General features: G+C 56.3%; 4 protein-coding genes across 8 annotated transcripts; 1 reads left to right on the forward strand and 3 right to left on the reverse strand.

The window, feature by feature from the left end:
• Positions 1-3,487: 3,487 nt before the first annotated feature.
• Ebi3 (Epstein-Barr virus induced 3) lies at positions 3,488-10,479 on the reverse strand. 3 transcript variants are annotated; one of them, XM_042669917.1, is made up of 6 exons: positions 10,202-10,479; positions 10,009-10,092; positions 8,713-8,845; positions 6,936-7,114; positions 5,873-6,030; positions 3,488-3,865 (listed from the first exon to the last, which is right to left on the reverse strand). In XM_042669917.1, the coding sequence occupies exons 1-6, from the start codon at positions 10,233-10,235 to the stop codon at positions 3,782-3,784; spliced, it is 672 nt and encodes a 223-aa protein (XP_042525851.1). In that variant the 5' UTR covers positions 10,236-10,479; the 3' UTR covers positions 3,488-3,781. The 3 variants fall into 3 exon arrangements, with proteins under 3 accessions (XP_042525851.1, XP_042525849.1, XP_042525852.1); XM_042669915.1 differs by having other exon boundaries at positions 3,488-3,934; XM_042669918.1 differs by lacking the exon at positions 10,009-10,092 and having other exon boundaries at positions 3,488-3,934.
• A 1,364-nt stretch (positions 10,480-11,843) lies between these two features.
• On the reverse strand, positions 11,844-29,261 carry Ankrd24 (ankyrin repeat domain 24). Its single transcript, XM_042669935.1, has 21 exons — positions 29,218-29,261; positions 28,396-28,482; positions 28,123-28,253; positions 27,962-28,050; positions 26,321-26,385; positions 25,565-25,622; positions 23,808-23,878; positions 23,513-23,619; positions 23,158-23,345; positions 22,550-22,578; positions 22,130-22,210; positions 21,901-22,008; positions 21,221-21,265; positions 21,020-21,118; positions 19,262-19,334; positions 18,917-19,023; positions 17,221-18,828; positions 16,152-16,319; positions 13,031-13,156; positions 12,285-12,350; positions 11,844-12,089 (listed from the first exon to the last, which is right to left on the reverse strand). Exons 1-21 carry the CDS (start codon positions 29,254-29,256, stop codon positions 12,012-12,014), a joined length of 3,423 nt encoding a protein of 1,140 aa, XP_042525869.1. The 5' UTR covers positions 29,257-29,261; the 3' UTR covers positions 11,844-12,011.
• A 9,454-nt stretch (positions 29,262-38,715) lies between these two features.
• On the forward strand, positions 38,716-44,348 carry Sirt6 (sirtuin 6). Of its 3 annotated transcripts, none has more exons than XM_042669933.1 (8): positions 38,716-38,820; positions 39,978-40,105; positions 40,916-41,098; positions 41,739-41,798; positions 43,224-43,319; positions 43,394-43,474; positions 43,869-43,941; positions 44,036-44,348. In XM_042669933.1, the coding sequence occupies exons 1-8, from the start codon at positions 38,755-38,757 to the stop codon at positions 44,282-44,284; spliced, it is 936 nt and encodes a 311-aa protein (XP_042525867.1). In that variant the 5' UTR covers positions 38,716-38,754; the 3' UTR covers positions 44,285-44,348. The 3 variants fall into 3 exon arrangements, with proteins under 3 accessions (XP_042525867.1, XP_042525866.1, XP_042525868.1); XM_042669932.1 differs by having other exon boundaries at positions 38,717-38,820; positions 43,818-43,941; XM_042669934.1 differs by lacking the exon at positions 38,716-38,820 and adding an exon at positions 39,597-39,691 and having other exon boundaries at positions 43,818-43,941.
• Positions 44,349-45,575: 1,227 nt separating this feature from the next.
• Positions 45,576-53,624, reverse strand: Creb3l3 (cAMP responsive element binding protein 3 like 3). Its single transcript, XM_042669914.1, has 10 exons — positions 53,567-53,624; positions 52,831-52,941; positions 52,189-52,483; positions 49,961-50,070; positions 48,725-48,862; positions 47,674-47,780; positions 47,483-47,551; positions 46,428-46,512; positions 46,167-46,263; positions 45,576-46,051 (listed from the first exon to the last, which is right to left on the reverse strand). The coding sequence occupies exons 2-10, from the start codon at positions 52,939-52,941 to the stop codon at positions 45,729-45,731; spliced, it is 1,335 nt and encodes a 444-aa protein (XP_042525848.1). The 5' UTR covers positions 53,567-53,624; the 3' UTR covers positions 45,576-45,728.
• Between the last annotated feature and the right edge of the window lie 9,838 nt (positions 53,625-63,462).

Here is a 63,462-nt window from a genome sequence, read left to right on the forward strand (position 1 = left end):
CCTTTGGCGTTATTGATTGGCCCTCTACCACTTGAGCCACGGCTCCATTTCTGCTTTTTGTTGTGTAATTGTGACATGGTGGAGGACGTAAAGATGGAATATGATGTTTGACTTGGATTGTGTAAAATGGATAATGAATGATTGTAAGATACAAATGTAAGTGTGCTGTGGATAAGACTTCCCTGGTAACTCATTACTTTAGCTAGTAACTGTAATTGTAACTCTGTAACTCCATAACCCTGTCACTCTGTCACTCGAAGGCTCTTTTCTGAGCAATGTGAGCCCTAACCCAGCAGGACCATCACCACCCTTTCTTCTATTCCCCTGCTTCCCACAAGCAAAACTTTGGCTGGAAATTTAAACTTAAGGTGTGCATTTCTTGTAACAATCATTGGCTAAAACCAACACCCAGCCTCCCCCTTTCCCCGCCCTAGCCCCAAATGCTTAAAAGCCCATATGGGCTGGCACTCGGGGCTGTTTCCTGGGATCCCAACTCCAGGTGCAGTCCTGGCGCATCAGCACTTTTCCCTCAATAAAATCTTTTATATTTTTACTGCGGACTGAGTGGTCTCACTGCCTCTCCCACTACAATTGAAGATAGAGTCTCGGGTTTTTTTTTTGTTGTTGTTTGTTTGTTTTTGAGGGGCAGGCTTCAAATCACGATTCTCCTGATCTTTCAAAGATGAGCTACCTGGCTGTCTCTTTCATAAAGTTTGTTCTGCGTTTATACTGGGGACGCAGCAGAGAGCCAGGTCTAGACTACTGAATGTGGTCTACCAAGTCCATGTAGTGGAAATATCCCCTTGTGAGATAGATAGTATTGAGAAAGTGACTCCCTTGATGGGAGGAAAAAATTAAATTGGGATAGGGATGGGTTCATCTGTCATCAGGTGAGTGACCAGAGATACTACAGGTACAAGGTATCCAAAAGGCTCGGGGCTCTGCTGGGCCCCATGGGGTGCCACTTTTTTTGTTGGTTTTTATGCCAGTCTTGGGTCTTGAACTCAGGGCCTGGGCACTGTCTCTGAACCAGTTTGTGCTCAAGGCTAGCACCTCTCAGTTGAGCCACAGCACCACTTCTGGCCTTTTCTGAATAGTTTATTGGAGATACACTTTCCTGCCCAGGCTGGCTTTGAACTGCGATCCTCAGATTTCATCCTCCTGAGTGCCTGGCAGTACCACGAAATTATGTTGTCCCCAAAAAGAATAATTTCAAGGGCACATTGAAGTATATACCAAGAAAGTTGATTAGTGAACCCCAGACATGGGTACAGGCACATTGGCTCACAGAAGGCACTAGTGCCCTAACATCCTGGAGTATTTATGATGAAAACGTTGAGAGCTAGGTGCCAGTGTTCACACCTGTAATCTAATGACTTAGAAGGTTGAGATCTGAGGATCACGGTTCAAAGCCAGCCTGGGAAGAAAATACTCTTATCTCCAATTAAGCACCAAAAAGCTGGACTAGAGGCATGGTTCAAGGGCTAAGTGAGTAAGCAAGACTCAGGAGCATGAAAGGCCCTGAGTACAAGCCCAAGTACTGTTCTCTTTACTCCTCAAAATGGCCAGGTTGTATTCTACCGGAAGTTACAGAGAAGAATCTAGAAATATTTTTTTACAGGCCTTTGGATTCCTTAATTTTAGATTCAGGTAGCAGCCAGCCATGAGTGGCGGGGATGCAACCCAAATGAAAATGGGATACCAAGGTTGGAGAGAAAAATGTTGTAATTAAGCATTTTTAATATCTATATTTTCCTTTTCTTTAAGTAGTTTTACAAGGAGTTGCCATTTATTTATTTATTGTCAGTCGTGGGGCTTGAGCTCTGGGCCTGGGCGATGTCCCTCAGCTCTTCAGCTCAAGGCAAGCGCTCTACCACTTGAGCTACAGCGCCACTTCCGGTTTTCTGGTAGTTTATTGGAGATAGGAGTCTCATGGTCTCTCCTGCCCGGGCTGGCTTTGAACCGTGATCCTCATATCTCAGCCTCTTGAGTAGCTAGGATTACAGGCGTGAGCCACCAGCACCCTGCAGGAGTTGCCATTTAACAAAGCAGTTCACAATATATCTTGATCCATATCACCCCGTTCAACATTCTCATCCCTCCCTCCCCCTTCCCTCACTCTTTCTCATTTTGTAGAATGGACATAGGATTCTTAACTGCATCTCCTCCTCTTCTCCTCTTCATTCTTCTATCCCTTTACCCTTGGCCACACTCCACCCCTTTGGAGTACCTGCTTCCTGGAGTTTTATTTTGCTGAACTTTGATTTTGCTAAGGAATTACACTATTGAATCCACTGTATTTCAGTTAATACATTTGTATACACTTGCATTCCACCTAATGTATGAAGAGTTTCTAAGCTAAATTTAGCTTCCACATGTAAGGGAAAACACACATCTGATGTCTTTCTGGGCCTGAATTACTTTTCTTAACATAATTTATTATTCCAGGTTTTTCCATTTCTTTTCTTTTCTTTGTTTGTCCTGGGGCTTGAACTCAGGTCCTCAGCACTGTCCCTGAGCTTTTTCACTCAAGGCTAGCCTTCTACCAGTTTGAGCCACAGCACCACATCTGGTTTTCTGGTGGTTAATTTGAGAAAAAAGTCTCATGGCCTTTCCTGCCCAGGCTGGCTTCAAACTGCAATCCTCAGATCTCAGCCTCCTGAATAGCTGGAGTTACAGGCATGAACTATCCGCACATTGTCCATACCTTTACAAATGTTGTAATATCAGTTGTTCTAATGGATGAGTAAAATTCCATTATATATATCATATTTTCTTGATCCATTCATCCACTAAGGAGCATCTGGGCTAATTCCATGCCTTGGCTATGGCTCATAGAGCTGAAGTGAATATGGCTGTACTGGTAGCTTTACTGTATGTAATTAAACTTCCTGACTCCAAGTGACCTTCAGCCTTGTAGACAGGCAATCTCAGTAAATCCTCAAATCCCACCCACTTTCAGTGTATTTGTGGTTTTTACTGTGGTTGTTATTGCTGGTCCTGGATCCTGCGTGCTATCTCTGAGCTTTTGGATTCAAGGTTTGTGCTCTACCATGTGAGCCAGAACTGCACTTCCAGCTTTTTGGTGATTAATTCATGATATATCTCTTGGATTTGCTTGTCTGGGCTGGCTTCAAACCAGATCCTCAGATCTCAGCCTCCTCACTAGCTAGGATTACAGGTGTTGAGCCACTGGCACTCAGCTCTATATTTTTCAGACAGGGCCACACACTTCTCCCCAGGCTCTACTGGACTGCCATCTTTTTACCTATGTCTTCAGAGTAGCTGGGGTTATAGGCATGAGCCACCACACCAGCATACTGATAAAAGATGGGGTCGCAATAACTTTGAGCCCAGGCTGGGCTTCACTTTCAGTTTCCAGACAGCTTGAGTTACATAGTGACTCCTATCTCCAGAAAAAAAATCATTCTAGGTTTCTCTGTTATAGTGGCACACACATGAAAAAATAGGACTAAGACAGCAGGCATGCTGTTTCCAACAAAGCTTCTTTGCTAGTGAAAGTTTTTAATTAAAAATACTTGTTTTTGAAGCTCTGTACTGTGCTCAAGTCGGGGAGGACCCAATCCCATTTCACAGGCCAGGAAACTGAGGCTCAGAGAGGCAAAGACACTGGCTCGAGATTTCCCAGCTTCTCAGCAGCATCAGGTCAGAACTGGAAACCAGTCCAGATGGATCTCCCCACTCTCAAATAGACAGCAGTGTGTGTGGGGCATGACAGGATCAATCAGCCCCTCCATTTAGGAGCTCTGGGGAGTCTCCATTACTTGCCCAGGGCCAGGGAGGTAGCAGCAGGGAGACTCCAGTCACTGGGCTCTCCGTAGTCGGTGAGGTCCTGAGCAGCCACCTGGATTAAATACCTGGAGTGAGGTCTCACAGCCCTGAGGGTGAAGGTGGTGGCTTCGATGGGTCCCACCTGGGAGCAGGAGACAGTCAGGTCATAGGAAAGAAGAGGTGGGAAGGGTCACCATGCACCGGGCCCCACCCTGAGACATCCACCTTATACGCCTAAGCTCCAGTCCTAGACTCTGCTCCCAAATGCCCAGCCCACATGGCTTTTCCTAACAACTCTCTTATGGTCGGACTGTGGCTTGGTTGTCCCTCAAGTGTTCATACATTGACGGTGATTCCCCACTGAGAAATGAAGATGGTGGAAACTCATTCCTACCATGATGTTTGGAGGTGGGGCCTCTATGAATTATGCAAGATGTTCAGGTTGAAGCTTCCTGTGGACTGGGTTGTGTTGGGTTTATCAGAAGGAGATCACACATACAACAAGCATGCACACACACACACACACATGCATGCACGGACACACATGTATGGACAGAATACTATGTGCTGTGTCACCACACAAAAGCTGTCCTAGATGCAGCTTTGAGCCTGGATCCTCAGATATCAGCCTCCTGAGTAGTTAGGATTATAGGCATGAGCCACAATGCTCAGTATTATGTGAGCTCAAAATTTCCTAGTGCTGGGGTGGGGGCATGGCTCAGTAGTTGAGTACTTGCCTAGTGTATGTAAGGTCCTGTGGTTAAACCCCAGTCCTGCCAAAAAGAAAAGAAATTGCACTATCTTCCAGGTGTGGGGGTACACACCAGTAATCCCAGCACTGAGGAAGTAGAGGCAGGAGGCCTACGCAGCAGAACCCTGGCTCAGATACCAAAATAGCAAAAAGAAATCTGTGGTGGGAATCGTTTAGTGAAAGATTGTATAGGTAGGAGCCCCAAATAAACAGAAGACAAGTGCTGGAATGTGGCCTAGTGGTAGGGTGCTGGCCTGGGTTCTATTCCTCAGTACCACATACACAGAAAAAGCTAGAAGTGATGCTGTGGCTCACGTGGTAGAGTGCTAGCCTTGAGCAAAAGAAGCTCGGGGACAGTGCCCAGATTCTGAGTTCAAGCCCCAGGCCTTGGAAAAAAGGGGAGGAGGGTTAACAATTAATTTTTAAAATTTATTTTGTGGGTTGTGGGGCTTGAACTCGGGACCTGGGCACTGTCCCTGCGCTATTTTGCTCAAGGCTGGAGCTCTACCGCTTTAAGCCACAGTACATCTTCCAGTTTTCTGGTGGTTAATTGGAGATGAGTCTCACATAGACTTTTCTGCCTGATCTGACTTCAAACCGCAATCCTCAGATCTCAGCCTCCTGAGTAGCTAGGATTACAGGCTTGAGCCACCAGTGCCCCGATTTAGTTTTTACTTTTCTAAAATTTACAGCAATGTATTTTTTTCCTATGAAGGTGAAAATGGTGTACCATAATAAAATGAACCCTTTTAATGCAGACCGTTCAGGGGCATTTAGTGTATTTCACGATGATGCGCAAACATCTCTAGTTCCACAACCATCCATCGCCCCCAAAGCAGGTCTGTCCTCATGAGCATCACCCCATCCCCTTCCCTGCCCGGGTCCGCATGAGTCCACTTCCTGTCTCTGGATCTGCTTGTTCTAGACATTTCCTATCAATGGAGCTGCACACTGTGGAGTCTTTTGTGTCTATTTCTCAAACTGAGCACAGTGGCCTCCAGATCCTTCAGATTGTAGCATGGGTCACAGCTCATCCTGTTCCTGGCTGGGTAATATTCCACCTTGTGTGTGGCTATTTGTCCTTCTGTGGATATTGGGCTGCTGTGTGTCTTGCAGGCAGCTCTGAGCATATAGGACCAAGGACAGGAGTGAGGTGTGCTCACCCTGAGCACAAAGAGCAAGGATGGAGTGAGGCCCACTGTGGCCCCTGTTGTGAACAGTCTGGAGTGGAGCTGCTGTCTAACCCCGAGCTCCGTGCAAAGCCCCACAGCACCTATGGGCTGTGGCCCCGCTGTTCCCCCTTCCAGGTGCCCCCTGGCACCTCCTCACCTGGCGGAAACGGGTGGCTCCATGACGCTTGTAGCGGATCCAGTACTTGAGGGAGAAGACCTCTGGGAAGGGCCAGGACTGCGGCGGCTGCCATTGCACCTGCAATCGCTGCCCAGAGACTTGGCTCAGGCGCACGCCAGCGGGAGGGTCTGGTTTGACTGAGGGGACAGCAGAAGCAGGGTCAGGGACAGTGGTCATTTTATCATGTACGCATCCATTCATTACTTCTTGCAGTAATCCACTCCTGTGCTCATTTGTCTATCCATCCATCCACGCATCCGTTTATTCAACCAACCAACCATCATTCATCCAAGATCCATTCATTCATTCATCTATCCATCATGTATTCACCCATCATCCATCCCTCATCCATCCATCCATCCATCCATCCACCTGTATATCTGTCGGTCTGTTCTTCCATTTGTTCATTCATTCATTCATCAGCTCAAAAACAAGTCCAGGTTGAGCATCCATTACTACTCTAGGGTGATGGACACCTTTCTGCCCCACAATCCATCAGGGAGCAGACAAGAAATGAAAGCGCGTGGCGCATAGAGCAGGGAAGACAGTCTAAGAGCCAACTGCTGCTGCTGACATTAATAGTCCACATATTGTAAAACTCCACTGCAGAGGACGATGCAGCGGTGTTGAGTGCAACCAACGTACTGTCCCTTCCCAGCCGGCAGCAGCTCCCTTCCTGTCCCCAGAGCTGCCCGCCCTGGATGGTTCCTCTCCATGGAGCCTCACACTGTGGGACCTTTTGTGTCTGCTTCTCTCACTAAGCACGGGGTCCCTTCATGTAATAGTGTGGTCACAGCCTCGTCCTGCTCCTGGCTGTGTGATACTCCAATGTGTGCATCCATTCACACACGGATGGGGAGACCGTCCCCCTCTCGCCAATGATGTCACCATGAACATTGGTACCCGGGGGCGGGACGCAGGCGGAGGGGGCGGGACGCAGGCGGAGGGGGCGGGACGCAGGCGGAGGGGGCGGGACGCAGGCGGAGAGGGCGGGACGCAGGCGGAGGGGGCGGGACAAGGGGGGGCGAGGCCCGTCACTCACTGAGGCGTTCAGGCACGAAAGGCAGCAGGCGGTAGGCGGCGCCGCCCGGGCGCAGCACCGTGACGTTGAGCACGTGGGGCACCATGGAGAAGAGCCTCACGTCCAGGACGGAGCAACGCGGGGCGTCCGGGGCCGGCTGAAGGCAGGGCCGGCTGTCCCCAGGCGCGGCCACGCCCAGCCTAGACGCGGAGGGGCGGCGGTCAGGGCCTCCCTTCCCAGCTCCCCAGGAAGCGGCGAGGGGGCGTGTCTCAAAGGGCGTGGCCTGCGTGGTACTGGGCGTGGATCTAGCCGTGGGGCGGAGTTCTAGTGGTAGGGGCGGGGCTGAACGACACGGAGCCAGTGGCGGGCCTGTCTCAATAAATGGGGGCGTGACCCAAGCGGTAGAAGGCGTGGTTCAAGACGTGGGGCGGGGCTCAAGTGGTGGGTGTGTCTCAAATCACGGAGGCGGGGCCCAAGCACTAGGGGGCGGGGCTCAAGTCATAAAAGGCGTGGCTAAAGTAGTGGGCGTGGCTCAAGCAGAGTGCCTGCCCAGGAGTGGGAAATCCTTAGTTTATCACAAGCTAGGTAATCCTAGCTACTCAGGAAGCTGAGATCTGAGGATCACGGTTCAAAGCCAGCCCCGGCACGAAGAGACTCTTATCTCCAATTAACTACCAGAAAACCAGAAGTGGCACTGAGGTTCAAGTGGTAGAGCACTAGCCTTTGAGCAAAAGAGGCTCAGGGACAGTGCCCAGGCCCTGAGTTCAAGCCCCAAAAGGAAGGAATTAAGTGTTTTTGATACTCATATTACTCTTAAGTATAAATATACAAGTCGAATAAAGGAAGAAAGATAGTTACGTTAAATTGTAGTAAATATTTGAAATATTTGGGTGATATTTGTTTCATACATAGTAAAACTAAACTCATCCTTTAGTTTTGTTTTTGTTTTTGTGTTGCCAGTCTTGGGGCTTTAACTCAGGGCCTGGGCACTGTCCCTGAGCTCTTTTGTTCAAGGCTAGTTTTCTACCACTTGGAGCCACAGCACCACGTCCAGTTTGGTTTTCTGGTACTTAACTGGAGATGAGAGTTTCTCAGACTTTCCTGCCTGTGCTGGCTTGGAACCATCCTCTTAAGATCTCAGCCTCCTGAGTAGCTAGGATAACAGGCAGGAGCCACGAGCGCCCAGCCAACCTCACCCATTTCTTTCTTTCTTGATGTATTTGCCAGTTTGGGAGCTTGCTTAGCTGTTTGCTGATTAGAGATAAATTTCTTGGATTTGTCTCCCTAGACTGGATTAGAATCTTGATCCTGAGATCATAGCTCCTGAGCAGCTAGGATTACAGGTTGGGGAGATCAGTCATGCCCTGCCTTCTGGGACCCCATCCCTGTGACCACGCCCCTAACCACTATAGCCACGCCCCTACCGCTGTAGCCACGCCCACAACCCTGAAGCTGCTTGCCTCCCATCCAAAGTCATTCCCTCACCACTGAAGCCAAGGCTGTCAGCAGCAGAGCCCTACCCCTCACAGGTGAAACCACGCCCCTCACCCCTCACCCTGAGCCATGCCCCTCGTTACCGGCACCACGCCCACTGGTGCTGGGGCCACGCCCTAAAGCATCGGAGCCACGCCCCTCACCTGCTGTAGACTCTTTTTCAAGCATATTGGGGCCCGCAAAAGCCACATGGCACCTTAGGAATTGTTTCTGTTGTTCAGGCTGCTCTGGGATTGGGGTATCTGTGTCTCCGGGGCTTATGGGGGGGGCCATCACCCGGGGGGTCCCTTCCAACCCCACTGACCTGTATGTAGCAATGAAGGACATTGGCCCTGTGGCATTGGAAGCTGGTGATAGAATCCAGGAGCAATCTACAGCCACCGGATATCTAGAGGCACGGCACTGCACCCTGAGCTGGCTCACAGCCTCTGGGGTCCCTGCAGAAGAGACAGGAGCCTGAGCTTCAAATTCACCCCAGAGACTGCCACAGCCCTGTTGTGTGCTCAGCCCAGCCCCCCTCCACCACACCGGCAGCCAGTACCTCCCCAGAGTAGGAGCTGCAGAAAGGTTTCCATGCCAGATAGATCTGCCCCCACTACTTCCACACCAAGAGGTGAACAGGGCAGTTACCATGGGGTTACAAGAGTTTTGTTTTGTTTTTTCTTTTGGGCCTGTCCTGGGTCTTGAACTCTGGGCCTGGGCACTGTCCCTTACCTCTTTCTAGCTCAAGGATAGCACTCTACCACTGTGAGCCACAGCACCACTTCTGGTTTCCTGGTGGTTAATTGGCAATAAGAGGCTCTAGGGGCCTGGAATGTGGTTTAGTGGTAGGGTGCTTGCCTAGGCTGCATGAAGCCCTGGGTTTGATTCCTCGGAACCACATAAACAGAAAAACCCAGAAGTGGGGCTGGAAGGTGGCTCAGTGGTAGAGCACTCACTTTGAGCTGAAGAGCACAGGGATAGTAGTGCCCAAGCCCAGAGTTCAAGCCCCAGGACTTGCTAAAAAAAAAAAAAAAAAGTCTTACAGACTTTTCTGTCTAGCCTGGCTTTGAATCATGATCTGTCTCCTGAGTAGCTGGGATTATAGACATGAGCACAGGTACCTAGACACATGAACTTTTTTTTGGGGGGGGGGAGGGGTTGTGGGGCTTGAACTCTGGGCCTTGGCACTGTCCCTGAGCTCTTCAGCTCAAGGCCAGTGCTCTACCACTGAGCCACAGTGCTATTTCTGGTTTTCTCGTGGCTCATTGGAGATAAGAGTCTCACAGACTTTCCTGCTGGCTTTGAACCGTGATTCTTAGATCTCAGCCTCCTGAGTAGCTAGGATGACATGCATGAGCCCTAGGCGCCTGGCTCTCATGAACATTTTTGACTGACTCCAAGGATGGGCAGCCAGTAGATATAGGGACCCCATTCTCCATTCCTGGCTGTCTCCTGCTTCTCTGTGCCTTGGTTTCCCCATCTGTACCATGGCTGGTTACTTTGGTTTCACTAATAGATGCATGGTAGAAAGAGATGGGTAGGCAGGGGCTAGTGCCTAGAGAAGGTCCGTCCCTCTGTTCAGCCACCTTCCTTCCCCCGCCCCACCGCTCCCACTCACCTTTCACTCCACTGGGGGACACGCAGAGGGTGAGGACCAGGAGTAGCCTGGGGGTCATGGCTGCGGTGGCTCTGCTCTCTGGATCTGGGGTGGGGATGCCCAAGGCTGGGGTAGGAGGCAGGGGACTTGGGACCTCCCCAGGGAAAACCCAGTGCCCCCTTCAGCCCCTCCCCCACAACCAGGTCTGACTCACCAGCTAGAAGAATCCCCCAGCCCCCGCCGGCCATCTTGGATCAGGGCTGCAGGAAGGTCCTGGGGGTTGGGGCAGAAGTGACCTCAGGGCCTCTCCCTCCCTCCACAGATGGTGGAGGGGCCTTTCCTTCCGCTGCTTCAGCTGCCATTGGTGACAGGGGAAACCCCCAGGGAAGGGACAAGGACAGAGGGCAAGCGGAGGGGAGAGTAAGAGGAGAGAGAGAGAGAGTTAGAGGCCCCAAGACAAGAGCCACATGGACCCCAAGGGACACAGGCACAGAGGCAGGGCACAGGATTTTTGCTGAGAACAAAGTTGGGCTGCTTTAGGTGGCAGCTCACCCCCCCCCCATACATCTTCCACCCCATGGGGAAAGCCCAGTCCGGGACAGGCAGCTGAGCCCTGGATGGGAAGGGAAACCACAAGGGCAGGGGGAGGGGTTCCCACACTTCCCCTAAATGGAAAAAGCCAATGAGCCCCAGGGTCTACGGGGACTTGCCAGGGGCCAGGAGAGGCTGGGGACAGGGGCTCCCCCAGGGACAAGGTTTAGGGGCATGAAAAAAAAAATGAGGTTAATTATGAAATGGAAAGTCCAGTGCTGGTGGCTCATGTCTACAATCCTAGCTACTCCAGAGGCTGAGATCTGAGGATCATGATCCAAGGCCAGCCCAGGCAGGAAAGACGGGGAGTTTCTTATCTCCAATGAACCACCAAAAAGCCAGAAGCAGAACTGTGGATCAAGTGGTAGAGTGCTAGCCTAATCTAATTTCCAAATAACCACCAAAAAGCTGGGGGTGGAGTTGTGGCATAAGCAAAAGAGTTCAGGGACCTTGAGTTCAAACCTTATTACTGGTACAGAAAGAAAGAAAGAAAAAAAAAAACAAGAAGGAAGAGATGAAGGGAAGGAGGAAGGAAGGGAGGGAGGGAAGAAAGACAAAAAAAAAAACCCCAAGAAAAGCTAGGGGCGTGGCTAAATTGAAGGGGTGTGGCTTAAATGGGCATGTTAGAGGGGTGTGGCCAATGGGTGGGTGTGGCTCTAGTAGTAGAGTCGGCCTAGCAAATGAGAGGCCCTGAATTCAAACCCCAGTACCTCCTGTGTCCTAAAAAATAAAGAAGGAAAATAGAGAAGAAAAGGGAAAGGGAAAGAAGGCGGGGAGAGGGAGGGAGGGAGGGCTCTATGCTATTGTAGGCTCTTCTCCACTGAATCTGAGGTCTTTTTTTTTTGCTGGTGGGGGGCCTGAACTCTGGGTCTGGGCTCTGTCCCTCAGCTCTTCAGCTGAAGGCTAGTGCTCTACCACTTGAGCCACAATGCCACTTCTGGCTTTTTCTACTTATGTGGTGCTGAGGAATCCAACGCACGGCCTCATGCATGCAAAGCAAGAGCTCTACCACTGAGCCACCTTCCCAGCCCCATCCAAGGTCTTCAAAGTGCTGCATTAAGTTCAGTGATGATGTAGAGGGAAGCAGGGGGGGGAGGTCCCCCTGCTGTGGCCCACCCCACCCCACCCCTGCCCTGTCCCCAGTAATGAGGCCGTACGCGCATGCGTTCTGTGAATGTTTTTTTTAATTTTAATTTTATTTTTTATTTACGTCTCCAACCGCTCTTGTGTGAGGACTTGGTTGGGACGTGTGGAGGGAGGGACTGCCACACTGAGCAGCCTAGGCAGGGAGCAGCGGGGTGATGAGCCAGCTGGACACGGTCAGGAAAGGCCCCAGGCTGGCTGGCCTATGGTGGTGGTGAGGGTCCGCCAAGCCCGTGTCCCCTGCGCATCTGGAGGGGGCCACAGCTCTGAGGGGAGGCTGTCCCGCAGCTTCAGCGGCCCTGGGCCTGCAGTCTCTGCATCTGTAAGATCTGGCTGAGAATCCTTTGCACGTCCTCGTCCATCTGGCCCTGGGGTGCAAGGAGGGCAGAGAGAGAGAGAGAGAGAGCCTGGCCTAGTCCCCTGCTCTCCCCAGACCAAGCAAGTCGATGACAGAGATAGTCAGCCTCCCACTGCACAGAAGGGGACACTGAGGACCAGACAGCGTCAGGTGCGCCCAGGCCCGGGGCACCCAACATGGAGTCAGCACACAGTGCGGGGCTCACCTGAATGGCATACAGGAGATGCGTTCTGTACAAAGCCACCACAGCACAGTGCTCCCGGGCAGCCTCCTGCGGGCACCGAGGAGGGGTGCTCAGGAAAGCCAGACCCCCGCCTGACACGCCCCACAACACATGTGCCGACAGCCCATCACTTCCTGCTTGCACATCTGTGTGTGTGTGTGTGTGTGTGAGTGTGTGTGCGCCAGTTCTCAGGCTTGAATTCAAGGCCTAGAGGTTGCCCCTGAATTTTTTTTTTTTCTCAAGCCTGGCACTCTACCACTTGAGCCACCGCTCCACTTCTGGCTTTTGGCTAGATCCCTGGAGATAAAAGGCTCAGGGACTTTCCTGACCAAGCTGGCTTCAAACTGTGATCCTCAGATCTCAGCCTCCTGAGTAGCCAGGAGGACAGGTGTGAGCTATTGGCACCCGCCCTCTGCATGGAAATGTTCTTCTTTTTTTTTGGGGGGGGGGGGGGTCCGGTTGTGGAGCCTGAACTCTGGGCCTGGGCGCTGTCCCTCAGCTCTTCAGCTCAAGGCTAGCGCTCTACCACTTGAGCCACAGCTCCACTTCCGGCTTTTTTCGTTTTGCTTATGTGGTGCTGAGGAATCGAACCCAGGGCCTCTGGCATGCAAGGCAAGCGCTCTACCACTGAGCCACCTTCCCAGCCCGGAAATGTTCTTCTTGTCTGTGCTGGACACGGCTCCTGCCATCCTGCCCACCCAGTCCCTCTCCTGACACACAGCGCTCACCTGCAGTTCCCGCTGGAGAGTTCTGACCTGGCCACGCAGGGCCTCCACCTCGGGACTGGCTGGGGCTGCCGGCTGCTCTCTGAGCGCCTCCTTTAGGTTGAAGACTTCTTTGGATAATTCTGTGATCTGGAGGAAGGGGTCTGTTAGTGAGCCTCCTACTCCTCCAGAACCACAGGTTGAGGGTCTCCACAGGACAAGAAGAAGAGGTAGCTGATCAAAAGTGAGTAGTTCAAGTTTCTGGTCGAGTCTGTGGGACTTTCCTGCCCAGGCTGGCTTTGATCCATGATCCTCAAATGATCTCAGCCTCCTGAGTAGCTAGGATGACAGGCGTGAGCCACCAGCACCCAGCTCCCTACCCACTTTTTTTTTTTTAATTGTGGGGCTTGAACTCTGGTTTTCTGGTGGTTCATTGGAGATAAGAATATCACAGGGGCTCAAGCGGTAGAGTGCTCGCCTTGAGCTGAAGAGCGCAGGGACAGCGCCCAAGCCCAGAGTTCAAGCCCCACTTCGGGTTTTCTGGTGGTTATTTGGAGATAAGAGTCTCTCAGACTTTCCTGTCTGGGGCTGGCTTTGAACCGTGATCCCCAGGTCTCAGGATGACAGGTGTGAGCCCCCAGCACCTGGCCCTTTCCACCCCTTTCTTGTGGCTCATATGGTCAGAATCACAGATCTGGCCCAAGGACTGGGCTTTGCCGGTGTGCCGAGATTCCATGTACACAGCAGGTGCTTCATAAATGACCTTATTATAATAAAGACCACTAGCTCCCTCAGGGTGACACAGACACATGCGTAGCTGTGGTGGCCGGCAAGGGCGCTGGCATGTAATGGCTGGGGGGAGGGCAGGCATTGCTGCCCAGGCCCCTTCAGGGACAGGCACACCCCTCTCCCCATCCGAGTCACCTAGCCCGGATGTGCACAGCACTGAGAATGAGAACTGGCTGTCAATTTTTGGGGGGTCGGTCGTGAGGCTTGAACTCTGGGCCTGGGCACTGTCCTACCCTCTGCTCTTCAGCTCAAGGTGACCACTCCATCACTCGAGCCACAGCACCACTTCTAGTTTTTCTGGTGGCCAATTGGAGATAAGAGTGTTCAAGGACTTTCTTTGCCTGGGCTGGCTTTGAACCACGATCCTCAGGTCTCAGCCTCCTGAGTAGATAGGGTGACAGGCGTGAGCCACTGACACCTGGCCTGGCTGTCAATTACCCATCACCAAGGTACCATTTCATCCTCCATTCGCAGAGGAAGAAGCCAGAGCTCAGAGGTGACCTGCCTAAGGCCACACAGCAAGGCGGCCGGCTCTCTTGGGCCCCTTAACAGCTCTGCAGTGACAAGCCTTTGTGACTGGCCCTTCACTTCACCTATGGGAACCCCAACTCTGCTCATCAGGAAGAGAGGAATAAAAATGCTTTCTGTGGGCTGGGAAGGTGGCTCTGTGGTAGAGTGCTTGTCTAGCATGCATGAAGCCCTGGGTTCGATTCCTCAGTACAATGTACACAGAAAAAGCTGGAAGCGGCACTGTGGCTCCAAGTGAGGGATAGTTCTCAGGCCCTGAGTTCAAGCCCCAGGACTGGCAAAACAAACAAACCCACACAAAACAATGCTTTCTGCTTAACCAGGCATTATGGCTCAAGCCTGAGATTCTAGTTACTTGGGAGGCAGAGCTCAATCAAGGGATGAGGGTTTGCGGATAGCCCAGGCTTAAAAGTTCACAACAGTCCTCATCAACCAGTGTCTGGGCATTGTGGTGTGTGCCTCTGCTACTCAGCACAAACACCAGGAGGAATGAAGTCGAGGCTGGCACAGGCATTAAACATACACCCCTACCTGGAAAAATAACCAAGGCCAAAAAGGGGCTGGAGGAACCACTCAAGGGTAGAGGTGTGGCTCAAACCAAGGGGCGTGGCTTGAACTCCAGAAGCATTGTTCCAGCTTGAAAAAGCCTGTCTCCACCAATGGGGATGTGGCTTGAGCTGCAGAGTGCCCCCTACACAGTGGGGCGTGGCTTGAGGTGAGCGGGTGTGGCTTGAGTGGAGGGGGCGTGGCTCAAATTGTACAGGGCTTTCTTTTTTTGGTCCATCATGGGGCTTGAACTCTGGGCCTGGGTGCTGTCCCTGAGCTCTTCAGCTCAAGGCTCATGCTCTAACCACTTGAGCCACAGCGCCACTTCTGGTTTTCTGGTGGTTCATTGGAGATCAGAGTCTCATGGACCTTTCCTGTCCAGGCTGGTTTTGAACCACGATCCTCAGATCTCAGCCTCCTGAGTAGCTAGGATGACAGGTGTGAGGCACTGGCACCTGGCTATGGTGCATGTCTTACAAGCATGTGGCCCTGAGTTTAATTCCTAGTATCTTTGAAGAAAATAAAGGAAGTAGCACTGAACTGGGGGTCAGTGGCTCACGCCTGTCATCCTAGCTACTCAGGAGGCTGAGATATGAAGATCATGGTTCAAAGCCAGCCTGGACAGGAAAGGTCCGTGAGACTCTTATCTACAGTGAACCACCAGAAAACCAGAAGTGGTGTTGTGGCTCAAAGTGGTAGAGCTGTGGCCTTGAACACAAAAGTTCAGAGACAGTGCCCAGGTTCCGAGTTCAAGCCCCGTGACCAACAAAAAGAAAGGAAGGAAGGAAGGAAGGAAGGAAGGAAGGAAGGAAGGAAGGAAGGAAGGAAGGAAGGAAGGAAGGAAGGAAGGAGCTTTCAGGTGTAAGAATTGTGGGAAGAGAAGCAATAAGGTGAGTCAGCTCAGCAACTAGTTTCAGGTGTCAATCTTATTGTTGTTAGAGTCGAACCCTGGCAATACCACTGTCAGGCTGTGTGGCTCTGGAGCAGTATCTTCATGTCACTGTGCCTCGTTTCCTCTTATTGGAATGTGATTTGTGGCCTGGAGGCTTCCCCTGTATGAACGCACAGGTGCTAGGTCTGGCATACAGCACGTGCTCAATGCACGCTCCACCCAGAAGAGCAGCAGCTCAGGTTGGCTACAGCTGAGCCCCTCCCTTCTTCTGCTTCTTCTGCTGTCTGATTTTTCTGCTGGGGACCGAGGCTAGTTTTCACCACCCACTCAGATTCTCTCTGAGCTCTGGTGGGGACTAGGAGGCCCTAACCCTGCAGGGGGGGCACCCACCTTTTTGTCTTTCTCCTTGGCCTTGTCCAGGGCCTCCTGGGCTCGGCTCTGGGCCTGCCGTGCCCTTTCCGCCTCGGTTCGGAGCCCCCGGAGCTGCTGTTCGGCTGTGGCCAGCTGAGCCTCGGCCGCATGGCGCTCACTCTTCATGAACAGCGCCTCACGCTGTACCTGTAGTCCGAGATGACCAGTGTGTACCCCCACAATGTATGGGGCTCCTTCTCAACCTTCCACTTCGGCCTGAGGACAGTCAACCCCATGTCCATCTGGAGGGACTCGGTCCCATGGAAGTTCTGGGTGTGATTTATAGACCCTTCTGGGCACTTCCAGATAGCATGCTGTGTGTCCTAGGGCAAGTGACTTCACCTTTCTGTGCCCATTTCCTCATATGGAGAATGAGGATGATAAGAAAAGCTACCATTTACTATATTCTAAGCAGATACATAGAATGTGCCAAGGACAGTGCCTGGTACATACAGTAAGGGCTCTGTTTGAGTTAGTGATATTGTTCTTGTTTTTCTATTGCTACCAATGTCCTTATTTCTGCCAGTGATATGAAAGTTTCTAGACATCTTCCTTCCTTCCCTCCCTCCCTTTTTTTCCTTCCTTTCTTTTTCTTTCTCTCACTTTTGGCAGTACCGGGGTATTTTGAACTCAGGGCCTCAGGCTTGACAAGCAGACACTCTACCACCCCTCTAGTCCCTGTAGATTTCTTCCTTTAAAATATAAAACAGTTCTGGGCGCTGGGATGTAAAACATTTCTGGGATGACGCCTGTCATCCCAGCTACTCAGGAGGCTGAGATCTGAGGATCACAGTTTGAAGCCAGCCCAAGCAGGAAAGTCCGGGAGACTCTTCTCTCCAATAAACCACTCAGAAAACAGGAAGTGGTGCTGTGGCTCAAGAGGTACAGCGTTCACCTTGAGCTGAAGAGCCGAGAGACAGTGCCCAGGCCCAGAGTTCCAGCCCCAGAGGGACCAGCATCCACAGAACACATCCAGGCCCTGCCCCAGGCCTCCAGGTGAGCCAGCAAGGCCCGGGGTGGGGTGTGTGTGTGGGGGGGGATCCCTCACCTGGAAGACCTCTGCACTTGTCTTCTCGTGCCGGCGCCCCAGGTCCTCCAGCTGGCCCTGCAGCCGGGCCACGTCGGCCTGCAGCGCGCCCACCACCTGCTCGTGCTCGGAGCGCGCCACGCTGCCCGTGCGCTCCCGCTCCAGCTCCGCGCGCAGCCGGGCGGCCTCCTTGCCCGTGGCCACCACCTCCTGCTCCAGGCTGGCCGCCCGGCCCCGCAGCTCCAGCGCCTCCTCCTGCAGCCGGCGATGCTCAGCCGCGGGCACCGAGGCCTGGCGCAGAGCCTCGGACGCCTCCCGCAGCTCGGCCAGCCCGCGCCGGGCCTCCTCGCACGCCGTGGCCAGCTCGGTGGCCCGGGCCTCGGCCGCGGCCTTGGCTTCGCCCAGCTCGGCGGCTGCGGCTCGCTGCTCCTCCCCTGCGGCCCTGGCCGTGGCCAGCTGTTCCCGCAGCACCTCCAGCTCCCGGCTCTGCTCCAGACGCATCTCCTCCCGCCGGGCCAGCTCGGCCCGCAATCCCCTGGCCTCCTCCTCGGCCAGCAGCCGGCCGGCCCGGGCCTCGTCCAGCTGGGCCACGGCTGCCTCCAGCTCCCGCAGGCGCGAGTCTCGACCTCGCAGGTCCTCCCGGGCCTGCTCCAGGGCCGCCCGCAGCTGGACAGTGTCACCGCCGCCGCTGCCCCCGCCGCCGCCGCTGCCCCCGCCGGCCCCACTGCCCTCGGCCTCGCGTACCCGCTCCCGCAGCCGGCCAGCCTCGGCCTCTGCGGCCTCACATTTGCCACGGGCTGCCTCCAGCTCGGCGGCCGCCTCCCGCTCTCGCTGCCGGAGAGCCTCTTCCAAGCCTCGGATCCTGCTCTCCAGCTCGGCCTGCAGCTTCTCCGACGCCTCGGCAGCCCCAGGGTGCAGGACGGGACCCGCGGGGACCCCTGGAGCAGCAGTGGCCTCTGCATCTGTGGCCTCCGCATCCGGGGCCTCCACTCCCGTGGCCTCGCTGTTGGTGGCGCCTGTCCCCAGGGCCTCAGCTTCCACGTCCCCCAGTCCCTTGACCTCTGCTGCTACAGGATTTGCATTGGGGTTTGTGGCCTCTGCTTCAGTGGCCTCGGCTCCTGTGGCCTTGGTGCCCGTGTTCTCTGTTTCTGTCATCTTCCCTTCTAGGATCTCAGCCCCTGTGGCTTTTGTTTCCACAGCCTCGGCTCCGTCCCCCAGTGTTCCTGCGACCTCCGTGTCTGCGCATTCGGTTTCAGTGGCCTGGGTTCCCGTGGCCTCGGGATTCGTGGATGCTATTTCCAACGTCGTGGTTTCAACTCCAGCAGTCTCCTCATCCGCGGTTCCGTTAACTTGGCTTTCTGGAGTCACGGTGCCATTTAGCCCTGCGCTGGAAGGCCTCTTTTGGGGGGTCTTGGCTCCCCCATCCCTGTCCTCCTCCTGGGCTGCCTCATCGTGGCCTCCGGGGTTCTTTGGAGCCTCCTGCTGCTCCAGCCTCCGCAGGGCCTCGGCATGCTGCCTCCGGAGCTGGTCGAACTCGGCGCGGAGAGAGTCGTAGAGCAGCAGCGGGATGACCTCGGGGGCGCCGTTCGCCTCCACCTGCAGATCCTCCTTCTCGAAGTCCTCCAGGATCTGGGGGTAAAGGGTGCGATCGGGCAGGGTAGGGGGCGGAGGATGGCCTCGCGGCGGCCTCTGCCCATCCTGACCCCGGCTGACCCACCTGCACCTTCTCCATCAGCTCCTGGTTCTGCCTGGTGAGCTCAGCCACCTGCTCCTGCAGCGAGGCCAGGAGGCCCCGAGCCGACGGGCTCAGCAGAGCCTCGGCCCCTGGCGGGGGGCGGGGGTCACAGTCAGGCTGGGGGTTCAGGCCAGAGGGCACTGGGACAGGGAGTCTAGAGACGGGTGTCGGGATCCCCAGGACTGGCTCAGCAAGGGGGAATGAATGGTTCATGAACCCCCCCTACCCAGCACCCCACAAGCTCCCATCCTGGGCGGGCAGGGGGTGTCCCAGGACCAGATCATCAGGAGCTTCTAGGGGGAGGAGTGGGGGACAGGGAAGGTTCACCAGCTGCATCAGGCAGGTCCCCCTCCTCCTCCTGTAGGGTAGACACGTCATAGCTGGTATTCTCTCGCTCATTCTGGGGGAGGGGGGGCAGGAGACAGATTCCAGCTTGGGGTCCTGCTCCCTACTAACCTGTCACCCCCCCAAGACTCTAGAAAGAACTAAGGAATCCATGCACCTACAGCACCCCCCACCCCTGGGTTCCTATTTATGGGGCACATACCAGGTCCCCCAGCTATTTTTGTGGTGCTGGCCATTGCTCACCACTGAGCTGCACCTCAGTTTTATGGTTCCCCCCCCCAAATAACATGGGTTCCTGTGGAGTTGCCATGTCTTTTTTTTTTTTTTTTTTTGGGTCCGGTCATGGGGCCTGAACTCTGGGCCTGGGTGCTGTCCCTCAGCTCTTCAGCTCAAGGCTAGTGCTCTACCACTTGAGCCACAGCGCCACTTCCAGCTTTTTTCTTTTTGCTTATGTGGTGCTAAGGAATCGAACCCAGGGCCCCAGGCATGCAAGGCAAGCACTCTACCACTGAGCCACCTTCCCAGCCCTGCCATGTCTTTTGAAGATCAAGTCTTGCTCTACAGCCTGAACCCCAAACCTCCTGCCTCTCCTCCTGAGTGCTGGGGTTACAGGCATGAGCTATCAGGCCCTGCCTGGTGTGGGCCCATTTTTTTACAGGGTGGTTTAGTGTGTTTAGCCACTGAGTTGCACAAATTGCTTATATGGTGATTTGTGTGTACATATAATAATAACATGTGCGGGTCTGCAGGTCTCAACTCATGGCCGGGCGTGTTCTCTACAGACAGGAGGGTCTTGGCAGGGCGTGTGGCTACACAGCTGTGTGTAACTGCACACAGGTGTGGTGTGAAAGTGCAGGATTATCAGCTTGTGTGTTAATCTACCATTTGTTTTTTGTTTTTGTTTTTGTTGGTTGTGGGGCTTGAACTCTGGGCCTGGACGCTGTCCCTCAGCTCTTCAGCTCAAAGTGAGCGCTCTACCACTTGAGCCACAGCGCCACTTCCAGTTTTCCGGTGGTTAATTGGAGATGAGTTTCACGGAGTTTCCTGCCCGGGCTGGCTTTGAACCACAATCCTCAGATCTCAGCCTCCTGAGTAGCTAGGATGACAGGCATCAGCCACCGGCGCCCAGCATACTTGCAGCTTTTTCTGCTTATGTGGTACTGAGGAATGGAACCCAGGGCTTCAAGCATGCAAGGCAAGTGCTCTACCCCTAAGCCACCTTCCCAGCCCTAATCTACCATCTGTACCTGGTTGTGCTATGAATGTGTGTTGTGAGTGTACCAGCACCCTTGTGTTTGCATGTTGTGCCCACACAGACTTGTGGGTAGACCAGGTGCTAGACCCACCCATCTCTGGATGACTCCTCCCCTGGGCCATGGGGCACCCCTGAACAACCAGGCCCCTTAACCGTTGGTGAACCTCTGCTTAGGCCTGGCTAAGTCCCTGCCTTAACCCAATACTTGCTCCACCCACCCGCCCCTGGTTCTTTCCTACACTAACCAGGCCCCGCCCCTGTCTCCGCCCCTCCAGGGCTTAGCCCCACCCCTAGTTGACGAGGCCCTGCCTCTTCCCCATTCCAGCCCTGCCCAGTACTTGCTTGGGCCCGCCCCTCTCTGGCTCTGCCCCGCCCTTACATTCTAACCTAACCCAGCATTTGCCCCGCCCCTGCCGGTCTCAGCTCCGCCCTCCCCGGCTCGGTCACGCCCCTCCCCAGATCGGCCACGCCCCCTGGCTGCCCACCTCCAGCAGGGACAGCCGGCTCTGCAAACTCTCCACCTCCCGTCCCAGACTCTCCTTCTCCTCTTGCTTTTCTGCCAGCAGCTGCTGCAGCTCCTGCACCTACACGGGGGCGGGGGGGGGGGGGGGCAGGATGGGGGGCTCAGCCGCCTCTGGGAGGAGACACCACCCAGGTCAGGTGGGAGTCCTGCCCCCTCCCTCTACCTGTCTCTCCAGGCTGTGCACCGAGCTGGCTTCTGGCTCCAGGGGCTGCAGGGAAGGAAGGAGGAGACTGGGCAGGATCCCCCAGCGGGGATCCTCCCTGCCCAAGCTCCAGCCACAGATGGGTGCCAAGCCTGACCAATGGCCTGGGCACTCACTACTGTTTGGAGTCTGCTGTTTTCTACGGGCTTTTCCCCTGTGGTTGGTGTGTGTGTGTGTGTGTGTGTGTGTGTGTGTGTGTGTGCGCACGCGCGCACACACATGTGCCCATCCTAGGGTTTGAACTCAGGGCCTAGGTGCTGCCCCTGAGCTTTTTCACTCAAAGCCAGAGCTCTACCACTTGAGCTACGGCTCAGTTACTGGCTTTTTGGTAGTTAAGTGTCTCATGGACTTTCCTCCCTCCCTCCCCCCCCGGGTTGGCTTTGAACCATGATCCTCAGATCTCAGCCTCCTGAGTAGTTAGGATGACAGGCGTGAGCCACCGGCGCCCTGAGCCTACTGGTTGGATTTTTGTTTTTACCCAGTGCCGGCTTTGAGCCGAATCATGAAGTCACTCGCTGACTCAGGTTCACTCAAGGCATCTGTGAGCCTGGCTGGCACCTGGCGGGGCGGGCGCAGCATGGGGGAGGGAGGGGGGAGTAAAGGAAGTTCCCCCCTGGCCCGGGTCTCTGCGGCCAGCCCACCTCCGGCCTCCTGCGCTCCTTGTGCTGTTCCAGGCCCCGGATCTTCTGCAGGAGCCGGCCTCTCTCCTGCCGCAGGCGCACGATCTCCTCGTAGGCTTCGCGGTCGTCCTGTCCCCTCCCCAGTGGGAGGGTGGGGGGCACTCCCGTTAGACGGCACCCCCGGCCTGTGCCCTGGCCTGGTTTCAGGGGTCCCCCTCCTCCTCCCCCACAGTCAGGACCCACCCCTCACCGGCACAGGAATGCTGGCAGGAGGCTGGGGTGCCTTCCGCTTCTTGGCAGCCCCCCGCTTTTCTTGGCTGGACACCGAGTTCTAGGGGAGGGGCAGAGGATAAAGCGGACATGTGGTAGGCAGCCAGAACCACAGCCAGCACCACCCCAGCTGCGCCCTGACTTCCTGGGCACTGTCTAACCAGGTCCCCCTCAAGGCAGACAACACCCCGACCCCCCCCCCAACACACACCAGCCATGGTCTCCTCTGTCCGGATGGGGGGGCCCCAGGGCCCCAGCTCCCACCCAGACCGAGCAGTGTTGCAGTGCCCGTGGGTGCCACATGGGGGCAGCATACCCCACCGGATCCTGAACCCCTGGGCATTCATCTCCGGTCAGAGAATGCGGAAAGGACAGGGAGTGGGGTTCAAGGGCCCCGTACCTGAGATGACGCTTCTCCTGAGTCAAGCTCTGGGGGGCGGGGAGTGGGAGGACAGAGAGGGAGCGTCAGGCATCAGCTGGGAGAACCCCTGCACCCCAGCTGAAGGAAGCGCACTTGGGAGAGAGGGGCTCCCTATTTCCCAAGAACCAGGGATGGCTACTTAATTGTGGAGACTGGGGTCTCGCTATGGAGACCAGGCCGGTCTAGACCTCTCCAGCTTCCCTGCCAAGGCCTCCCAAGGGCTGGGATTACAGGAGTGTGTCACCGCGCCTGGCCCCAGTGTCAGGAATTTTAAGGATCCAGGGCTGGCAGAATGAAGGAAAGGGCCTAGAAACTCAGAGGAAGAGGGGTGCGGGGAGGGCGACACAGCCAGGATGGTGGCGCTTCTCGCCGGGGGCCAGCATGGCTGCCACTTCTTAGAATAAAGATGGCCTGGGAGATCACACTGGAGTCTTGGACCAGTCTAAATGCTCATGGCACTTGAAAGCACTATGAAACTTCCTGTAACAGCACACTGGGGTACCTTGAAACTGTCTACAATGGGGAAAAGGTGGGTTGGGGGTGTTAGAAACTACAGGAAGGAATGAGAGAGAAGGGGTTGGCATTACCACTGGGTGGCGAGGGGCGCTGGACCGCCTCCTGGAGAAGGTGTAGGATGAGTTTGTCCCCGACCCGGGCACCATAATGAGCTGCATCCTGGCCTAGTGCATCTGTGATGCCCGTCTGGGCCCCGCCCTGAAGCAGCACCTCCACCGTTTCGGGGCTGGCCCCCTCACAGGCCAGCATCAGGGCCGTCCTGTTGGAGAAAAGGAACCCCTGTGGAGGTGAGGACATGTCCAAGGTCCCTCACCCAAGCTGGGAGGAGAAGCGCACTGAAGACATTCCCCCACTCAGAGAGGTTAAGACACTTTCCGCAGGTCACACAGCACACGGGACAGATGTGTGGAGAGGGGAGGTGCTTACCTGCCCTGCAGGTCTTGGTCATTTGCGGCAGCCCCCCGTTGCAGGAGGAGGCGGCACAGATCGGTGTGACACATCTGAGCAGCTAGGATGAGGGGAGTTGCGCCCGACTGGGTGGAGTGGGGGGGAGAGGAGGGGAGAGGTAGAATGAGTAATTGACCTTTGGGGGGTCGAGCCACCCTGGATCTCACCCCCCAGAACTTTGTAAAAGGACCCTGCCACTCGGTGACAGCATGTATTAAGAGCAGGGCCATTTTTGCCACACACACACCCCGCCCAAAAGGCCTCAGGAGCTCACCCGATCTCGGGGGTTCAGATGCGCCTTGAATGAACAGAGTAGCTCTGAGCAAGACAGGCAGCCACCAGCCGCTGGGGAGAAGAAGAGGGAAGAGAGAGCTCTAGAGAGAGCCCTGCCTTCCACCTTGGCAGGCTTCTGTGTGTCTGTGCTGGCCCTAGGGCTTGAACTCAAGGCCTGGGGGCTGTCCTTTTGCTCTTTTGCTCAAGGCTGGTGCTCTACCACTGGAGTCACAGCTCCACTCCCAGCTTTTTTGGTGGTTAATTGGAGGTAAGAATCTCATGGACACCGGGCGCTGGTGGCTCATGCCTGTCATCCTACCTACTCAGGAGGCTGAGATCTGAGTATCTTGGTTCAAACCCAGCCTGGGCAGGAAAGTCCGTGAGACTCTTTATCTCCAATAAATCACTAGAAAACCAGAAGCAGGGGCTGGGAAGGTGGCTCAGTGGTAGAGCGCTTGCCTTGCATGCCTGAGGCCCTGGGTTCGATCCCTCAGCACCACATAAGCAAAAAGAAAAAAGCCGGAAGTGGCTCTATGGCTCGAGTGGTAGAGCGCTAGCCTTGAGCTGAAGATCTGAGGGACAGCGCCCAGGCCCAGAGTTCAAGCCCCACTACCGGACCCAAAAAAAAAAAGAAAAAAGAAAACCAGAAGCAGCGCTGTGGCTCAAGCGGTAGAGCACTAGCCTTGAGCTGCTGAAGAGCTCAGGGACAGCGCCCAAGCCCAGAATTCAAGCCCCACGACCAACCAAAAAAAATAAAGAAGAATCTCATGGACTTTCATGCCTGAGCTGGCTTTGAACTGTGATTCCTCAGATTTCAGCCTCCTAAAGTAGCTAGGTGAACAGGCATGTGCCACTGGTGCCTGGCTCAAATTGCAGCACATTAAAATCAGATATCATGAGAATGCCCTATTCCATCCAATATGGACCTGAGAGAGTAAGGAATTGTAGTCTCTGCCAGAAAGAACTACAACACTAGGAGCAAAACTTGTCAGATAAGAAACATTTAAAAATGAGGTTCCAAGAAAGAGGAAGAGGGGCGGGTGTGGTCGTGCATGCCTGCAATCCCAGCATTTAGAAGGCGGAGGAAGGAGGATCCCAAGTGCCAGGTCAGTTTAGTCTACAGAGGGAGACCATGGCTGAAAAGCCTTCAAGGAAATAATATTAAATAAAAACGAGCCTCGGTGTTGGGCGCAGAGGCATGTCACCACTAGGACGTTTGAACCCAATTTTGTTATTTCCCCCAGGAAAAGCCTCTGGTCAGCTCTGTCTGGGCCAGCCGGTGCCCGCCCTTCTCTTGGAAGTGGAGTCTATCTCAGATGATTGACAGGAGGACAGTCCTATCAGGCTGAGCCTCTGGATTTCCAGCCGTTCTTTCAAAACAGTTTAAACTCACTGGGCATTGGTGGCTCAGGCCTGCCACCCGAGTTACCCAGGAGGCTGAGATGGAAGGATCACAGTTCAAAGCCAGCCTAGTAAAGAAAGTCTGTGAGACTCTTATCTCCAATGCACCACCAGAAAACCAGAAGTGGTGCTGTGATTCAATGTGGTAGAGCTCTAGCCTTGAGCAAAGGAACTCAGGGACAGTCCAGGCCCTGAGTTCAAGCCCCGCCCCCACCACCACCAAAGAGGGGGTGGGTGGGGGAGAATTAAACCTACACTCTATCAAGGGGGAAACAGCCCTTGGTTCAAAGGGTGGCCAGAGTTTAAGCTGTGCCAGGTTCCTGGTGCTCCATCCATGGAGAGACCATCTGCACGCACCTGCATGATGAAGGGCTGTCCACCCGCTGCTGTCCTCCACATCCACCACGCAGGAGGCCTGGGAAGGGGAGGCGGGTAACATGAAGAGAGGCCATCCGTCCTGGATGTCCCAAGACCACTCGGCCCCTAGGGTGGCCACTAGCATTCCTGTCACAGCCCCCCAATAGATGCTCGGCTGTTATGATAGAATAGTGAGGGGAGTAGCTGGTGCTTGGGGAGAAGCTGGACACTCTGAGTGGCCTTGGGGGAAAACTGAGCTGGGGAAAGCTGGTCTTGGGAGCCACTGGGGTTCAGGGTGAAGTGGCCCAGCGCATATGAGGATGTAAGAGGGGAGAGTTGAGGACGGGAGATTTGAAACTCGCTGGGCTCTGCCGCAGTGGGGGCCACGGGAGTATCTGGGACTCAGGGAGTATCTGAGGTTGGAAAACAAAGTACATGAATCCAGACAGGCCTGTACTCCTAGCTACTCGGGAAGGCTGAGATCTAAGGCTCATGGTCTGAAGCCAGCCTAAGCAGGGAAAGTCTGTGAGACTCCAGTTCACCACCCCAAAGCTGTGGCTCAAATGGTAGAGCTCCCGCCTTGAGCAAAAGAAGGGGGAAAAAGCAAAAGGACAGCACCCAGGCCACGAGTTCAAGCCCCACAACTGGAACAACAGATAAGTGAATAAATAAATAGCAGAGAAAGCTGAGGCAGAGGGTGAAGCCCCGAGTTCAAGCCCGAGCACCAGCACACATGCACACACCACATCAAATGACCTGTAGCAGCAGCTTGAGACACTGTGGGTGCCCATACTTGGCAGCCAGGTGGAGGGCATTGTAACCTGAAAGGAAGAGGAGGAGCATGGGAATGCAGGCTGCTCCAGGCACCCCCAGCTACTCCCCATGCCTGGGATGACTTTCCAAGTCTCCTATCCACAACTGCTTCTCAAAACTAAGCTACTCTCTCCAGCCAGAGACTTCCCAGTCCCCAGCTCCCATTCCCCCCAGCTACTCCCCAGGCCCAAGCTACTCTACTCACCCCACCCAATGCACTGGGTTTGCCCCCTGTGGGCCATAGCGGTCTGTCTGCACATGCTCACTTGCATACCATGTTCTTCCACCAGCCAATTCTGTCCTATTGATACTTTACAACCCCAGCTACTCCTTGGGCCTTGTCCACTTCACCTGTAGCCCTGGAGCTTCAGACATGGCTATACCCATATGCCAAGTGGAGCCAGCTTCCCATTGGCCATTCATCTCATCTCAATTATTTCAGCTATCATAATTCTGCTTTTTGGTTTGTGTTTGTTTTTGTAAGTCATGGGGCTTGAACTCAGGCTTGGGCACTGTTCCTGAGACTTTTGTACTCAAGGCTAGCACTCTACCACTTGAGCCACAACACCACTTCTGGTTTTCTGGTGGTCAATTGGAGACCAGAGTCCAATGGACTTTCCTGTCTGTGTTGGCTTTGAACCGTGATCCTCAGATCTCAACCTCCTGAGTCGCTAGGATGACAGCCACCTGAGCCTGGCTGTCCTTTTTGTTTGGTTTAGTGTGTGTGTGTGTGCGCGCGCGTGCACACGCGCGCTTGTGCACACGTGTTGTTACTGGGGCTTGAACTCAGGAACTGGGCATTGTCTACTCAATGCTCAGTCTCTACCAGCTTTTTGTTGATTAGAGATAAGGGTCTCACGGACTTTCCTGCCTAGGCTGGCTTTGGACCTTGATCCTCAGATCTCAGCCTCTTGAATGGCGGGAATGACAGGCGTGAGCTGCCAGCACCCATGTCAGACTCTCCTTTTTTCCCAGCTACTCACAAAGCTGCTGATACTGTCCATACGCAACCCAGCTCTCCTCAGTATCTGCCACACTCAACCTGTTAAGTCTCCTGACCTCAACACCCCCCCCACCCCATTCAGCCCAGCTACTCCCCTCCCAGCCCAGCTACTCCGCCACCCTGCCCAGCTACTCCTGTTGACTCCAGGTACTCTCCAACTCAGTTGCTCTCCGCTGACCACATGGTGGCACTAGAAGCCCCACCTGAACAGTGCTTTCAAGTGTTGGTCCACTTTATTATCAGGCTGCTGCTGGAGGGAATCTCAGGTTTGTCCTCAGCCTTGGCCACTTTCTCAGATATTCCCCCCCACCCAGTCTCCAGATACTCCCTTCTTCCTCGAACCCTGCGTCTCACCCATTTCCTCATCCACAAGTGGCCATCGTGCTAGCCATGGTGTCCATCCTCAGACACCAGGCGGCCTCTTCCCTGTGCCCAGCCCCCAAGGACAGTGGAGACAACTCCCTTCTCATGCAGGGGACACTGGGGCCTTGAACCTGGCCCTGAGCACTGGATTCCCCCTCTCCCCTCCCCTGCCCCCCCCCCCTCCTCCCCCCCCCCCCCCCCCCCCCCGGCTGCAGTACCTGCTCCGTCGGTGCTCATCACATTGGCGCCCTGTGTCAGCATCACCTCCAAGCAGCTGGCTGCTCCCCTCATGGCTGCCAGGTGGAAGCTAGAGGTGAGAGGTCAGCGGTGAGCAGGAGCCTGGCCCGGCCATCCCCACCCCCTGCTTGCGGGCACTCACGCAGACTTGCCCTCGGGGTCCAGCTTGGTGGGCACCAGGCCCTTGCGGGCGAGAAGCGCAGCCACCTGGGCAGGGTCGCCGTTCTCCACTGCCTGCAGCAGCCGCTGGTCACTTTTGGTCCAGTCCTGGCCCTGCAGGATACATCCAGGGGGGGTGTGGGGGAGGGTCTGGTGGGCTGCTGCCCTCGCCCGGATCCCCACCCCACCCTCCCCCCGACACCCCCCGGCACACGGTGCGGGCTCCCGGCTCTCACCGCTCGCCCCTGGCACTTGCCTGGCGCCTGCCTCTGGCTGGGGGCTTCGGGATGGGGCAGGGGCCGCAGGGCGGGCAGGAGCCGAGGTCGGTGGGGCTGAGCCGAAGCTGTGGGGGGGAGGGGGAGGGGGAGGTGGTCCTGGGCCCGGGGGGAGCCTGAGATAGTGTCTTCCCAATTTTGTGACCCCCATCAGTCGTGCCCCCAGGCCCTCGCCCCAGGGGTCCACCCCAAGCCCACCAGCAGCATCACCCATTGGCATGAGCCCCTCTTCGCAAAATAAATGCTATGTCCCCCCGATCTAACACTTCCTCCAGCAAACCCAGCCACAGGTCCGTCCAAGCCACCTTCTAGAGCCTTCCCTGCCCCCGACGCCCCTCTGCCGTCTGTCCTTCCAAGCGAAGGGCCACCCTGTCCCCCAGGGCCCCGAGGCCTGTGCACAGAGGCGGCCGCCTGGAAAGCCTTCCGGAACCTCTCCCCCAAAGCCCGCAAGTGCCCGGATCCCCGCACCCCGAGTCCTCGGCCCAGGGAAAGGTCCTCCCCAAAGTCGGCCAGGTGCTCCCGCCGGGCTCCCAGGCCCAGGCCGCCCCCCGCGGGCCCCACATCGGGTCCCCACAGTGTCCTGAGCGTCACCCCCTCCCCGGCCTCGGGGCGGCCTCCACACAGCGCCCCCAAACTTCGCATCTGTCCCCCAAAGCCCGCGCCCCCCGCCCCGCGTCTGCGGGCATCCGGGTCTGGGGGTGGGGGTGGAGACCTGGCAGGGGCCGGGCGGGGCGGGGCGGGGACAGGACGGATCGGAGCCCCCCCCGCCCCGCCCCTGCCCCGCGCCCCGCCCCGCGCCCTACCGCGAAGGAGGCGGCCGCGCACAGGCACAGCTGCTTCATGGCGTCCCGGGCGCCCGGCCGGCGTCTGGGAGGCCGCGGGACGGACCGGGGGCGGAGCCCGACGCCCCGCCCACCCGGCGCGGCCCCGCCCACCCGGCGCGGCCCCGCCCACCCGGCGCGGCCCCGCCCACCCGGCGCGGCCCCGCCCACCCCGCTCAGCGCACCCCTCCGCCCAGCGCCCTTCTCACGCTCTTGACCCCGCCCACCCGGCGCGGCTCCGCCCACCCAGCGCCCTGCCCGCGTCGCAGGCCCCGCCCACCCCCGCTCAGCGCACCCCTCCGCCCAGCGCCCTTCTCACGCTCTTGACCCCGCCCACCCGGCACCGCTCCCACGGTCCTGGCCACGCCCTCCCCGCGGGGCCCCGCCCCCGCGCTCCCGGCCCCGCCCTCTTGCGTGGAGCTGGGCGGGGCCGCTGCCCTGCCGGGTGAGGGGACGGGGTGGGGGGGAGTGGGGGCGCCGCCCCTCACAGGCTCGGGATCCATCTCTGCCTCCTCCATCTCCTCGTCGTCCTGCAGGCCTGGGGTGCAGCTGGCTGCAAGTGGGGACCTCCACCGATGCAGCCTTTCAGTACTTTTTGCATTCCCTCACTCCCTCATTCATTCATTCGCTCACCCCATTCATTTCTCATTCATACCTTCATTCTCTCATCCACTCCTAGGTCCATTTATTCACTCACGCATTCATCCCATCAATTCACCACCTAAAAACCAGAAGTGGAGCTGCGGCTCCGTGTGGTAGAGCACTAGCCTTGAGCGAAAGAACTCAGGGACAGTGCCCAGGCCCTGAGTTCAAGTTTCAGGACCAACAACAACAGAAGGAAGGAAGGAAGGAAGGAAGGAAGGAAGGAAGGAAGGAAGGAAGGAAGGGAGGGAGGGAGGGAGGGAGGGAGGGAGGGAAAAAAAGCCCAGCAAGTGCAAAGCCCTGAGCTCAAGCCCCATGACCGACAAATGAAACAAAACTCCTTGCCTCTGGATTTGTTGCCTATGGGAGCACTGTGGGAGGAGTCCTGGGGACAGGGACACCAGGATTGGTGGGGTGGGGGAGGACCTGAGCAGAGATCGAGCCAGGTCCCAAGGGAGACAAAACAGGAATCGGTGAGAAGTGAGGGATCCATGAAAAGGTAGACATTGGGGTATGATCAGACACCCCACCACAAGCAAAGGGAGGGGCTCAGGGCTACATCATGATGGGTCACCATCAGAGAGCCTGGTGATTCTGCACTAAGAAACCCCACCTTGCTGTGTGAGCTTGGGCAGGTCACAGGCCCTCTCTGAGCCATCGTTTCCTCCTCTGGGAACTGAGGGTAAAATTCCAGTTGGGGTGATGGTTTAGGTACTGCAGGGTCTCCCCCGGGACACTGTGGATATGGGGGCTAGGTTGTTTGTTCTTTGTGTGTGTGTTGGGGGGGGGTGCTGGGCCTTTGCTGGGTGCTCACCTACAAACTCTCAGCTCAGGCCTCAGATTTGCCACTGCCCCCCAACCCTGTCCCCCAGGGAGGCCATGGGGCTCACACCAAACCCACCAAACCCACCAGCTGTGAGCCCACCATGGCCGGTGCTGGCCTCCAGGGGCTCAAGTCACTCCAAGCCCCATACAGATGTCTCTCTGCCCTCCCACAGAAGTCACCTTGCCTGTCCCCACGGCCCCCTGGCAGGACTTGGGCCCCCTTGAGGCCCCCCTCTGCCCTTGGCCCATGTCCGCTCACTCCATTTCCAGGGACTCAACTCACCATAATGAACCTGGTTCTCCACGACCCGCCACCTGCCTTGGCCCAGCCCAAGAGCTAAGAATGGCTGCGAGCAAGGTGAGGAAGGAAAGAGCGCTTTGAGAGGTGTGCAAGCCGAGCGGGAATTGTCATTTCCGCCCACCCAGGAAGCCCGGCGGGGTCACAGCCTGGCCCCATGGCCGGGGATCACTGGGCGACTGATCTCCACAGCTGAAATGGGAAGATGACGCCGCCTGGCCCCAAAACCAAAAATATCTGCAGCCTGGCCCTTTGTGAGGAACGCATTCTGCCTGTGCGCTAACCCAGCCTCTGCCCCCCCCCCCCCCCCCCGCTTCCCCCCTCACCCCCCCCCCCCCCCCCCGCCCACGTGTGTCTGTCCCCTCTTGATAGAGCCACGCTGACCCCAAGCCTCCCTGTCGGGTGCTCAGGTTGCCGGGGCCTATGGAACCTCCCTCCCATTGGGCAGAACGGGGTCTTGAGGTCCCGGCGGAGTCCCTCAGTCCCGTCCATGCTGCCTGGATAGCTAGAGATTGCCTCCTGCCCTCCCCTCCTTTCTTCCTGTCTCTCCCTCTCTTTCAGGCTCTCTGTCTCTCTCCCCCTCTGTCTTGTTTGTCTTCATTTTCCACTGCTGGAGAGAAGCCATGGCCTTCTGTAGGTTAGGCAAGTGCTCAGACCCCTTGACCACAATCATTCTTTTTGTTGTTGTTGTTGGTCGTGGGGCCTGAACTCTGGGCCTGGGCGCTGTCCCTCAGCTCTTCAGCTCAAGGCTAGCGCTCTACCATTTGAGCCACAGAGCCACTTCTGGCTTTTTCTGCCTATGTGGTGCTGAGGAATCGAACCCAGGGCCTCATGCATGCAAGGCAAGTGCTCTACCACTGAGCCACCTTCCCAGCCCTGTTCATTTGTTTTTGAAGCACAGCACTGGTGGCTCACACCTGTCATCCTAGCTACTCAGGAGGCTGAAATCTCAGGGTCGCAGTTCAAAGGCAGCTCTGGCAGGAAAGTATGTGAGACTCTTATCTCCAATGAACCACAAAAATGCTGGTGGTGGAGTTGTGGTTCAAGTCATAGAGTGCTGGCCTTGAGCAACAATGCCCAGAGACAGCTCACAGGCCTCCAGTTCAAACCCCAGGACACACACACACACACACACACACACATACACACACACACTCTCTCTCCTTCTCTCTCCCTTCCCCCCCCCCCCCCCGGCCGAATTTCATTTTGTTTTCAGCAATACCAGGATGAGAGCCTTCCAGCTTGGCTGGCACTCTACCATTTGAACAGGGCATCTAGTCTGACTGTTTTGCTGGCTCATTGAAACGGAGTCTCTCTTGGATTTTTCTGCCTGGGCTTGATTTTAAGCCTCAGTCCTCCAGACCTCAGCCTTTCCCGAGAGGCCATGATTCCAGTTGTGAGCTAACGTTGCCAGGCAGTTGTTAAGAACTTTTTTTTTTTTTTTTTTTTTGGTCGGTCATGGGGCTTGAACTCTGGGCCTGGGTGCTGTCCCTCAGCTCTTCAGCTCAAGGCGAGCGCTCTACCACTTGAGCTACAGCACCACTTCCCATTTTTTCTGGTGGTTCATTGGAGATAAGAGTCTCATGGTCTCTCCTGCCCGGGCTGGCTTTGAACCGCGATCCGCAGATCTCAGCCTCCTGAGTAGCTAGGATTACAGGCATGTGCCACCAGCGCCCAGCTAGTTGTTAAGAACTTTAGAGACTGGGATGTTGTTCAGTGGTGAGCACTAACCTGTAGCTCATTCACTGTTAAAAGTTAATCAATTGACTAATTAATTAAAAAGGAAGAGGTAGACACACCACAGATGTACAGACACACAGGCTTTCCTTGAAGTTTCCCAAACGCGACAAGGCGCGGCCCACCCACCGGTGGGGATGTTCTGACATCTGAACCAAGTGCAAAGGGTCTGTACCCCCGACAGGTGGGCCCATCTTTGCGGATGAGGCAGGCCGCAGTCCCGCCGCTCATCTGCGCCGCCTCGTGGAGATTGCGGCGCACTGCAGTCGGGACACCTGGCTCACCTCCGCCACCTGGTGGAGCCGGATGGTCACGGCGGGCCGGCCGGCTGCTCACCAGCCCCACCTGGTGGTCCTGGGGCTCCACACAGGCGCCATGGTGGCCGCAGCCCGGGACGCAGAGGCCCAGGTGTTGGCTTTCTTCCCTCGGGGCCGCTGTACAAAAGCTGAACCTGACTCTGGCGGAGGCTTGGAAACCCGAGAAGGGCAGGGAAGGGAAAGGGAGGGGGGTGGACAGAGGCCAGGCCTCCTGCTGAGCCAGCCCCTCTCTGTCCCCAGCCTGACTTTGAACTCGTGTCAGAACTGCGGGTCTCAGGCGCAGCAGCGCTTCGGCTTTGCCAGGCTTGACTTAAATAGAATTCTCCTTGCAAAAGCGACTGCACCGGCATTCTGTTGCAAAGCGTTTCCTTCCGGGCCTGGGAAATGTTGGGGGGTCATTCCTGGGAGACACCCCACACACCCCATCTTGTAGACATGTATTCCAGTTTCTCCTCTCCCTCTTCTGTGGGTCTCTGTCTCCCCTCCTCTCTCTCTCTCCTCTCCCGCCCTCTCTCCACCGTCCTTTCTCATTTCTACCGTCATCCCACCCCCAAGGCAGCTGTATGGCCTTGGGCAACTTCCTGAGCCTCTCTGAGCCTCCCTTCATCACCTCAGACTCTCAGAGAGTGAGAGGCGCTGGTGGCTCCCGCCTGTAATCCCTGCTACTCAGGAAGCTGTGATCTGAGGCTTGAGACTCAAAGCCAGGCCAGAAAGTCCACGTGAGACCCTAGTCTCTACGGAACCAGCCAAGAGCCAGCTCAGGGGATAGCACTCAGGCCTGGAGCTCAAATCCCAGGACTGGAAGGAAAGAAAAGAAAAGGAGGGAGGGGAAGGATCGAGTCTTCTTAGGTATGGCTAGAAGGGCAGAGATTGTCTGGAGAGCTGTGACTACAGTCGACCTTGGAGGAGGGGCGGGGGGTGGGGGGGTTGAGGAGGGAGAGAAGAGGAGGAAACTCGTGGTTCTTCAGGATGAGGAGACCCTGGGATCAAAGGCTGCGTGGCCAAAAGGCTGTGTCAGGACAGGTGGCGGCCAGCAGAGGGCAGCAGAGAGTTAGGGGTGGGGAGCAGAGGCCACTTGCTCCTTTCAAAGTTGCCAGTAGTTAAATCTGGTGAGAGTTGGGGAGTGGGGGGGCGGGGAAGGCACTGGCCAGAGCCCGGTGCCCCTCAGTGACCCGAGACTCACCTCTGTCTTCTTAAATCGCGCCCTGAGGGTCTTCATAGCTGGGAGGGCTTGGTGTTTCTCCAGACCCCAGGGCACCTGTGAGGGGATGGAGGAGAGGGGATTGACACCCTGGCTGGTCGGTGAGGCCATCGGCTGCCTCCCTCCTGCCCCTCCTCCCTGGGGCAGGGCACAAGCCACCCCCTGCCCCTCCCACCCGCTGCGTGGCCTCTGGAGGGCAGCCTGCCCTCCCTCATCTAGAAAATGGAGGGGAGGCTGGTTCTTTCTCGACCAAGTTGCAGTCTGTTTTCAGTGCAGCCTCTGGTCGTACAGGCCTGTCAACAGGAGGCACTGGAGAAATGCACCTCGCCCGCGTCTCCAGCTGCCACGCGGATCTCACGGGGCTGCAGACTTTGAATCGGTGTGATGAGCACCACTTAATGCCTTAAATCATGTCTGCCAGGCCCTGGTGGCTCTCGCCTGTCATCCTGGCAACCGGGGAGGCTGAGAGCTGAGGGTCGAGGTTCAAAGCCGGCCTGGGCAGAATTGGCTGTGAGACTCCTATCAGCAGTGAAACACCAATAAACAACCCGAAGTGGGGGCTGGGAAGGTGGCTCAGTGGTAGAGCGCTTGCCTTGCATGCCTGAGGCCCTGGGTTCGATTCCTCAGCACCACATAAGCAAAAAGAAAAAAAGCCAGAACTGACGCTGTGGCTCAAGTGGTAGAGCGCTAGCCTTGAGCTGAAGAGCTGAGGGACAGCGCCCAGGGCCAGAGTTCAGGCCCCACAACTGGACCCCCCCCAAAAAAAACCAAAAAACAACCTGAAGTGGACTGTGTGGCTCAAGTGGTAATGTGCCAACCTTGAAGGGAAAAGCTCAGGGACAGCACCCGGGCTGTGGGTTCAAGCCCCAATATCAGTGTGTGTGTGCACGCGCACACACAGACACACACACACACACACACACACACAAACGCACTCTTCCCTGGTGAACTCCTATTCATCCTTCACAACCCAGTTCCTAAATTCCAGGCCTGGTGCTCCTTATTCATCTCTCCCCTAGCCACCGACTCACACCCTGCTCCTGTGCTGGGACAGTACAAGATGGCTCTGTTTACTACTACTTCTTCCTCTTCCTCTTCTTCTTCCTCTTCTTCCTCCTCTTCCTCCTCCTCCTCCTCCTCCTCCTCCTCCTTCTTCTTCCTCTTCCTCCTCTTCTTCTTCTTCTCCTTCTTCTCTTTCAGTCATGGGGCTTGAACTCTGGGCCTAGGCACGGTCCCTCAGCTCTTCAGCTCTGCCACTTGAGCCACAGCGCCACTTCTGGACTATCCCGCCCGTCTGGCTTTGAGCCTCCATCCTCAGATCTCAGCCCCCTGAGTAGCCAGGATGACAGACGAGAGCCACCAGCGCTCTGCTTTCTTCTATAATCGGGGCTTCGTGGTTACCAGGCCCCTGTGCAGGTGTCTGTTGAGTCTTCGGAGAGAACATGGCCACCACTGTGCGTGGCCTCTGGGGGAGAGCGCATTTCCTGCCCGGGGGGATGTGTGGGCAGCTGCGTGTTCACTCGGGAAGCCAAGCGCACACCCTCTCACACGGGCTGTGCTGCCTGCCCTGCACCTGTGGGTGTGGCGGGTAGGGAGAGCGGCCCTGGAGCGACAGGCCTGGGGTGGGGGGCGCCGCCTCCACCCACCAGGGGGAGGGGCCTCGCTCCCACCTGTCCACCACCCGGAGACCTCCTCGCCACCTTCCTCTCCCCGATTCACCTGTGCTTCCAGTCCCTACCCCACAGCCACCACCACCAATTCCATATACACCAGTGTCCACATACCACCTCCAGACCACCTGCCCACCCTCCCACCCACTCACCTACCCATCCACCCACACCCATTCACTCACCCATCCACCCTCCCTCCCACCCACTCATCCATCCACCCATCCATCCACCATCCACCCAGCAACCCATCTACTCATCTACCCATCCATCCACTCACCCTCCCATTCACTAATCTACCCACCCCTCCTTCCACCCACCCATCCACCATCCACCCACCCATCCACTCATCTACCCACCCACCCATCTACTCATCCCCGACCCATCTACTCATCTACTCATCCATCCACTCACCCTCCCATTCACTCATCTACCCACCCATCCATCCACCCACCCATCTACCCATCCATCCATCCACCATCCACCATCCACCCATCCACTCATTTACCCTTCCATGCACCCCCACCCATCCACCCACCCTCCCATCCACTCATCTACCCACCCATCTATCCACCCATCCATCCATCCACCATCCACCCATCCATCCACCATCCACCCCCACCCATCCACCCACCCTCTCATCCATTCACCTACCCATCCATTCACCCACCCATCTACCCATCCATCCATCCATCCACCCATCTACCCACCCATCTACCCATCCATCCATCCATCCACCCATCCACCCACCTTCCCATCCACTCACCCATCTACCCATCCATCCATCCACTCATCCACCCACCCTCTTATCCACTCACCTACCCATCCATCCATCCACCCACTCATCTACCCATCCATCCACCCCTCCACCCATCCACCCACCTTCCCATCCACTCACACACCCATCCACCCACACACCCACCCATCCACCCACACACCCATCCATCCACCCACTCATCTATCCATCCATCCACTCACCCACCCATCTATCCATCCATCCATCCACTCACCCACCCATCTATCCATCCATCCATCCACCCACCCATCTGTCCATCTCCCATCTATCCACCCACCCATCTGCCATCCATCCACTCATCCACCCACCTTTCCAGCCACCCCTCCACCATCCATCCACCCACCCTCCCATTCACCCACCACCCACCCACCTACCCACTCATCCAGCCATCTACCCACTAACCATCCATCCATCCACCCATCCATCTATTCATCAATCCATTCACACATCCATCCATCTACCCACCCATTTCTCCCACCATCCTCCCACCCCACTTTCTCTTCCACCCCTCCCTGGCGGCTCAATCACACCCAAGGCAGTGCAGGAAGACACTGGTGAGGGCAGCCCCCAGTGTTCTGGGCAGGAGGGACCTCAGTGAGACTGGGGTGGGGGTGTTCCGCTTCCTGGAGGTGGCAGGGGTGGGGTGGAGCGCAGGGCAGGGGGAGGTGGGTGGCGCACACAGGAAGAAGGGCCGGGGTGTGGGCAGCGGGGGAGCATGTGTCCGGGGGTCCCCGCACCCTGGGGCCCAGCAGTGTGTGCGCCCTTCGTGCCAGCCCGGGGGAAGCCCCCACCCCGGCCTCCCTCCGCCCGGCCTCCTACCTCCCGCAGCACCGGCCCTTGCGCCCACGACACAGGCTCCAGTTACCGGCACCCTCGCACCAGCGGCTCCCAGCGCCCAGCGCTGACACCCGATCAGCTGTGGGCAGGCCGGCGGGCGGCCGCCCCAGGGGGCCGGGAGGAGCCGGGGGAGGAGACAGGCTGGCAGCGGCTGCCCTGGGCCGGTAGGCCCCGGGGGAGGCGTGGGGTTCGCTTGGAGTCTTCCTCTCATCTCTGGACGGATTTCACGGTCTGGATAGAGCCCAGCTCTGCCTTCCTCCTGGCTCCCCTCCTCCCCACCCGCCTCCCCGGGAAACCAGCTCCTTCCTCCCCCGCGTTCTGACCGCCTCTTTCCATCTTGGCTCTGGCCCCTTCCTCCAGGAGGCCTTCCAGGATGAGCACAGCCCGAGCCAGGGTCCTCCCCGACGACCCCCTCCCCCGCGTCGCCCTTTGTGCCCCCCACGGAACCCCGATCGCACTGTTTTCCAGCACACAGGAGGGCCTGGGCACGTTGCTTACGTTCCCGGTGCTTGCTAGGTCGGCGCTGCACTGCTAACCCGCGCCCTCAGCTCTTGGTTATGATCAGGACGGGGGTCTCACTTCCCGCCTAAACGCTGGTCTGGACTCTGTCTGCCCACTTTAGACGTCTCCGCATAGCCAGGATGACAGGTGTGCTCTACCGCACCTAGCCATTGGTTGAGATGGGGTGGGGTTCCCCCTAATTTTCTTGCCTGGCCTGGCCTAGAGCCTCGATCTGACCAATCTCCACCTCCCAAGTAGTTAATAAAATGGCAGCTCACACAGGCTTCTTAAAAGGAAGCCTCAGTGCCCTCCAGCAGTTTCCCTAGACGGATCAGAGAACTGTGTTCTTCAACACTCTCCATGTATTGGGGTTCTGGGTCCCCGCTACGTGGCATAATCCCCATAAAGTTTCCAGATGGCTGAAGAACTCTCACACGCGTGGCCGCCCACTTTTTTTTTTTTCCCGCCCGCCCGGATCCCCATGGTTATCCCTCTTCCAGGTCCCAGAAACACAGGATCAAGCAAAGCAGCCGGGCTCTGCCAACACTTAAGATGGCGCACGAGGCGTCGCCCAGGCAAGCGCGCATGCGGCACGGCAGGCCGCGGGCTCCACCTTCCCACAGCGTCCCGCCCCTACTTCCGGCGGAAGCGGCCGCAACAAGGGGAAACTTTATTGTTCCCCTTTCGGGGCGGCGGCGATGTCGGTGAACTATGCGGCCGGGCTGTCGCCGTACGCGGATAAGGGGAAGTGTGGGCTGCCAGAGGTGAGCGTGCCGGGGTGCGGGGTGGGCCCTGCGGGCGGGGGAGGCCCGCCCCGGGCTGGACCCGCCGCCATCCGGAGGGGGAAGTGGCATGGGGGGGCTCCATCTGCAACCTGGGGGCGGCGGGGGGCCGCCTGCCTCCTGCAAGTCGGGGGCTTGAAGCCCGGGCCCGGGCTCGGCCCCTCAGCAATTTCCACCCAAGGGTTAGAGCTCTCCCCGGACGCCGCAGCGCCACGGCTCGGCCTTAGGGAGATGAGTCTCACCCGCTGCCCTGCCCAGGCTGACTTCGAACCTCCAGCCTCAGATCTCGACCTCCTGAGTACTCAGTAGCCGTGGGCCACCAGCACCCAGGCTCTGTCCAGTCGGTTTGAGGCGTGAATCCCTCTTCCCCCATTCGCTTCGTTCACAAACATGCTTTTGGAGGGGACGGGGGGGGGGGGGGGGGGGGGGGAGTTCATCCTGGGGCTTGAACTCAGGGCCTGGGCGCTGTCCCTGAGCCTCTTTGTGCTCAAGGCTAGCGCTCACTCTACCACTTGAGCCACAGCACCACTTGCAACTTTTTCTGAGTAGTTCAGTGGAGGTAAGAGTCTTACGGATTTTTCTGCCCGGGGCTGGCTTCAAACCTTGTTCCTCAGATCTCAGCCTCCTGAGTAACTAAGATAACAGGTGTGAGCCACCCACATCCAGCTGATTTACAAACATCTGCTGCATATGAATTACACACACACACCCACACACATTCAAATGGCAGAGACCTAAGAGGTCCATTGAAAGGAGGAGTTTGGGGGCACCAGCAAAGACAATATTGGAATCCAAACCTAAAAGAGTCAGGGAGCCATGCAGGTGTCTATGGGAGAAAGCATCCTGTGCAAAGGCCCTGGGGCGGAAGGGAGGCTGGCACCTGAAAGGAGCAGAGTGAATGGAAGAGGCAAGGAGGGGCTGGGGAGGGTGTGCAGGGCCCAGTGGCTGCCAGGAGGGCTGGGGCTTTGACCCTGAGGGAGGTAGTCACTATGGAGGGCTGTGGGCTGAGGGGGACCAGGCTGACAAGCCACCCTGTGCAGTTCATCTCCTCCCTTGCACAAGGTGGGCCCATGTGGCTTCCGCCCGTGGCCCTGGGGAACACATCGGGACTAGGCCCCTTCTGTTCTCTCACCCCACAGATCTTTGACCCCCCGGAGGAGTTGGAGCGCAAGGTGTGGGAGCTGGCGCGGCTGGTCCGGCAATCCTCCAATGTGGTGTTCCACACGGGCGCCGGCATCAGCACCGCCTCCGGCATCCCTGACTTCAGGTCTCTGGGCTGGGGAAGGGAAATTGAGGCAAGGCCTGATGTACCACCAGGGACTTCCTGGGGATCAACAGACACACCCAGTCTGGGAAGCCCATCCTGCTGTGTTCCTGTTGGATACTGGGAAGGGGGGAGAGGAGCCGTCTGTTTCCCAAAAGTCCTTTATAATCCCAGCCAGCATTTGGCCCTCCTTCATTGGCTAGAACCTCTTCAGGTGCCCAGAGTTGACTGCAAAGTGTGCTGGGAAATGTAGTCTTTAGGGTTATTTGCAAGCCTGTCCCGCTATCTTCCTCCTGGGTCCTGGAAAAGAGGAACAAAGCTGTGTCCCCAGCATTCTATCCCACTCCAGTGTCCAAAACCTGATCACCTGACCACAGCTAGCTGCAAGGGATGCGGGGAAATACGGTCTTTACATGAATACGCCTAGCCACCACACTGGGGGTTTTATCATCATAGGAAAGGAGACTTTTTCCTGGGGTCCCTGCTACAGATAGCTGTGCACCACTGCACAACAAAATTGCATTCCTCTCTCTTCCTGAGGCCTCTTGCCCACCAGCCCAGGGACACCCAGTGTGAGATTCCTCTTTGAAGGAGAAATGTTAAAATTCTCCCCCACGCAGCCTCCTCCTGGAACGTGCTAGGGCTCCCCACTGCCACACAGTTCAACGTGACCCGAAGCGTCGGCCTGGATCTCTCCCTTTATCCTCTGCCTTCCTCCATCACTGATTCTTACTTTCTTTTCCCGTCTCCCTCTCACCCTGTGTCCTCGAATTCTCCCTGCCCCGGCTTCTCCCCACCTGCTGCTCCCCCCAGAGGCCCCCACGGCGTGTGGACCATGGAGGAGAGGGGCCTGGCCCCCAAGTTCGATACCACCTTTGAGAGCGCGAGGCCCACCAGGACACACATGGCCCTGGTGCAGCTGCAGCGTGTGGGCTTCCTGAACTTTCTCGTCAGCCAGAACGTGGACGGGCTGCACGTGCGCTCCGGCTTCCCCCGGTAACCCTCCAACCACTACCCAGCCAGCCCTGCCCTACCCACCAGGATTTGAACTCAAGGCCTCACCCTGCCTTGGCTTGCTTGAGCTGTTGTCTGGCGGTCTACCACTTGAGCCATGTCTCCAGCCTGGTTGATTGGAAATAATGCCAAGGAACTAGAAGGGAAGTCGTGGCTTTGAATAGGAAGGTCTGAAAGGATTGGGCCATGGGATGGCCCCAGAGGGGGGACATGCTGGAGGTGAGGTTGGGAGCAATAGGAAAGAGCTCCTCAGGCTTGGTGTAGGATTTCCCAGAAATACCTCCAGACTTAGTGTTCTGTTCAAACCTAGGGACTGAGACGCACCTAGAGAGGCTAAGTGTGCACACGGTCACACAGCGCCCGCCTGTGGAGAGGGCTGGCACTGTGACAAGAATGGCAGCCGTGGGTGAATGGCTCCTCCGTTTCAGAGCGGTTAGGCCACCCGCCCAGGGACGCACAGCCCGTGGGTGGGACAGCTGGCGGCTGCCCCCGCTGGAGAGGAGGTCCGTGGGTGTTGTAGATAAGAAGGCCAGAGAAGGCCTTCTGGAGGGAGAGAGCTCAGAACCAGGCTCACAACCTGGGGATCCAGGGAGGGGGCCCCCAACCTCTTCTCCTCCCACAGGGACAAGCTGGCAGAGCTTCATGGGAACATGTTTGTTGAAGAGTGCACCAAGTGCAAGACGTGAGTGCGGGTGGAGCCCTGAGTGTGATCATGGGGCGGGGAACCCTGGGTAGGAGGGTCCAGGGGTGGGGGCGTGGCCTGCGATTATGGGTGGAACCAGGAGTGTGGGTGGGGACTGAGCGTAGGCGGGGCCTGGGGTGTGAGTGGGACCTGTGTGGGAAGGGCCTGCGGTCCTGGGCGGGGCCTGGGGCGGTGGGCGGGGCTCTGTGAGTGGGCGTGGTTGCGGAGGTTTACTTGTGACAAGGGCAGTTTTGTTCGTAGTGGGCGGGGCTTGTGATTGTGGGCGGGGACTCCTGTGTGAGGGCTAGGGTAGGGCGTGCCGTGTGGGCGTGGTGTGGGTGGGGCTCTTTGTGGGCGGGGACTCCTGTGTGAGGGCTCTGGTGTGGCCTGCGGTTGTGGGCGGGCCCTGTGGTGGGCGGGGCCTGTGGCTGTGGACGGTGGCCCAACCCTGCAGCCTGTTTCATTGTCCTGTGGCCACCTTCCCTGTGTCTCCGACATTGTTTTTCTCCCTCTTATGTGTGAGGGAGGATGGTTGATACAGAGATTTGAACTCAGAGCCTTGTGTTTGCCGGGCAGATGCTGTGCTCTCCAGCCACGCCCTCTGTTCTTTTTGCTTTAGGTGTTTTTCAGGTAGGGTCTTATTTGTCTGCCTGGCGCAGCCTGGACCTGGATCCTCCTATTTATACCTCCAGGTGTGCACCACCATGCCAAATGGATGGTTGAGATGAGGGGGAGGGTGGCTCACTAACTCTTTGCCTAGGCTGATCTTGAATCTTGACCCTCCCATCTCTGACTTTTCAGTAGCTGGGATTGCAGGTGTGACCCACCACACTTGCACTGAGTTGGCTAGGCACAGCACTATGACTGCATCTCTCAATCAAGCCACCTTGGAGTTACTAGGGTTGAAAACTTCTACTGTGCTTTGTGGGGGGGGGCATAATTTAACAAACAACATTGTGGGACAGCCCCCCCCTTCTGTGAGGGCCCCAGATGTGAACACCTGCCAGGGGGTGGGGCTTCACGTGAGGTCTTCCAGACCAGCGTACAGGTGGGACCACATGGTTTTCTTATCATTTTTCTCTTTCCAACCTATGGAAAAATCACAAGAACCATCAGCTCATGCTTCCCCTCCACCAGGCCATGGCCAGCCGACGTTCTGTGTATAAGGACCAGAGTCAGGTTTTTCAGGCCCGTGAAAACCTCCATAGACAACACATACATCAACAAGGCTGCTCTGCACCAATAAAACTTTATAAATAATGCACAAGGAGAGGGCCAGATGTGACCCAAGGGTTGGGGCTTGGCCACTCAGCTCATCTGCTCAGCTGGCGCTCTACTGCTTGAGCCACAGCTCCACTTCTGGTTTGTTGCTGGCTAGCTGGAGATCAGAGTCCCACAGGCTGACGGCTTGCCTTCCCTCCTCAGGCAGTATGTTCGGGAAACGGTCGTGGGCACTATGGGCCTCAAGGCCACGGGCCGGCTCTGCACTGTGGCCAAAGCAAGGGGGCTGCGGGCCTGCAGGTGAGCGCCCCTCCCCACGCCCCCCCCCACCTCGGGCCTGGCCACTCGGCTGACCCCTCAACCTCGGTCCGCAGGGGAGAGCTGAGAGACACCATCCTGGACTGGGAGGATTCTCTGCCGGACCGGGACCTGGCTCTTGCCGACGAGGCCAGCAGGTGTGACCCCCCCCCCCAGTACACTCAAAAGTGGGGGGCAAGCGTGGGAACCAAGCAGAAATGCACAGCCCCCCATACACACAGGACAAGGAGAAGTCTGGAAGGCCTCCTGAGGGAGGCCTAAGTGGGGAAACTGAGGCCTTAGCAAAGAACCTCTACCCCCCTCCCCTCCCCGGTCTGGCTCTGTGCCACATGGGGTCAGCGGGAGACCCAGGGAAACACGGGCTGCGTGTCTCTAGGGCCTGGTGAGTGGGTGCACAGGTGTACAGCTGGGCTCTGGGGAAGGGGAGGCTGTCATGGGACTGAACCCCGCTCCCCGTGGCTCTCCGCTGCCCGTCCCCAGGAACGCTGACCTGTCCATCACCCTGGGGACCTCCTTGCAAATCCGGCCCAGCGGGAACCTGCCCCTGGCCACCAAACGCCGCGGAGGCCGGCTAGTCATCGTGAACCTGCAGCCCACCAAGCACGTAGGTGCTGCGTTCCGCCCCTACCCCAGCCCCCCCTCCCGTGCACCCTGCCCCTCCCCACACCTGAGCATGAACGCCCCCCCCTCCACCCCAGGACCGCCACGCCGACCTGCGCATCCACGGCTACGTCGACGACGTCATGACACAGCTCATGAAGCACCTGGGCCTCCAGATCCCGCCCTGGGACGGCCCCCGCGTGCTGGACAGGGCCCTGCCACCTCTGCCACGCCCCCCGAGCCCCAAGGAGGAGCCCTGCGACTGGCACCCCAAGAGAGAGAGGCCAGACAGCCCTGTCCCCCACTGGCCCTCCAAAAGGGTGAAGGCGGAGGCCGCTCCCAGCTGACCAGGGTGTGGTGGGGGTGGGAGGGGGCTTTTGTAGAAACCACAGACTGGCTCTTTTCTACTCTGTTGATGTGGTAGGTGTGGCCATGTGTCTGGCCTCTGGGGCCCTTGGGGGGCTGAGCTAGGCTCCGGCCCCCAGCCTCACCTCCCCTGGGCGCCAGGGCCCTGGTGTACCCCAGCCTCTGACTCAGGACGCTGTGGGCATTGGGGGGTGAGGATGCCCGCAGGCAGGCTCCATAGCTCCTCCTCAGCCTAGGAGGGGGGACACACGGGGGAGACAGGAGGGTGTGGGGCCCCATGGCAAGTCTGCAATGCAATAAATCAGGATTCTTTTACTGCACAACTGTGGGTCCCCTCCCGATGTGCAGGTGGAACAGGCACCCCACGCTGGGCAGGGGCCTGCAGCCATCTGGCCTGGGCTTGAACTCAGGGCCTGGGCGCTGTCCCTCAGCCATCAGCTCAAGGCAAGTGCTCTACCACTTGAGTCACAGCACCACTTCCAGCTTTTCCTGTGTATGTGATGAGGAATCGAACCCAGGGCCTCATGCATGTGAGGCAAGCACTCTACCACTGAGCCACCTTCCCAGGCCTTATTGGTAGGATTTTTTTTTTATTGTCTTTTTTCTTTTTTTTTTTCTTTGGTTGGTTGTGGGGCTTGAACTCTGGGCCTGGGCGCTGTCCCTCAGCTCTTCAGCTCAAGGTAAGCGCTCTACCGCTTGAGCCACAGCGCCACTTCCCGTTTTCTAGTGGTTTATTAGAGATAAGAGTCTCATGGCCTTTACTGCCCAGGCTGGCTTTGAACCGTGATCCTCAAATCTCAGACTCCTGAGTAGCTAGGATTACAGGAGTGAGCCACTGGTGCCCAGCTGGTAGGATTTCAGAAGCTGGGCCTTGGCATCTTCCCCGCCCCCCCCCCACACTGTCCCCAACTGTGCCTCTGGGCAGATCACCTTGTCTGCCTCAGTTTACTCATCCCAGCAGCAGCATCTCCCCCCCCCCCCCCCCAGGAAGACACAGGATGGAAATCCTTGCAGCCCCTCCTCCTTTTCCTCCCTGCAGTCCAGCTCCCTCTGCTGGGCCCAGCACCGCTGTCCAAGGTGCTGAAGCTGCTGGGTTGCTGGAACCCCACCGTCCCCCACCCCCTGAGCCCCACGCCCACCTCCCGAGCCCCGCTCCGCCCCACAGCCGCGTGTTCTGGCAAAACACTTTATTCAGAATCTTAGAAAAAGGGGGTGGTCATGCGCTGCAACCACCCCGAATCCACGGATTCCTGTGGTGACTGGGGAGCCTGGGGCAGGGGCTGTCTGTCTGTGCCTGTCTGACTGGGCTGAGTCTCAGCCCTTGTGGGTCCCTGCTCCTTACTTGAGGGTCAGTCAGAGGAGGTGCTGCTGCCCGCTGCTGAGCCTCCCTGGGCATGGGGGTGTAGAGGCTCGATCCTGGGGTGCTCACAGCTCCCCCACCGCCTCCAGCCCCGCGATCCCCGAGCTGAGCCTGGGGTCGGGGGATGCCCAGTCCAGCAGGGTGGCCCGGCCCAGCCCCTCGGTGGAGTTGCTCAAGACCAGGGCGGTGGCGTGGTCCAGCTCCTCCACCGGGGTGCCCTGCCCCGGAACGTCCAGGAAGCCCCCCCAGGCTGGCCCCAGGCCGCTGCCTGGCGATGCTTTCCAGGGTGCGCCGGTGTCAGCCCGGGGTCCCGGGGCCTCGGCGGGGCCTGGCGGAGCCTCAGGGGCCACCCTGGAGGCGGCATCGTTGTGCAAGGTTCTGGAAAAGACTGAGCAGGAGTTGGGAGTCAGGTGGGGTGGGGAGGAGTGGGGCCCTGCAGGCAGGGTTGGGGCACAGGGCCCAGGCACTGGGGGGAGGCTGCTTGGGGGACCGCGGGCACCTACCACGCACGGGTGTGAAATCCCCGGGGTTCTCGGCCTTGCCCGAGGCGAAGGGGCTGACAGAGGGGAGGACGATGAGGGCGAAGGACAGGAGCAGGACCTGCAGAGATGGAGCTGGTCACCCCCTCTTCCCCGGGTCTCCCCACCTTCCCACGAGGCCCCACGGAGCAGGGGAGCCCTGCTTGAGAAGGACCCCACTTCCGGGGGGGGAGGGCCAGGGGCCTCCCACTTCCTGGAGGGGAGGGCCAGGGGCCTGGGGCTCACCGCTATGCAGGTGCCAGTCTGCGCAGACTTGCTGGTGGACTGGACCACGAGGGCCTGGAGTTTCTTCAGCTGCTCCAAGAGAGACCTGGTAGCAATGAGAGGCCACCAAGCTGCCTCAGCAGGCATCCGGTCTCCCTTCTCCCAAAGCCCAAGTCCTCCCTGCAGCCCGCAGGGCCCGGGCAGGACCCCCACCCCCACCCCATCTCCTTCCTGCCTTCCCCTCCCTCTCCATCCTTCACCCACTCACCAGGCTCCACCCTGCCCCAGGGCCCTTGCACAGGCTTAACACCTCCCCCATGTACTTTTCTAGCTGGCTCTTCAGGCCTCAGCTCCAACAATGACCCTCGCTGTCCCATGGTCTTTTTTTTTTTTTTTTTTTTGCCAGTTGTGGGAGCTGAACTCTGGGCTTGGGCGCTGCCCCTCAGCTCTTCAGCTCAGAGCTAGCCCTACCACTTGAGCCACAGCGCCACCTCCAGCTTTTCCTGCTTATATGGTGCTGAGGAATCGAACCCAGGGCCTCATGCATGCAAGGCAAGCACTCTACCGCTGAGCCACCTTCCCAGCCCTGTCCCATGGTCTTGTAGACACAACCCTGTGCCTCCCCAGTGCATCTGCTACTGGACCCTGAACTCAATGGAGGGACTGTCCACTTCCTTCCCAGTTCCACTCCTAGTGGCCCAGAACAGATGTCAAATTAACACAGATGAAATCTCTGCAGAGGCAGGTGTAAGTCTCCAGCACAGCCTGTTGCCAGCCTCTACCACGACACCTGCCCTCTCCCATTGACTTTTACCTTCTTCCTGGCAGACTCTAACGCATTCCCTCAAAGCCCCAAACCCAAATGCCCCTTTCTATGCAGCCTGCCTCCTTTGTAAGTGTATTCCCTTATTCCCTGCTCCGTCCAGCTCTCTGCTCTTCACCTAAAACACAGTAGCCCCTGCCCTTTACTCCTTCTTCCTTAAAAGATACTGTGGCTACTCCCTAGTCCCCTCCCGACCCCCCCCAAAAAAACCAAACTGTCTCCCCTGTCCCCACTCCGACGGGTGGCCACTTACAGGTTCTGCTTCTCCAAGTGCAGGACTTTCCTGTGCAGCTCCTGATTCTGGGCAGTGCAGGCTGACATCCTGGGGAGGTGGGGGGGGGGGGAAGGGCAACGGGGAGATGTTAACACGGGTGCGTGCCTCAGTTTCCCCTGGGAGTGTGACACCAACCCCCCCCACACACACACACACACACACAGCCTCACCGGGTCTCCAAGCCATCGATATATTCTTTCTTCTTCCTCCTGCTTTCTTGGGCCGACTGCTTGTTACGGATTTTCCGGCGGACCTTCTTCAACACTCGCTCCTCATACTGCGTGGAGGGGGGTACAGAGAGGGGGGCTGGCTGGCTTTCCCTCCATTCTTGCAGGGTCCCTAGGAAACCACACTAAGGGGGCCCCAAAATTTCACAGCTGCCTCCACCCGGATGTTGAGGCCCCGGTGCTGCAGCTCCACCTGGTGGTCGGGTCTGAGAACAGCACCTCTCCCTGCAGGCTCAGAAAGTCTGATGGGTGGGAATCGGGGGCTCACAGCTACCGAATTCTTAAGTGACACCTCATACTCAGAAAGAGGTGAGTCTCCAAGAGTGGGCCTGACTACAGCTCCCAGGCCTTGAGTTCAAGCCCCAGGACTGGCAAAAAAAAAAAGCCTAGGTTCCTGCCAGACTCTGGCCAGGGGCTCACACCTGTCATCCTGGCTACTCAGGAGGCTGAGATCTGAGGATCACGGTTCAAAGCCAGCCCAGGCAGGAAAGTCCGTGAGACTCTTATCTCTAATGAATCACCCAAATTCTGGAAGTGGTATGGTGGCTCAGGTTGCAGATTGCTAGGCTTGAGCACAAAAGATCAGGGACAGCGCCTGGGCCCTGAGTTCAAGCCCTAGAACTCAGGAGGCTGACATCCAGAGGATCACAGTTCAAGACCAAGCGTGGGCCTGAGTTGAATTTAAGGTTGTACTTCTGGATGTTCTGGGGTTTGAACTCGGCCTGGGCGCTGTCCCTCAGCTCTTCAGCTCAACGCGAGCGCTCTACCACTTGAGCCACAGCGCCACTTCCAGTGTTCTGGTGGCTGATCAGAGTCTCTTGGCCTTTCCTGCCCAGGCTGGCTTTGAACCTCCATCTTTAGATCTCAGCCTCCTGAGTAGCTAGGATGACAGGCGTGAGCCGGACCTTTTTTTAAAAAAAAATTTTAACAGGCTGGACTAAGATTCTATGGGGGTAATTTAACAGGTATTGAACCCCACCTCCCCGGCACACACCTTGGTGAGGGGCAGCTGTGTGGGCAGGGTGATGCCTTCCTTGGCCAGCAGTTTCTTCTCGTCCTCAGTCAGCACCAGCTCCTGGCAGTGCCCGGTCCCAGGCCGCAGCAGGTGGGCAGCTGCTAGGTGATGCTGTTGCTATGGAAACCCAAAGCCATTGAGGGAGAAGCCCAGCAACCCTCCCCCCAGGTGACAGCCTCACCCAGAGTGACCAGCAGCACTGTTCACCAAGCCGGTACTGAGCCTTAGTTACCCGCAGAGGACAAAGGGGAGGCTACAGGGGGGTTTCGTTTCCTGCCTTCCACGAATAGTCATTCGACAACCGTTCTCAGAGTATCTGCTCTGTGCCAGGGCTATGTGCCAGCACAGGCGAGAGAAACATCCAGAAAACAGGGCAGGGGAAGTAAGGCTAGCTGATCTGATCAGAGGCAGGCACAGGTGGCTCATGCCTGTCATCCTAGCTACTCAGGAGGCTGAGATCTGAGGATCACGGTTCAAAGCCAGCCTGGGTGGGGAAAGTCCCTGAGACTCTTATCTCCAATGAACCACCAGAAAACCACAAGTGGCGCTGTGGTTCAAGTGGTAGAGCGCTCTCCTTGAACCGAAGAGCTGAGGGACAGCGCCCAGGCCCTGAGTTCAAGCCCCACAACTGACAAAAAAAAGAAATACAAATTGTGTACTAAAAGGAGGGTGAGGGGAGAGAAGAAGGAAGGAACGGGTAACGGAAGAGAAGAAGAAGATGGGGAAGGGGGCGGGAGGAAGGGAGGAGAGGACGATGGAGAAGTTCCAGAACACAGATCCTTGCTGAGCTCTGGCCCTGTGTCCCCTACAACCCCATAGGAAAGTCCTTTATTTTTATTTTTTATTTTTGTGCCCGTCCTGGGACTTGAACTCGGGGCCTGGGTGCTGTCCCTGAGGTAGTTTGGTTGGTTTGCTCAAGGCTAGCACCCTACCACTTGAGCCACACCGCCACTGCTGGCTTTTGGATGGTTCGCTGGAGACAAGAGTCTCATGGACGTTCTTGCCCTGGCTGGCTTCGAACCTGAATCCTAAGATCTCAGCCTCCTGAGTATCTGGGATGACAGGCGTGAACCGGGGCATCTGGCTGGACTTTGTCACTTCTGCCTGGCCCCCTGGTCCCCTCCCTGGACAGCCCTTTCCCCGCATAGACTTCAGCCTCTACCAGCTGCACCCAGGCTGTGCAATGGGGGGTGTCGGGGCACGGATGCTGCTCACCGGGTCCCCGCCGCCGCTGCTGGACAGCAGGAGTTGCTTCACGGAGAGGCTGAAGCGGGAGGGTGAGCCAGCCTGCTCCTCCGTGTACGTGCCTGCGGAGCTCCACAGTTCTGGGGAGGCAGGGATGGGGATGGTGTCAGGCAGTGGGGGGCCTCAGCTCCCCCCGGCCACCCCCAGCCCATCAATATGGCTGACATCCAGTGCCCACGCCCCTCCCCCCCAAGGCCTGGGCAGGAGCAGCCAGCCGTGCCCATGGCCCATTGTCCTCCTCCCCTACAAACTCAGCTGGGCGTAGCTCTTGTTATAAAAAGCACAAGAAATCGCTTCTCGGCCTTTTGGCTAAGATCAAGTATAAAAAGCACAAGAAGCCAGGTACAGTGGCTCCCACCTGTAATCCCAGAGACACTGGAGGCTGAGATTGGGAAGGTAGAGGTTCAAGGCCAGCCAGGGCAAAAACATATTTGTGTGGGGGGGGGCTGGTCCTGGTACCTGAACTCAGGGCCTGGGGGCTGTCCCTGAACTTCTTTTTATTTTTTTTTTGGTCTGGTCGTGGGGCCTGAACTCTGGGCCTGGGCGCTGTCCCTCAGCTCTTCAGCTCAAGGCTAGCGCTCTACCACTTGAGCCACAGCGCCACTTCCGGCGTTTTTCTTTTTGCTTATGTGGGGCTGAGGAATCGAACCCAGGGCCTTGAGCATGCAAGGCAAGCGCTCTACCACTGAGCCACCTTCCCAGCCCCAGGAGTTGTATTTTTATTTATTTTGTTGCCAGTCCCAGGGCGCTGTCCCTGACTTTTGCTCAAGCCTTGCACTCTACCACTTGAGCCACAGCACTACTCCTGGGGATTTTTGTGATTAATTGGAGATAAGAGTTTCACAGACTCTGCTGCCCCTACTGGCTTTGAACTGGGATCCTCAGAGATCAGCTTCCCTAGTAGCTGGGATGACAGGTGTGATCCCACCTTAATAGATAATGCATTTTTTTGTTGTTGTTGTCGGTCGTGGGGCTTGAACTCTGGGCCTGGGCGCTGTCCCTCAGCTCTTCAGCTCAAGGCAAGTGCTCTATACCACTTCAGCCACAGCGCCACTTCCAGTTTTCTGATGGTTAATTGGAGATAAGAGTCTCAGGGACTTTCCTGCCCAGGCTGGCTTTGAACCACAGTCCTCAGATCTCATCCTCCTGAGTAGCTAGGATGACAAGTGTGAGCCACTGGCGCCCGGCTAAATATGTAATTTTTTGTTGTTGTTGTTGGTCGTGGGGCCTGAACTCTGGGCCTGGGCGCTGTCCCTCAGCTCTTCAGCTCAAGGCGAGCGCTCTACCACTTGAGCTACAGTGCCACTTCTGGTTTTCTGGTGGTTTATTGGAGATAGGAGTCTCACGGTCTCTCCTGCCCGGGCTGGCTTTGAACCGCGATCCTCAGATCTCAGCCTCCTGAGTAGCTAGGATTACAGGCGTGAGCCACCAGCACGCCCGGCTCTAAATATGTAATTTTTAAAAACACTTCAAGCAAAAAGGATTGGAGGTGTGGCTGAAGTGGTAGATCACCTGCCTAGCGAGTCTAAGGCCCTGAGTTCAATCAATAAACCAACAAAGAAGGTGAAGGCCGGGGCTGGGAAGGTGGCTCAGTGGTAGAGTGCTTTGCCTTGCATGCCTGAGGCCCTGGGTTCAATTCCTCAGCACCACATAAGCAAAAAGAAAAAAAAAAGTCGGAAGTGGCGCTGTGGCTCAAGTGGTAAGGCACTAGCCTTGAGCTGAAGAGCTGAGGGACAGTGCTCAGGCCCAGAGTTCAAGACTCAAAAAAAACCGGAACAAAAAAAAAAAAAAAAGAAGGTGAAGGCCCCTGTTCAGGGACCCACTGCCGGTCAGGATCAGACCTGCTGCCATCAGCATTACAGTTCAGCCAAGTCTTATCTCCCCCATGGGGCAGGGACCAGGTGTGAGTCACCCCTGACTCTGGCCCTTGGGATACTCTGCACAGAGTCGGTTTGAGGGCTCTACTCCTGCCTGGGTGGAGCTGTGTGACCTCTGGTAAGTGACTTCACCACTCTGAGCCTCCCACCAAGAGGGCCCCAGCAGGAAGTCTGCAGGGGATGGCCCCGCCCCAAGTGTCACTGTTCTTGATTATGCAAATCAGCCCTGGGCCTTGGAGGGCGCCCTCTGATGTCCATTCTGGGAACTGCACTGGGGGGCAGGATGGATCTCTCTGAGAGTGCCACCAGCCACAAACTCACCCAGGTCGATGGCCACAGAGGTCTCGAGTACCGGGGTCCCCGGCTGCCTGGCTGGGGGACAGGGCGGGCTGGGGACAAAGGAAGGGCAGAGGTCCTTGCCAGGCTCGGAGGGAGGGCCCCCCGCCGCCGTGGGAGGTGGCCCCCGGTGGGGAGGGGTGTCCTGGGGGTCAGAGGGCAGGTCCTCAGAAATGCCACTGTCACTGGCAGCGGGGGACCAGGTCGGGGAGCTGGGAGCTGAGTCTCCAGGGCCCAGGTAGCAGTTCAGGAAGCCATCGGAGTCTGCGCCTGGCAGCACCTGCAGGGGGGGCAGAGGGAGTCCCCGCTCAGCGCCGCCTTGCTGTGGGATTCTGGGTGAAACACCACCACCCCACCTCCGGTCCTGGCTGGGCCTCCACGCGTCCTTTCTCTCTCCGAGGCAAGGGGAACAGAATGCTGTGTGGCCTTAGGAAAGTGTCTAGCCCTCTCTGACACGGTGCTTCCCATACTTGCAAAAGGAAGTGGATGTTCATTTTGTTCCAGAGGTGCACTGAGAGCTGCCCTGCGTTGACAGAGGCCCCTGAGTTGGCAGCAGAGCCTCTGGTGTTCCCAGTTTGCCCAGTGGGGGGCCCTGTGGCTGTCAGCTTGCGCAGGGGGGGGGCTCACCTGGTCCTCGCCCAGGTCCACATGTCTCAGGATGCCATCCTGCCGGTCAAAGAGCAGGTCCAGGAGCTCGATGCTGTCCATGGGGCCCATGGCACAGGTAGGGGAAGCCATCTGGGGTGCGAAGCATGTAGGGGTGAGGTCGCACAGACCCCCAAGTTCCCAGCGGTCCCCACGCAGCCCCGGCTGGGCAGCCACTGCCTCTGGCTGCATCCCCAATGGGAAGGAGCCAGCCCAGAACCAGTGGCTCCTGCCTGTCATCCCAGCTACTCGGGAGGCTGAGATCTGAGGATCACGGTTCAAAGCCAGCCAGGGCAGGAAAGTCTATGAGACTTTTCTCTCCAATGAACCACCAGAAAGCCAGAAGTAGAGCCATGGCTCAAGTGGTAGAGCACCAGCCTGGAGCACAAAAGCTCACAGACAGCGCCCAGGCCCTGAGTTCAACCCCCAACACTGGCACAGAATGAAAAGAAAAGCGGGGGGGGGGTGGACAGCCGGTGTCCTTGAGGCCTGGACAGGGGTTCCCTAGAGCCCCCCATTTTTGCAATGTCCAGTCTGGCTCATCATCACCCCATACCCCAGGCAGGCCAGGGACAGCGGAGGGGGGGACAGCCTCCCCCGCAGCCTCCCCTCCCCAGCCTCCGACCTGCCACCCACAGCACAGGCTGCATCTTCTCGCCAGCCTGGCATCTGGGGGGGACCAGTTTCCTAGGCCCCCTTAACTTGAGACAGGACTCACCTTTCTAGCTATTAACCCCCCATCCAATGGGCCCAGCCAGCTGCGCTTCAGGCCGTTCTGAAGTGGGTTCCCACTTCCAGCTGTGAGGTCTCTACTTGGCCAACGCGCTGCTCCCCAACTCTCTGGTCCTGTCTCTCTCTCTCTCTCTGTATGCCTGGTCAACACTGCCCGCCCCCTCCCCAAGAAATGTTCAAATAGTGCCCTGGAGCTTGAAGCCCAGCCCCTGGCTGCTGATTGGTGGCTAGTCCGGATGGACAGGGAGGAGAGCCAATGGGACAGTGTTGGGCTGAGTTGTTGGGGGAGGGAGGGGAGGGAGGACCGTTATCTCCCTGTTTCCTTGCTGGTCCAGCCCATAGCGGGCAAAGGCTAAAGTCCGGGGTGTCTCGGCGCGGCCATGACTTCTCCCCTACTTTCAGGGACTTGGCTCTCTGAAGAGTCACTGGATCTCGGGGTCCACACAAGTTCAGGGTCCTGAGATGAGGTGCTATCCATTCCCAAGTCACAATGTATAGAAGGCCGTTCCTTCTGCAAGGGGGGCACCCCATCTCTGATGGGGGCCAACACCCCGCCAGGCTGCCTAGCCTCCCTCCTCCCTTCCCTGCTTCATCTCACAGACACACACACACACACACACACACACACACACACACACACACACACACACACACACAGAGTCGTATCCATGCAATCAATTCCTTTTAGAATAACCTAGCATTCATTTAGCCAGCAACTATTTATCAGGTTGAACTTGTCCTACCTCAGGGCCTTCGCAAATGCTGTTCCTGCTCCTGCATTACCTCCTCCCAACTCTGTGTCATCCTGTTGATATTCCGGTGACGGATCCTCGTTTATAATCAGCTTAGATGGCTGGAGAGAACACTATTTTTTCTCCCACAACTTGGGGCTTGAACTCAGGGCCTGGGCAACCATCCCTGAGCTTTTTGACTCAACGCTAGTGTTGAGCCACAGCTCCCCTTCTGCCGCGTCCGGCATTTTGCTGATTAATTAGGGAGAAGAATGTCACACACTTCCCTGCCCAGGCTGGCTTTGAATCGTGATCCTCAAATCTCAGCCTCCTGAGTAGCTAGGATGACAGGCGTGAGCCAGCAGCGCCCGGCTTTGTAGCATCTTGGATGAAGAGTCTAAACCAGCCTTGGAGACAACAAAGAGAAGAATGCTTCCTATCCAAGCAACGGCACATGCAAAGGCTCTGGGGTACAACTGCATCAAACGTATTAGAGGAACAGCAAAGAGGCCTCTGTGGCTGGAGGGAGACAATAGGGAGAGAGGGAGGTGGGGGACAGTTCATGGGGGACTTGATTTCGGGGTGTGCTGGGAATAATGGGCGGGGCCCTAGGGAGAGCAGAAGGCCCTTAACCACCTCTATGGTCTCACAGGAAGTTCACATCCGGTTTATCTTTCCCAAGGGACTGGGCCTTAATCATTCATGCAACACCAAGTTCAAAATTGGCGCTGGGCACGCCTTGGCCTATGCGATTCTTCGTTTGCTCAGGCTGGCCTGAGCGAAATCACTTGTATTGTGGAGGTCATCTTGATGGGGATTACGGGGGTCACCCTGAGAACAAGTGTGGCGGTCAACAGTCGGGGAACTCCTGACATCCAGTTGGGGGGGGGACACCGCTCAGCACCTTATAGGCCCCTAGAGAAAGAGCTGGCCCACACATGCCATGTTGTGGGATCCCGGATCACATGGTTGGCCCCGTGGAGATCAAGCGGTGACCTCACCCTCGCGCCAGGTTTTCTGCTTTGTTTTTGTTTGTTTTTTGGGGGATTTGTTTGGTTTGACCAGGGGATTGGCCAAGCAGCCGGCTTCACTCCTGTCCCATGGGGGAGAGAGCTTAGTGCTGTTCCCCAAGCCCCATATCTCATCAGAGCCAGTGAGAAGAAAGGCTCAAGGTTCAGGAAAAAAATGACAGAAGCACCTGGAGACTGAAGGAGGAGGATGTGAGTTCCAGGCCAGCCTGGGCTGCACAGCAGGGGCCTGTCTCAAAAAATGATCATAAAAAGCCGGGCCCCCATGGCTCATGCCTGTCATCCTGGCTACTCAGGAGGCTGAGATCTGAGGATCGCAGTTCAGAGCTAGCCCAGGAGGAAAGTCCCTGTGAGACTCTTATCTCCAATGAACCACTCAAAACCTCGAAGTGGGGGCTGGGAAGGTGTCTCAGTGGTAGAGCGCTTGCCTTGCATGCATGAGGCCCTGGGTTTGATTCCTCAGCACCACATAAGCAGAAAAACCTGGAAGTGGTTCTGTGGCTCAAGTGGTAGAGCGCTAGCCTTGAGCACAAAGAGGCTCAGGGATAGCGCCCAGGCCCTGAGTTCAAACCCCACAACCAATAATAATTATAATAAGAGTCATAACAATAATAAAATAAAGCCAGGTGCTGTGGCTCATGTCTGTAATCTTAATTGCTCAGGAGGATGAGATCTGAGGTTTGAAGTTCAAAGCCAGCCTGAGCAGAAAAGTCCTTGACACTCTTATCTCCCATGAACCACCAAAAAGCCAGGAGTGGGGCTGTGGCTCAAGTGGTAGAACACCAGATTTGAATGAAAAAGGCAATTAAGAGCAGTAGGCTCAAATGAAATAAGAAAATGAACATTAAAAGGGTTCTATACTGAAACAGTATCTTATATAGACTATACCAATAAGCAGTAGAGGGGCCTGGGGCAGGGGGGCGGGGCCTGGGGCAGGGGGCGTGGCTGCATTGTGGGTGAGAGGTGTGGTCTAAAGAGGTGGGCGTGGTTTTGAGCCTGGATGTTGTGGACAGGGATCAACTGGTGGGCGTGGCTGCGTTTGTGGGCGTGGTCTGAGGCGGCGGGCGTGGTTTCAGTCTAGAGCAAGACTTGCGGTGGGTGTGGCTCGATATGTGGGCAGTGCCCAAGTTGCCCACGTGGGTGGGGCACACGCTGTAGAGGGCGTGGCTCCAGTGGAAAAGCACCTGCCTAGCTAGAAACGGAAATGTACAAGAAATAGTTCAATTTGCTATGTTGAACCTGGAGAATTTAGTCAGAGAGGGGGGCTGGCTCTGAAATCCTGGGCTCAAGTGATTTTACTCACCACTCCCAGATTCTTCTGTTGAGATGGAGTCTTGTAAACTTTTAACAAACAAACAAACCTGGGCTGAACTAGCCTAGAATCTTGATTCATCTGATTTCAACTTTCCAAGTAGCTTAATGTCAGGCATGAGCCACCACAACAGCTTGATTACATTTATAGATCACATATATACCATAAAAGGTTTATGATATAAACCAGCTGTGTGTGTGTGTGTGTGTGTGTGTGTGTGTGTGTGTGCATGTCTGTGTTTGGTACTGGGGCTCAAACTTAGTGCCTTGTGCCACTTGGCTTTTTCTACTCAAGGCTAGTACTCTAGCACTTGAGCTCCACTTGTAGCTCTTTTGTTGGTTAATTGAACATAAGAGTCTTAAGGACTTTCTTGCCCAGGCTGGTTTCTTTTTTTTTTTTTTTTTTTGTCGGTCGTGGGTCTTGAACTCTGGGCCTGGGCGCTGTCCCTCAGCTCTTCAGCTCAGGGCGAGCGCTCTACCACTTGAGCTACAGCGCCACAACCCAGGCTGGTTTCTAACTGCGATCCTCAGATCTCAGACTCCTGAGTAGTTAGGTTGATAATCAACTTACCAACAACATTTTAAGGTGAAAATATGGATATGAATCGTGTGTGTGTGTTTCCTGAACTCCAAATACCCATGGATGTTTACTGCTGGGAGGGTAGTATCTGAGCTCAGTTGTGCAATAAATGTGAATCATACTAGATTTCAGACATGTGGTTTGTTAAGACTGAACTATCTCACTAATAATCTCTATACTGGGGCCAGGGACATGGCTCAGCAGAAGACCATTGGTCTGACATATGCAAAGGCCCAGGGTTCCATCCTCAGTGTGCGTGTGTGCACACACGTAGCCCTTACATGTTTGTTTTTTTAATCAGTTGTGAGGCTTGAACTTAGGGTCTGAGTGCTGTCCCTGAGTTCTTTTGCTCAAGGCTGGTGCTCTACCACTTTGAGTCACAGAACCACTTCCAGTTTTCTGGTGGTTACTTGCAGATAAAAGTCTCAGGGGTGGGGTGGGGGTGGGAATCAAGTTTCAAAACCTGCCTTGGCAGAAAAGTCCAGGTTTTTGTTGGTCCTGGTGCTTGAACTCTGGGTTGGGGCACTCTTTCATCTCTCCAGCTCAAGGTGAGTGCTCTACCACTTGAGCCACAGCGCCACTTCCTGTTTTCTGGTGGTTCACTGGCGATAAGAGTCTCATGGACTTTCCTGCCCAGGCTGGCTTTGAACTGAGATCCTCAGATCTCACCCTCCAGAGTAGCTAGGATTACAGGCATGGGCCACCAGCACCAGGCTCAGGAGACTTTAATCTCCAATGAAGCACCAGAAAACTGGAAGTGGTGCTGTGGCTCAAGTGGTAGAGCGCTCGCCTTGAGCTGAAGAGCTGAGGGACAGCGCCCAGGCCCAGAGTTCAGGCCCCATGGCAGGGAGGAGGGGGAGATGGGGGGGAAAGGAGATGGGGAAAAGCAAAGCAACCCATGTCTAATAGCTCCTTCTCCTCCTTCTCTATCTTCTACCATTTCTCTTCCTCTTCTCCCTCCTGTTCCTCCTCCCTCCTCCCCTCCTCTTATCCCCTCACCCCCAATCCCTAGGGCTAGGCCAGGGTGAGCAACACCCTCGTGATGGGTGGAGGCTGCTTGCATGGCCTCAGTGGACTCTCTGGCACTGGGGCTGATTAGCACCGAGGCTGTGGGGCGCCCTCTGTCTGTCAGTAAGGGAAGTGCTGGCCTCTGCTTTGGGGCAAGAGAGAGGCATCCAAATAGCAGGATAGAGGGTGTGGTGCACCTGCCAGGGCCTTGCTCCAGAAAGGGGACTGGGAGCCCAGTGCTGGTGGCTCACGCCCGTAATCCCAGCTACTCAGAAGGCTGAGATAGGAGGATCTAGGATCAAAACCAGCTTGGTCAGGAAAACCCAAGACACTTGACTCCCTTTAGTTTTTGGCTTGAACCCAGGGCCTGGGTGCTGTCCCTCAAGGCTAGTGCTCTACTACTTGAGCCACAGTGCCACTTCCAGCTTTGTCTGTGATTAATTGGAAAGAAGAGTCTCATAGACTTTCCAGCCCAAGCTGGCTTCAAACTGCGATCCTCAGATCTCAGCCTCCTGAGTAGCTAAGATTATAGGTGTGAGCCACCAGCACCTGGCTTCATGAAACTCTTATCTCCAAGTAACTAGCAGAAAGCTGGAAGTGGACTTGTGGCTCAAATGGATAGGGACAGCACCCTGGCCTTGAGTTCAAGCCCTAGCCCCCTTCACCCCCCCCCCCCCACCAAAAGGAAAGAGGGCAATGGGTTGAGAACTTCTCCCCCCCCCCACCCCACCTATTTCTGTACCAGGCAGGAATGTGGGAAGAGCATTTGGAGCACTGGGAACAGCCAGTGCAAAGGCCCTGAGGTTGGAGGAAGGAAGAAGAGCACAGAGAAATGGCTCAGGGAGGTGGTGTCATGGAGAGAAGGTGAGGGACCCCAGGAAGGGTCCATCATCTGATAATGGCTACAGCTTGGGGCCCCTCCCCTGCTGGCCAGCTTCGGGGGAGACAGTCAATCGCTAGGAAAGTGCTCAGGGCCTGCGGTCCCCACCTCTCTGCTGCTCCCTACCTCTCTGGCACGTCCCCACCCCTCCCTGTCATAATTGCTTTATGGGCCCTGGGTCCAAGGGTGTCAGCAGAGCTGCTGCCAGCAGATCAAGGGAGGGGGGAGGGGAAGAAGGTGACATTGCAGCTCCTGCCACTGTTCACGTCTCTTCTGGCAGAGGAGGAGAGCCATGTCATTGTCTCCTGGACCTCGAAAGCATCACACCCTGCAGAGCACAGATTTTATTCCCTCTCAGGCTCAGGAGGTGAAAGGTGAAAGCTCAGGGTGTGAGGCAGGCTGGCTCCCCCCAGATGTCTCCCCAACTCCACGCTCTGTCCTGCGTCTTTCACGATTTTATAAGGACATTATATTTGGGGGAGGGGGGAGGTGGTACCAGTTCTGGGCATTGTCCCTGAGCTTTTTCATAAAGGCTTGGTGCTCTACCACTTGAGCCACAGCGCCACTTCCAGCTTTTTGGTGATCAGTTGGAGAATAGAATCTCACAGACTTGGTGTCCCCCAGGCTGGCTTTGAACCACGATCCTCAGATCTCAGGCCTTTGAGGAGCTGACATGACAAGGTGTGAGCCTTCATTTCTCTTTTTCTTTTTGGAGCCAGGGTCTCCGTGTGTGGTTGAAGCTGGCCTGGAACTGGACATCTCTCCTGAGTCAGAGCTGGGAATACAGGTGTTCACCACCATACCTGGCTGAAAGGAAAATTTCAATGTCAGTTTGCCAAGACTATGTTGTACAACAATAACTCATAACTATGAGGCTTGATTCTGAGTTTGGCATGTGTCCAAGGTAGCACAGGAAGTGCCTCAAAGTGGTAGAGCTCTAGCCTTGAGGAAGAGCTCAGGGTCAGTGCCCAGGCCCTGAGTTCAAGCCCCATGGCTGATAAAAAAAAAAAAAAAGCAAGAATGGTAGAAATAAAAGAACTTTATTGTGTGTGTGTGTATGTGTGTGTGTCAGAGAGAGACGGAGACAGAGATAGAGAGCAGGAGTGAGTGTGTGTGTGTGCGTGTGCGTGTGTGTGTGTAATGGGGTTTGAACTCAAGAGCTGTGGCACTGTCCCTGAGCTTTTTCACTCACGGCTAGTGTTCTACCACTTGAGCCACAGCTCCACTTCTGGCTTTTTGGTGCTTAATTGAAAATTACAGTCTCACAGTCTTTCCTGTCCAGGCTGGCTTTGAACCCTGATCCTCAGATCTCAGCCTCCTAAGTAGCTAGGATGTCAGGTGAGAGCCACCAGCCCTGTTGCTAGCCCTTAAACCTTGTCTTCAACAACTTTATCTAAAACAGATACATTGTAACACTGAAGTAAATTTAAAATAAATAACAAAAAAAAAACCAGTATCTGGTACCCAATACAGATTCAAAACAGCGATTACAATGTTACTAGATTCTAGGCAGCTATCATAGGTGAGAGCTGGCAGATTAAATGATGGGGGATAAATAGAGGGCCAACCATGGTGGTGAACACTTTAACCCCAGCTACTCAGGAGGCTGAGACCAGGAGGATCACAGTTTGAGGCCAACCCTTCACAATCCTTTGTAGTTCCAGTGGAAAAATGGCTAGGATGACAGGAGTGAACCAGCGGTGCCTGCCTCACAAGTCTGTTTTAAGGAAAATTTGAGGACCCTTGCCCTAATCCCTGAACGGAGACCACCACCCAGAGATTCCAGTGTGAGTTCAGGCCCCAGGCTACACAGCGGGCATGGGCCCTGGAGCACCCTCTCATGGACATGATGAGTAAGTGCAGCCCAGCCTCCTGTCCCCAATGAGAAATGACAAGGGCCGGGCCTGGAAGTCACCCTGGAATGTCCCCACAAAGATTGCAATATATGTGGTGGCCCTGCTGCTTTTCCAGGCCTTTCACAGAGGCCTATCATAAGAGGGTCGGAGTGCAGCTTACTGGTCCTGTGTGCAGCTCCAATAAGGCCTGCCTGGAGTTCCATGCCCCCAGGCAAAAATCAAGCAAAAAGGGTGACGTCCCTCTGTCTAGCATCTAGACACTCAATATGTTTGCCGGCTTTTTTCTTTTTGTTTATGTGGTGCTGAGGAATCAAACCCAGAGCCTCATGCATGCAAGGCAAGCGCTCTATCACTGAGCCACCTTCCCAGCCCCATGAGACTCTTATTTCCAATAAACCACTAGAAAACTGGAAGTGGCACCGTGGCTTAAGGGGTAGAGTACTCACCTTGAGCTGTAAGCTGAGGGACAGCGCCCAGACCCAGAGTTCAAGCCCCACAACCAACAAAAAAAGTAAGTTATTTAGTCAGGTGCAGGTGGCTCACACCTATAATCTTAGCTACTCAGGAGGCTGAGATCTGTGGATCACGGCTCAAAGCCAGCCCAGACAGGAAAGTCTGTGAAATTCTTTTTTTTTTTTTTTTTTTTGGGTCTGGTCGTGGGGCCTGAACTCTGGACCTGGGCACTGTCCCTCAGCTCTTCAGCTCAAGGCTAGCGCTCTACCACTTGAGCCACAGTGCCACTTCCGGCTTTTTTTCTTTTTGCTTATGTGGTGCTGGGGAATCGAACCCAGGGCCTCATGCATGCAAGACAAGTGCTCTACCACTGAGCCGCCTTCCCAGCCCCTGTGAAATTCTTACCTCCAATTAACCACCAGAAAACCAGAAGTGGTGCTGTGGCTCAAGTGGTAGACCGCTAGCCTTGAGCTGAAGAGCTGAGGGACAACGCCCAGGCCTAGAGTTCAAGTCCCACAACCTACAAAAACAAAAAAGTGAATTAGCCAGGAACAGTGACTCCTGTCTATAATCCTTAGCTGCTCAGGAGGCTGAGAACATGGAGGATTGCAGTTCGGAGCCAGCCCAAGCAGAAAAATCTGCAAGACTTCACCTACCATTCACCAGCAAAAAGCTGGGCTGGGAGAGCACCATTCAAACCATCAAGAGACCCTGATTGGAACCCAGGTACTAGGCAAAAATAATTATTATTTTGGTTTTCCCTACATGGTTAATTCAAGGTGGGTCCATGGTAGAAGACATCCCAGCATTTGCCACCTCAGCCGTTACCGCCGGTCAATCCAGTGTCCCAGATAGGGATAATCAAGCAGGTGACATTATTATGAGCTTGTGTCGGAGCCTGATAAGAGTCACCAGGGGTTGAATATATCAAGAAAGCCATTAGCTATTTTATTTCCTGGGTGGGGTAACTTAGGGGACAGCCAAGTGTCTGAAAAAGGGACAGACAACCTCAGAAAACATGTTATTGAGACTCCAATGATAAGTTGAAAGATCCAGGGGAGTGGGGGTGGGGAGAGGGCGCAGAACAAAATGTCCTGCGCAGTCTAGATAGAGGGGATGGGGGGGGGACATGAGGCTGCCCTGTGACCCCAGCCATAAAAGCTTCTCTCTGATAGTGTGTTCTAAGAACTGACGGCTGGAACAGTCCACTGGGGACAGGAACGCACGGTCCATCTGTTCAATGCCACCCAGAGCATCTGCCATTCAGCTGGGTGGCCGGGCACAATCCTTGCTACTCAGGAGGCTGAGATTGGAGGATGGGGGTTCAAATCCAACCCAGGCAGGAAAGCCCATGAGACTCTTCTCTCCAATGAACTAGCAGACCTCCCAGAAGTGGAGTTGTGGTTCAAATGGTACAGCTTCAGCCTTGAGTATCAAAGCTCTTGGATAGCACCCAGGCCCAGAGTTCAAGCCCCAGGACTGGCACAAAAAAAAAGAAAGGAAGGAAGGAATGAGGGAAGGAAGGGAGAAAGGAAGGGTGGGAGGGAGGGAAAAGAAAAGTAGCCGAGCGCCAGTGGCTCACGCCTGTAATCCTAACTACTCAGGAAGCTGAGATCTGAGGATTGCGGTTCAAAGCCAGGCCAGGCAGGAAAGTCCGAGAGACTCTTTATCTCCAATTAACCACCAGAAAACCAGAGTGGCTCTGCAGTATTCTTGCAGGAAATAAAACTCAGGGCAGTGCCTAGGCCCTGTGTTCAAGCCCTATGACCAACCAAAAAAAATCAAAGGGAGCAGGAAAGACCTGGTGATAATGTTGTGACTCACAGTAACACAGAACCTATGTGACCCTCAGACCCAAGGTGTGTCCTGAACTCTGGATTTAAAGAAGAGCCTCCTAGTGGCTGGGAAGGTAGCTCAGTGGTAGAGTGCTTGCCTAGCATGCATGAAGTCCCTGGGTTTGATTCCTCAGTACCACATAACAGAAAAAGGCAGAAGTGGCACTATGGCTCAGGAGGCTGAGATCTGAGGATCGTGG

Source organism: Dipodomys spectabilis, unplaced genomic scaffold (genome assembly GCF_019054845.1).
Source record: "Dipodomys spectabilis isolate Male_0828 unplaced genomic scaffold, ASM1905484v1 ptg000511l, whole genome shotgun sequence".
Classification (NCBI taxonomy): domain Eukaryota; kingdom Metazoa; phylum Chordata; class Mammalia; order Rodentia; family Heteromyidae; genus Dipodomys; species Dipodomys spectabilis.

Bases quoted from the DNA above. Each gene is read 5' to 3' on its own strand.
- Sirt6 (XM_042669932.1), top strand. From the start codon at position 38,755: ATGTCGGTGAACTATGCGGCCGGGCTGTCGCCGTACGCGGATAAGGGG. The intron at 41,099-41,738 runs GTAACCCTCCAA...CTCCTCCCACAG, and splicing joins GTGCGCTCCGGCTTCCCCCG to GGACAAGCTGGCAGAGCTTC. The intron at 43,942-44,035 runs GTAGGTGCTGCG...CCTCCACCCCAG, and splicing joins ACCTGCAGCCCACCAAGCAC to GACCGCCACGCCGACCTGCG.
- Ebi3 (XM_042669915.1), bottom strand. From the start codon at position 10,235: ATGGCCGGCGGGGGCTGGGGGATTCTTCTAGCTG. The intron at 6,031-6,935 runs GTGAGTGACGGG...CTGTCCCCTCAG, and splicing joins TTTCGTGCCTGAACGCCTCA to TCAAACCAGACCCTCCCGCT. The intron at 3,935-5,872 runs GTGAGGAGGTGC...TCCTGCTCCCAG, and splicing joins GAGCCACCCGTTTCCGCCAG to GTGGGACCCATCGAAGCCAC.
- Ankrd24 (XM_042669935.1), bottom strand. From the start codon at position 29,256: ATGAAGCAGCTGTGCCTGTGCGCGGCCGCCTCCTTCGCG. The intron at 21,266-21,900 runs GTGGGCTGGCCG...CCTTCCCTGCAG, and splicing joins AGGAGCGCAGGAGGCCGGAG to CCCCTGGAGCCAGAAGCCAG. The intron at 19,024-19,261 runs GTGAACCTTCCC...GCCCCCCGCCAG, and splicing joins GGACCTGCCTGATGCAGCTG to GGGCCGAGGCTCTGCTGAGC.
- Creb3l3 (XM_042669914.1), bottom strand. From the start codon at position 52,941: ATGGCTTCCCCTACCTGTGCCATGGGCCCCATGGACAGCATCGAGCTC. The intron at 52,484-52,830 runs GTGAGCCCCCCC...CCCCCCCTGCAG, and splicing joins TGGACCTGGGCGAGGACCAG to GTGCTGCCAGGCGCAGACTC. The intron at 46,264-46,427 runs GTGAGCCCCAGG...CCATCTCTGCAG, and splicing joins AGACTGGCACCTGCATAGCG to GTCCTGCTCCTGTCCTTCGC.